Here is a 54,633-nt window from a genome sequence, read left to right as displayed (position 1 = left end):
TGCTGTGATGCTTACACCTCTGATGAAGTCTTGCAAGTGTCAACTTTCTTTTTATAGATATAAAAATATGGAAATGTACTGATGCATGATCTGAAATATAATATTTCTGACGGTCTGAGGCAAAATTTCCCCAATTCAAATCGAATTGAATCGAATCGTGGATCGAATCGATTCAGGACCTTGTGAATTGGAATCGAATCGATTCTAGATATCAGTGATGATACCCAGCCCTAGTTACATGCGGCTGTCTTCTTGTTTGATAGAGTGATACCATATATGCCCTGTAGCTGCAGAAAAGGCTAACATTGTTATCTTTTTACAAAGAAAAACAGCAAAACATGAGAGGTTTTTGGACAAAGTTTGTGTTCTCCATTCTTAAAACAAGGCTCAGCGGGCCCAACACTCTAAAGGAAAAGAAAGACAACGCAGGAAATTTCACACCTTGCTTTCAAAAACACACACTCCTCATCCTGAACCTACACAACCCAGAGAAGAAAACACACCTGAAGTCAGTCAGGAGAAATGGGTTAAGAACTTTTCAGACAGGATTCTCACTGAACCTGAAAAGAGAGTATTAGCCAAAGGACTCAATTTTGCCATTTCTCCACAACAGTTGCCCATAGTGGACCTCATCACAGCCACAGAATCTGCCATACGGATTAATAAATTATCACAGACAGAAGCAGAGCAAATCAGGATGAAAGTCTCAGCCACGCTCTCCAGTGCCAAAGTCCCTCCATCCAACCTCACAATACAGGAAAAGAAAGCCGTCGCTTCCCTGAGCAAAGACCACAACATCACTGTTTTACCAGCTGATAAGGGAAGATGCACCGTGGTCCTAAACACTACAGATTACCATACAAAGATCACTACTCTCCTCAGTGACAACAATACCTACGAAGCCTTAAAGCGAGACCCCACAAGCAGCTACAAAAAGAAAGTTATAGCTTGCCTTCAAGACTTTGAAAAGGACAAAATTATTGACCGCCTTACATATCACCGCCTTTACCCAGGGGATGCCATACCCTGCATCTACGGACTTCCTAAAATCCACAAGGAAGCTGTCCCACTCAGACCCATAGTCAGTAGCATAAACTCAGCCACTTATAACATTGCTAAACACCTTGCTACCATCCTTGCTCCTCTTGTGGGGAACACCCCACACCACATCAAGAACTCCACCGATTTCACTGACAAGGTCCAGAAACTTACCCTGGATCCAGATGAGACCATGGTGTCCTTTGATGTAGTCTCTCTCTTCACCTGCATACCCACCACGGAGGCCGTGGAGACTGTCAGAAAACGACTACAAGAAGACAGCTCCTTGGAGGACAGGACCAACTTCACACCCGATCAGATTTGCACACTGTTAGACCTCTGCCTCACCACTACATATTTCAAATACAACGAAGGCTTTTACAGACAAAAACATGGCTGTGCCATGGGCTCCCCCGTGTCACCGATTGTAGCCAACCTTTACATGGAGGAAGTGGAAAGGAAGGCTCTTGGCTCTTTCAAAGGAAGAGTACCCAGCCACTGGTACAGATATGTGGACGACACCTGGGTCAAAATCAAGACACAAGAAGTGGAATCCTTCACTGCGCACATTAACGCTGTGGATAAAAACATCAAGTTCACCAGGGAAGACACAAAGGACAACTGTTTGCCTTTCCTGGACTGCGCTGTGCACATTGAAGAGAACGGCAAACTCAACATCGAAGTTTACCGGAAGCCCACACACACGGACCAGTACCTCCTCTTTGACTCCCATCACCCTTTGGAACACAAACTTGGAGTAATTAGGACCCTACACCACCGGGCAGAACATGTTCCCTCTAAGCCTGAAGGAAAAAAGAAGGAACACACACATGTAAAGGAAGCACTCAAAACGTGCGGCTATCCTAAATGGGCGTTCTTAAAGTCAGCAAAGAGGCACAGAAAAGAAGACCAGACACCAGCGAGGGAGGATAAGAAGGACAGACGCAACAACATTGTCATCCCCTATGTAGCCGGTGTATCAGAAAAACTTAGGAGAGTTTTCTCCAAGCATGACATCCCGGTGCATTTCAGACCCAGCAACACGCTCAGACAAAAACTGGTTCACCCGAAAGACAAAACGCCAAAACACAGACTTAACAATGTGGTGTATGCTGTACAGTGCAGCGAGGAATGCCCAGACCTCTACATTGGAGAGACCAAACAGCCACTTCACAAGCGCATGGCACAACACAGAAGAGCCACCTCCACAGGACAAGACTCAGCAGTCCATCTGCATCTTAAGGATAAAGGACACTCTTTCGAGGATGCCAATGTTCACATTTTGGACAGAGAGGACAGATGGTTTGAAAGAGGAGTGAAAGAAGCCATCTATGTCCACTGTGAGCGACCATCTTTGAACAGAGGCGGGGGTTTACGACACCAACTCTCTGCCATCTATAATCCAGTTTTGAGATCCCTTCCCAGACGCCTTAACGCCCACTCACATCCTGGGCCATCTGACCTCAGGAATTCGCATGATAAGGTGGGGCCAGGTTTCACAATGAACACACCTGAAACTCTGGCTGATTGGGACCCACACCCAGTTTCACACCTTGGCTCAGGCGATTAGAGGATCATCAGGGGGTCCTTTTGTCCCTCTGTGGGGGGATACTCCCACTAGGTTTATATCTGGGACTCTCCACCATTTGACCTTAGAACTGAAGAAGCTTCTCGGATGAGAGGTGAAACGTCTTCAAGTAACTTAAAGAAGTCCAGACGCTTTTCTTTGCAAGCTCCTTTGACTACGATGACCTGGATGACTGAGAACCTTCACAGACATTCTTAAAACACCGGTTCGAGCACCGTTTAAGCACCGGCACCGTTTCAAAAGTACCGGTTTGGCACCGGTATCGGATAAAACCTAAACGATACCCATCCCTAATTATGATTGGCCCATCTGCAGAGCTGATTTGACAGCTTCTGTTTAAGATCATGTGACGGTTCTGTGGGATATTGGGCTACCGTTCTGGTGCTTTGAACATATATTTTTTGGTGAAAAAATTATGCTATGTCAATTTGATTAATAAATCATTTTGATGAATACAATTGTGTGTTCTCCCTTTGCTTGTGTCTTCTTGATGTTTTTTTTTTTCTTAATAAAAATCCAAAAAACACTTTGAATGTAATCTATACAACGCAATCTTACAATAGGCTGGAAGTATGCTTGTGCTCCATGTGATTATATAATTCATTAATCAAGCTTTATTAACAGACTTACGTTCATGATTATACAAAAGAAAAAAAAAGCACAATATATAAAACCAACCAAATATTAACTTTCTTAAAAGTGCTTTAAAAGTGCAAACACCTGCAGTTCCAAACATCTGAAAAAACGTCTTACAGCCCCCTCTGGCTATTTTAAGGAGGATTCTCATTGCATCATTGTGACATGCAACTTCGGCATGCTACATTGTGTGTAAGATGACCACAGGGGGCCAGTATAGAATGGTGAGCAATATGCTTCAAACCAGGTGTCTCCAACTCCAATTACTCCAGAGCTAGTGTCCTGCAGCTTTAGATCCATCCCTACTCCAACACAGCTGAATAAAATGGCTGAATTACCTCTTCAGCATACCATAAAGTTTGGCAAAGGCATGGTAACAAGGCCAATCATATAGATCCTAAGATTTTCAGTGTGATGACCATGGTGGTGAGAATTTGAATGGAATAAATCACAGCATTGTTATATCCCAAGATCAAAGTTGACCATGACCCCCCCCCCAAAAGCACACTGAGTAATATATCATATGAAAATGCATGTAGAGAACTGTGCAAAACATAGTTTTTCCCAATCACAATGACGCCATAAATGTAGCAAAATCACACAGTACATGAAAACATCTTAACCCTTTAAAACCAATCAGGTCATATTTCCTACATGAGTTTGGGTTTTTTTGAAACTTCTGCATCGTCAGCGTGAAATAAATTGGAATTTTTTTTCTAAGCATTAAAATAACAAACAAATGCAGGATGTAGCAAATATGACACAAATGAAAATTATACTGAATTTATTATTTAAGATTTTTTAAAAATGTCATCAATAGGGTCAATAAACAGTCCATTTTCAAAAACAAAAAAAGGATCCTCTAGTGTGGTTCAGGCTTTAAAGGAATTTTACAGCTTATAGAAGCAAACAATTTCAGCCAAAATGGGTGAAGATAATAAAATACACCATTTTAGTATGCAATGCTTCAAAGTTCAGGGTCACACAGATTAGGAAAATGCTTTAGTTTCCATTGGCTCATCTACAGACTATGAACAGTATATCAGTCGGGGGGGGGGGTTGCACACTATGAGTGCTCTTGTTTTATTATTTAATTTAATTTAATTTTAATTTTAATTTTGAAGCCTTTTGAGTAATTTAGCACCAAACATCAAATACAGAAAACTGCTGCTATAGAAAATGTATGTATAGGGTTCACAAGAACTCAATATAAAACTATCATCAGTTAAGATGCTTTTACACAGCTTAGAATATAGAAGATTTATTATCTGGACTTTAAAATATCTTGATTTAATTGTCTTATTGGTTCACAAAGTCATTGAAATTTAAGACAGATGAAGGGTTTTATTGGAAAACACGGCTCTGCTATATATTTATTTGCATAACTGGCATACTAAAATGACAAAACATGTATTGAATTATGGTTAAGGTAAAGTATTTCAGTGTGTGGTTTTAAATGTTCTTTTTATACAAGAAAAATGAATACAAAGAGTTTAAAGAACAGACAAGTTAAAAAGTTAAATTAGGCTGCATTGTATGAAATCACCCAGATAATGATGATGGTAATGAAGCTGACTGTTATGAAGATGATGTAAAGGATGAACAGCAGGCGGTCTATGATTAAACCTATCTGGATCCATTCCTCTGTGCTCAGGCTTTTGCTCAGATGCTGCTCCACCTGAAGGTGGATGGCCTGGAGGACTCTGCCCAGGCTCCTCAGCTCTTGCAGGGTTTTGTCCTCACTCAGTGGCCCCTTCTGCTCCAGAGTCTTGGATTCCTCTGTCACTGGAGAGTAGATTGGCATTTCTATTGAGCGGAGACAAGTCAGAAGATTATGTCAGCTTTAACATTTTTTAAGAATTTGCATATCCTGATCTTGTTTCCTACCCTGTGTGACTGGATTTTGGATCACTGTGTCGTTCCGATCTCTGGGCTTTGGAGGAAGGCACACTAGTCGACCCAAGATTTTAAGAAAAAGCACTCTGATCCAGCGAGGAGCTCGAGAATAGTTAGAGGAACCGTGCAGGAAGCTTGTAACGACAATAGTTTCCAGTAGACTGCCCACCATCATAGTCAGGCACATAGACAGGAAAACATCTATAATAATGATAGTGGAATAATAATTAATGTTTACATTTTACAGACAAATACAAGTTAAATCCAGACAAAATATTTAAAAATTAAAATCATGAATATTTTTGGTCTATTCAGGGGAATGGAGACAAGCCGTAAACTATTTAAGAAATATCCTCAGCCCCTGTCAGCTCGGTGACAAAAATTGTCACAGATGACGCTTTAATCTATGAGACTGTGAGTCAACTGCTCTCAAAAATTTTGTGTGTTTGTTGTAATGCATATATTGATTTTCCTAAATCTTGAGTCTGACATATTTGTTATTCATTATTTATAATTAATAATTAAAAAGACCCAAACTAACACTGAAACTAATTTAATTTAATAAAAATTTAATTAAAACTAAACATTTTCATATAATAAGAACTAAACTGAAATGTGCAGACCTAGAAACACAAAGCTGAAACAAAATAGCCAAAAATAACTGTGCAGTATAACCAAAAACCTGGCACTTTGTTAATGATTAGATATTATGAATTGTACTTTTTAAAGGTATACTTTTGCTGGTGTTGGTCAGAGGGGCCGATGGTGTGATATGGCAGCCTCGCTTCTGTCAGTCCGCCCCAGGGCAGCTGTGGCTACAACTGTAGCTGCCTCCACCAGTGTGTGCGAATGTGAGAGTGAATCAATAGTGGAATTGTAAAGCGCTTTGGGTGCCTTGAAAAGCGCTATATAAATGCTATCCATTATCATTATTATTATTATTACTTTTAAGAATATATTATACATCGTTTTCTTTCTCACATGTAGCTGCATCATTACATTATGGTAGTTATACTGTTAAATCTCTAGGTGGGTCAGAACAAGCAACCCTTTTGTATTTGGGCCAAAAAGTCACATTGGGACGAAATTGTATACCAAACCAGACAATGTAAACACACTTATGAGAGGTATGGCATTTCCAGTAACAGGCAGCAGGTCATTCATTATGAGCAGGAAGACGGTGTAGCCCAGGATTAGTGTCATCTTGAACAAAGACCGGTCGACTTCATTGGGAGGCAAGATGAAACTGAAGAGGTCCACAGTGATGAGGAAGCAGCTGGGGAGCAGGAGGTTCACTACGTACAGCATGGCCTGGCGCCGCAATGAGATCTGCAGCAAAGTGAGAATTTAACACTAAGGACGGTGCTGATGTTCCTGGGTGTTTTTGATGTTTTTAGAACTTTTAGATGTATTTGATTTAAATGTTCTATAGATCCTAGGTTCCTCTGATATACTAACTGAACAGTTAAATATCTGATAATGAAGAGAAAACTCTTGTTTCGGATTACTTTCTAAAAGCCTTTGCCTTTGTGTCCTCTGTTTTCTTATAGTATAAATAATTAAATCATACAATAACATTATAGTTTTACAGTGTAATAGAGTGTCTTACATGGAAGCGAATTTCATCATAAAAGCCCGATGCTGTAGATGGTAGTGTGTATTTCTTTGCTGTAATTCCAATTAATTCCCATTCACCCATCGTTGCCATCATAGATTTAGAGTATTCAAACATCCTCTCTGGAGTCTCTGTCAGATAAAGCTGCAGAGCATTACCTGCATGGAAAATAGTCAATTTGTCAGACAAGACTATTCATATCAATGTCAGTAAAAGAATTTTACTGTATTATAAACTAATCCATTCATTTCATAGGACAGACTGTGATAGATCCTCATGAACTTACTCTTGAGTGTGAATGAGTTGAAGGTTAAAGTGCAGTTCTGAATGTCAAATGGAAACAAGTAGATGTCAAGCCTGCACGAGGTGACAGCTTTGACAGGCTGTGAATCACTCACAATGCCATTAGAAAGCACGTAGGTATATGGGACGTTTGGAGCTGTGTTTTCATCCATGCTGCAGGAAGATGAAAGACATAAAATTTAGAAACACAAGCACCTGTATGCTGATAGAGCCCTCATTATTAAAATTAAGTTTACTCAGATAGCTACATGGCAGAAATAGAAAATGTATGCAGAAAGGGCTTACAGTTGATATGTAGAGTGCCGCCTAATATTAAGTATGACTGCTAAGTGTTAACTTGTCTGCTTTGTTCTGTCTGCTAAATATTGTAGGAGGCAGATCAAAAAGATTATACCTTTATATAGTGGATAGCAGTCTTACCAAGCCGCTCTATTATCCTATCCACACTATTGTTATGTTATTCCACTGACATCAGTTGGACCCCTATGTGAATCGCTACCTTATAGTAGTGGAGGGGTTTGTGTGTCCTACTGATCCCAGGGGTTATGCTGTCAGGGAGCTTTGTCCCCTCGCATGGCAAATTGGTCCTGGGTGAGGGATCACACAAAGAGAAGAGCCTTCAGAAGACCCTTATGTGTACACGACCAAAGGAACCATTCACCCTGCTTGGGATGGAGTTACTATCCTAGCTCAGGACCACTTTGCTCGGACTAGAGCCGCTACTTCTCCATGTTGATGTCAAGGTAATGGGTCTGGTGACCCAGTGTTTGTGTTTTTGGTTAAATATTCTTTGATTATTGTTGTTCTTGGTTTTGGTTATCTTAATTTCTTAAGCTCTCAGGAATCTTAGTGCTCCCTCCCTCAGTGTTCATCTTAGCCTGTGTTTAGTCTCTGTTGCCGTGTCCCACGTTTCATGTCTACCCTCCCCTGTCTCTGTGTTCCCTGTGTCTCCCCAGTCAGCCGTGTCTCCATGTCGCAGTTTGTACTCTTATCTCTGTGCTTCACGTTCACTCTGTTTTCTCTGTCAGCCTTGCCTCCTTGTCAAGTCTGCGTCTCTGCACCTGTCTTTTGTTTCCTGTTTTACTTTGATAGTCTTGTGTCCTGCATTCACTGTTTTGAGTTTTGCTTCTCCTTCGTCTCGTTATGTCAGATTAGTCCCAGCTGTTTCCTTCCTGTTTTCCATTCCCTCGTTACTCCCTGGTGTATTTAAGCCCTGTGTTTTCCTCTGTCCATTGTCATGTTGTTAACCATGATGTACCTCTGTGCTGCGTGTGTTTCTTCCGTACTCCCACGTTAAGTTTCCTAGTTTCTTAGCTTTTTGGTTTGAGTTTCATGATTCTAGTTTCTTGTTTTTGGTTTTGTTTTTTGTATCAGTGTTGGAGTTTTTCCAGTAATAAAGCTGCTGTTTTGGGTTTACTCCCCTGTGTATAAGTCCTGCGTTTGGGTCTGTCGCACAGCAAACTACGACAGTTGAAAGGAGCCAGTTATGATGGTCAGGCATTTGATAAGGATGCGTCCTGGTGAGGTGTGCTTGACACATCCCAACGGGAGGAGGTCCCCGGGAAGACCCAGGACAAGCTGGAAAGATTATTTTTCTTGACTGGCCTGGGAATGCCTCGTTGTTCCCCTAACTAATCTGGAGGAGGTGGCTTGGGAGAGAAATCTGAGCTTCTCTGCTGATGCTGCTGACCCCGCGACCAGATAAGAGCAAGAAAATGGATAGATGGAAATCAGTTGGAGTCACAAATCAAATATTTCCTGACAACGGTATGCACAGAGACCATGCCTTTCTACTTTCACCTGTATGCACCTTCTCCATTTTTGTTTTTGCTGCTTAGTAGAGTTAGCCCTTTATTGGCTAATGATGCGTCAGGCTAGTTCTCAAGATCACACATATACATAAAAAAAGAAATGATCTTAATCTGCGAATTATTGAAGATGGCACTTACATTTCATTGATTACAATATCTGGTACCCAGAGATTTGTTCTTGGAATTGAAATCCGAGTAGTTCCACAGTTTTCTGGGTCCCACTTGGTGAATTCATTTTCCCATTGCTGCAACACAAACCATGCAGATGTAAACATAAACACAATATAAAACCTGCTGGCTACCATTTAAAAACTCGAGATAATTAAATTTAAAAGGGAACCCCAAAAACTTTTCTTTTATCTTAACACTTTTATGTCACTAATGGGTTTGCCTATTTGCTGCTCAAAAAGATTTCAAGGGCAAAACTTAAACTTTCATCTATAAAAACATTTTTTATGCATAGATATGGGTAGAAATCAGCTGTTTCATTATTGCTTGAAAATGTACTATGAAAAAACTACTTACAATATCTGACCATAGAAATGTTGTGAGGAGCTGGGCTTTCTCATCCTGAAAAAGAAGATTTTAATTTATTTATTCTCAAAAAAACAAAAAATTGCCCTCATGGAAAATTGCTTTTGACCATTTTATGCTCTTAATCTTGTACAGTATGCAGAAAAGCGCATGCACGTGATCTAATAATGAAATGGTTTTATGGTAACAAAGGTGTCATTTACCACTCCCATAATGCCAAACACAGTTAAGAAAAGGCCAACGTTAGTGACTGTTGTTATGTTCACCACAGGTCGAATGGCGTTCAGGTTGAAGACTGGCGAAAGAGCCTCCAGCACTGACGGTGTATCAGGGTTGGAGCAGTTCAGTATGGTGGAGCTGTACTGAGCTACAAGGGAAAGAAGAAATGTGCCCTTATGATGTCACAGCAAATACCTTTGTCTGAACGCCCACAATTACAACTCTGGCAAACGCGACCCAAATACGAGTGAGGCATCATGTATATCTACATTTATCTAAATCTAAACTTGACTTCATCAAGTTTCAAATTTGAATTTCAGTTTTTAATCTAAAAGTAAAATCTTTAAAATGTAGACAGGAATGAATTGGACAACATGGTCCATAACATTTCTGGCTAAATGTGTATTTTAGACTATTTTTGGCTGCTAGTACCTCATGTTTCCTCTTCCTTGAATATTTATAAGACTAGCTAACTGTCAGTGTGAGTGGCGCTGACAAAGTGAACAAGTCAAGTACAACAACCTTAAATTTAAAAAAAAATCCTCCAATACAAAACATGTACACTTTATCCTTTAATAGGTGTTATAATCGGACTATAGCAAATCACATTTGCAGTTCGGAATTTCAACAGGTATAACATCATTTTGTAATAAGATTATTTTTTAATAAGATGTCTAGAGACACTGTAGATTATGCACATAAAATAAGCGGTATAGTGCAAATAATAACACAGTTTGATGAACCATTACAATGCGTCATTTATATGTTTAAATACTATTTAGTATTTCGGATAGTGACTGTGAGAAAATCAACACATCAACAATTAATTACACATTAGATTCAAATAATCAATAATATAAGAATTAGTTATTTTTTAATAATATAAATAAATGTGTATTTGTACATTATAGGAACTTACCATGCATGAGCAGAGAGATGAAGATTAATAGAAGCTTTGAAGGCCTGACTTTCAGCGAGCAGCACTGAAAACATTAAAACTGTGGTTGTCAGTTTGAGTGGTGTGATAGTGGCGTGGGAATCTTTTTAAAGACAGTCATTACAGGTCATTAAAAAAATCAACGTTCAAATCGAACCTAACTGTTAAACCTTGACGTTGGGTTAAGTACCACACTGTAATGTGGTTTAATCATCATTGTATTCTTAAGTCGCAGATAAAATTACATTTTGTAACTGGTAACACTGTGTAAACATATTATTGATATAATCTCAGGAAATACAGAAATATCTATTGGGGTTTTCAATAAGAGGGAGAGCCTCTGTTTTCATGATATCACAACATTATTTTTTCATGTTTTTCCAGTCTTAAAAACAAATTAAATATCCAAGGCTCCATCCTAAAAGACCATAAGGGTTGGCAAACATATTTACAATGTATTTTTTGTACACTCAAAATAGATAAATATTTGAATACCTGCATCCAGTCCTCTGAGCCTTGGTTGACTTGCCGGTGGATGTCTTGGAGGTCCTTGCCCCCTTTCTTTAGCTCCTGCACAGCCCCGTCCTCCACTGCTGGCCCATTTTTCTCTTGAGGCCCTTCATAATCTTCAATATTTTCCACAGCAGTCGTGGTCTTAAGGTCTATTTCTAAATCAATGAGAGAAAAAGTATCAGAATCAGAATCTTTAGTGCCATAATGCTAATAGCATTATTGATTGCACAGGTTGTGAAGAGAACATATCAATGTTCAGTTATTGTTTATTATTTACAATCACAACAGCCCCTCAATATGTGCCGTTTATTTTGGTTTTTATTGTCCTGTGCTGCCTTCCTGTGGAGTAGTTCATGTGCCGAGGATTGTTTGATTTAGGTCTTTTTTTTTACAACTTTGCAAAATAAATTATTTTGAACTCTGTAAAATCAATTATTTCTGTAATCCTGAATTTCCTCATGCTACTGATTGTTAACCACTTCAAAGCTACTTAAAAACTACATACCCAAAGCTCTTGATTTCTTATTCATTGGTGTCATGGAAACAAGAAATCCCAGAAATTGTGTGAGGACTCGGATCCAGTGAAGGACGGGAGAGAAGTCAGCAGACCCACACAGCAAGTTGGTGATGGGGTTTATTTGTCGCAAACTGGCCACCATCAGAGGCAGGCAGATGGGAAAAAAAACATCTACAGAGAGACAATGGTGTGTGCTGAGGCCCAGAAACAATACAGATTTACAATGTCGCAGCCTAGTTGACTGAATTTGTGCGTGTGCCTGGACATAAACATTAGCATTAAATACTGTTGGCATGGAAACCTGTTCCATGTAAGATTTACATATTTTTCTCTATACTGTAATTTTTTACACAGTCTAGAAGAATGTTCCCAGTCCAGTTTCTATTCAAACACAACTGTAGCCAGTTTCAAGAAATCAGTGTAGACATTTTGTTGAGTGTTACTCACATATGAGGGGTATGGTGTTTCCAGTGCCCGGCAGCAGGTCATTCATGATCAGGGGGAAGACGGTATAGCTGAGGATGAGGGTCATCTTGAAGGCGGACCTGTCCACACTATGTGGAAAGCAGCTGGGGAGCAGGACGTTTACCATGTACATAGTGGCCCGGCACCTCAATCTGATCTGTGGAAAGAAAAGAAGAGATAACTGAGGTACTCTTAAGCTGTGAACCATGCTTGTCATTACCTGGTACATGAATGTTTGATATAATGTTTGATATAATCCGAATATAATTCAGGATTTAGACTGAATTTATATTTTTAGGTGTGTTTTAATTTTGCAATAATGTTAAACATTTAAAAAATATAGGGAAAAAATTACAACATAGCTCTGATTTTATCTTACTATGTATTGTAGCTTCTCATTAGAATCAACTTACATAAAATTTAAACTCATCAGCACATAAACCATCACTGTTAATATCATTCTCTGTTGCTTTATCTGAGGTGATATCCAGTAGCTCCCATTCACACATGGTGGCCATCAAGCTCTTGGAGACTATTGCCTTTATTTCTGCAGGTCTTCCAAGAAAAATCTTTATGTCCCTCGCTGTGCGGGGAAGAAAAGTGAAGAGAAAAATGCTGACTTTAGTCAGAGCTCACTTAAAGCCCACATTCAATTTAGATATAATTAAAAAGGGTGAAACTGATATGCATAAGTGTTAAATGTTCTTACCAAAGTGCAAGTAGGGGTTGACGGTATAAGTGCAGTTTTGTATGTTAAAGGAGAAGGTGCAGATATCAAGGTTACAAGAGCTGACAGCCTTGACAGGTAGACAGTCATCCACCGTACTATTACTACACAGGGAACAGGGTGTTTTTTTGTGAATAGATGTGTGAAATGAGGACATGGCATAAATTAAAAGCACTGTTGATGTTGACAAACAACCCCAACACTAACCCCATTATGTCACAGCGAAAAACTAAAACTAAATTATTTTGTAAAAATACTTCTTGATGTGTCTTTTTGCACAAAATTCAGGAGAACCATTTTCAAAATCCAAAAATTCAACATTCTTAAATTACGGGATTAGATTTAGGGTTTTTAATTAAGTGTAATCATATTCTCTTGTTTGCATATAAGTTAGATTTGTAATTTCAAAACAAAGGCACAGAGGATTTGTGGCATTTACAACAACAGAGTATCCCACATAATGCTGAAACATTCATTTTTAGAGTTTCTAGATGTCTGCTCTTTTGGAAATACTTGTGTGGAGTTTGAGATAAAGAGTAAATGATTTTGTACTTACAGCTCGTTGATTACAGGCTCTGGAACACACAATTTGGTTCCGGGGAGATGTAGCAGCTCAGTACGCCACTGAAATGGGTCCCAACTGACAAACTCATTGATCCAAGACTAAAACAACAAAATTGGTATCAGCACAAATAGCAGGCAAACCCCTGCATGGCTACTAAAATTATTGCAGTACATAGTGCAATAATAAGTGAGGAGAAGTTCAGCCTTTTCATCCTGGAAGACCAGAAAAAAAAGTCTCTAACACAGAAAACACAGAAAGCCTCTCTTTGAAGAAGTTTGAACTAGTTTGTGACAGTCCTTTAACTCAAGAGTTTCAGATACAATAGATACCAAAATATAAAATCTGCATACACACTGTTGGGAAGCACTAATGACATTGTAAATAAGCTCATGTGACAGGTGACATACCGCTCCTAGTATCTCACAGAGCGACGAAAGTGCTGACATCGGTGGAATTTGTCATTTTCTCCACAGACCATATGTCACTTACTTCAAAGACTGGAGACAGACACTCCAGCAGGGCAGGTTTCTTTGGTGCAGAGCAGTTCACCATGTAAGCACTGCAAAGAGCTGATGAGGCAACAAAATTATGAATCTGAATGTAATTACGTTGTAGTGTTTGGCTTGCAATGGGATTTGGCTGAAGTGAATTCAGTAGTTGTCAATTCAATTGTCTCTCTCCAGATTTAATGCTCATACTTTTACTATATTTAACGTCATTGATTAACTACTGAACACACTGTTGTTAAAACTGAAACTCAAACACTTTCATTGTGCTTAACAAAACACATACCTGTCTTGAAGATCAAAATCATGGTTGGCTTGAGTGACGGAAGAAGCTCCTGTAATCACAATCAGGAGGATTTATGGATAAAAAAATGGTAATAACATTTTGGATTCAAGTAACAGATATGCACTATTATTAGTATTTAACTTCAGCAGTAACACTTGTGACAATGTAACGAGAAAAAATTCCTTACCGTAATGTTGCGAGTGAAAGTGTTGTATTCCAGCTGTTTTTTGAATGGAAACTGTTTTATTTGGTATACTACAGAATAATCATCTCCTTAAATAATTGCCACATTAAAAAAAAAAATTGTTGACAGCTGTATTAGTCAGCAGCAGCAGAGCAAAGGTGTGTCTGCTGGTTGTCTGGGAAACTTACTCTTGCAAGACTAAACTGCGAAGATATACATATTGTCACTAAACAAAGCGTGATGTGGACAAACCTTGGGCAAATGATGCGGAACAGAAGGCAGGACAGCTGCTTTGCTTGTAGGTGTTTTCATACAAAGCACAGATAAACCACAGGTAATGTAAGGTACCTCAGTGTGTGACTTGAAAATGCTGAGGACTGACCACAGTAGCATCAGTGTCACACATGCCCATCACAGGCAAATCAGAGAAACCTGTGACAAGCAGGTGTTAGTCTGCCAAACAAGCTTTTATTATTTTATGTAACATGTTTTTTTTTTTTTTAATAAATTAAAATTCACCCATTCGATGAGAACAAAGAAATAACCTGAGATGATACTACTACTACTACTAATAATAATAAAACAAAATTCCTCATGTCATCTTGGCTATACTTGCTTTGATTATAATCACTTTCTGTGTTTCTGCGTCACTACTGCGTCAAATTCTCTGTTGAATTTAAAATGTAATTTTAATGTATCAAGATACTTTGTATCAGGTCGGATTTTTAGTCCAACTGTGGAAGTTTTTGAGATGTGATCATAATGCACCACAACAAGATTCCCAGCCTAAGCGTTACTTTGTTTGTTTATCAGTGAGCAGAAAAGTGTTAACAGACTAAATTATATTCTAGTAATTAATTTAACTATAACACTATTATACCTATACTGCAGTAGCATGGCTACAAGCTATAAAACATAATTTTAAGCCTATTACTTTTCCATATACATTTAATGACTGTCTTCCTAACTGTGATGGAGAATTTGCAACATTTTAAACAAAAGACATATTGGGATCATATCAACATATCAGATTCTTATATTTGTTGCAATATCTGTTTTGTTTTTTTGATTGATGATAGTTTGATTTCTTACTCCACAAAGTAACAACAATTCATTGTGCTCCTGATTATTTCGTTTTTAGTTTAGCTTAAGAGCTACTGAGTGGACAGATGTGTAAAATTTCACACAGTTCTCTGCTTGGATGATATGATACCTCATAGACGTCCAGTATTTCAATGAAATTTTCAACAACTTTTACACTCAGTCATATTTACAGATGTTGTCTAGCAAGATAAGTATTTATTCATAATCAAACCTCATGATAAATACTAAATCTAGATCGGCATGAACTACATGATCTATAAATGCTACATCAGTACATGTTAAAAAAAAGTGACCTGTCCTGAAGCATCATATCAATATCACCTTTGTCATTTAATTTACTAATCACTGATACTCCTAATATTTGTAAAAATATAAAAAAAAAAAAAAAATACTGGGGGAAAGTGTTTAGAGTGTGCTTGAATGTCTTAACTAGGCATGGGTACCGGTATCCGGTGCCATGATGGCACCGGTTCTGACATAAACGGTAGTAACCAGACCGAAAAGCAGCGCACATTTCGGTGCTTTATTTCGGTGCTTTTTTTTTCCTGAGCTGTGATACACTTTCTTCTTCCTTACATTTGTATTGGCGGTTGGCAAACAACTGAAAGGTGCATTACCGCCACCAACTGGTATGGAATGATACACTTTAGATTCTAGCCAATCATTTTACATTTCCGAGGATAGTAGGCGGGTCCAGGTACGTACGTTCTTTTAGAACAGAGCTACAGATTAAAAATGCCCAAGGCGAAGGGGTCAAAAGTCTGGCTGTACTTCACAGCAAAAGATGCAAACTCAGCAGCCTGCAACAAGTGCTTTAAGCTGATACTGTGATACTGTGCAAAGGAGGCAACACCTCAAATCCAATGAAACACCTGGCGATGCATAGCGGTTTTTTTTAAAGCCGAGAAATGCGCCGTATTTGATAGCTTGCTGCGAGACCTCACACCATGCACATCTACTGCGGGTGTGGTGCCTGTTATCGGACCTGGAGATAGCAACATCCCCCAAAAACCCGAAGAGTAGAGTCCTGGCCCCTAGCCCTGCCAGTGTAGCAGAAATGATGACGGATGATGATGGCAGCAGCAGCCGTTCTTCTCTGCGTGAGTAGCTTAATGTTGTTCGTGTGTAATTTACGTTGAGTAGGCTAACCACGTTATTAAATTAATGCATGTAAGGTGAACTAGCAAACACCGTCGTAGTTACATGCGGCTGTCTTCTTGTTTGATGGCAGATACTCCCTTCACCCTGGCCAAAAAGGCTAAAATGACCAAAGAAAAAGTGGAAAACAGCTAAACATGAGAGGTTTTTGGACAAAGTTTGTGTTTTTTCCATTGTTTAAGCACTGCTTCCAGCCAAGAGTGATACCATATATGCCCCATAGCTGCAGAAAAGGCAAACATTGTTATCTTTTTACAAAAAAACAGCTGAACATGAGAGGCTTTTGGACCAATTTTGTGTTTTCCATTCTTTAAGCACCGGTTTGAGCACCGTTTAAGCACCGGCACCGTTCCAAAAGTACCGGTTTGGCACCGGTATCGGATAAAACCTAAACGATACCCATCCCTAGTCTTAACCCTATACTCACAGTTCACCATACTTGGAGTGAATATCCTGTATAGCCGGAGGCTGGGACTTCCGGGTGATGTGTGGCAGCGCAATGGACGCATAGTCACTGAGCTCTGTTCCAACTGAACTAAATTACGGCCTCCAGACTCGAAAGTAATAACGTCAGCCCTTTCAAAAGGGGATGAAAAAGGGAAAATCTAAAAGAGGACAGAAAAACACTAACCAGTCGAAGACTGAGGAGGCAAAGATCCAAAAAAGAATGGAACCACACGACAAGGAAGTTGGCGGCTGCTTGCTACCTAGCCACAAGTCAGCGTTGCCTGAGTCAGAAGGAGATAGCATCATCCTCCGGGAGATTGCAAAAGTGTCCAAGGAGCTTGGCAGCTTTAAAGATAAGGTCCAAGAATCATTGCTGGGACTCACGGAGGACATTGGCAAAAAGCTGGCCAACGAGTTGGCAGCGTTTAAACAGGAACTAAACCAAAAGCTACTCGAATGTGCGGCTACACAGCAGTCACAGGATAAGGCCATTGCGGAGGCAGAGGGACGTAGAGGGACTTAGGGCAGAGGGACTTAGGCTTGCCTGGAAGAAAAAAGTGTTTCTGGGAAACAAGCTGATTTTCTTTGACCACGACTATGCCTATGAAGTCATGGAGAAATGCAAATCCTACACGGGAATAAAAAAGGCACTAAAAGAGAGGAACATTCGGTTCCAAACGCCCTTCACACGGATTCACATCCACTGGAGCACCGGCCCACAGACTTACGAGGACGCAGAGGACGCAGTGAAGGAGCTGAGAGCACGGGGCATTGAGGTGGCCCCCACACGTGCGAACCTGAGACCCAGCACTGAAGAGAGAGTACATAACGCATTTTCATGGCATGGAGTGGATACGGAGAGGGACAGAGGGCCACGAATGGAACTCAAGTCCGACGCAAACTGTGGGAATATAGAAGAGACTATTAAATATGAATGACAAGGAGGATAAGAGCTAAACTCACAAGCAAACAGACTATATAAGAAGGTAATATGCACCATTTGGTTTCATTGCTGTTCAAGTTGGTGCGTTGATAGTTCAGTTGATCAGATTTATAAGTTGCCATGTATGTTGGATTCATCTAGTGTAAGTGGGATGTACCTGCTGGACAGTCGCCACAACACTAGGGAGAGCTCCCACCGTATGGTGGGTCCTTTCTCTCCTCTCCCCAACAGGGACCTAAAGAGGTCGAATGATCCTGAGTATTTGGAGGACTCTATATTGGCTCTATTGTTTTTTGTACCTATCTTAGTTTTGTGTTAACAGTGGGGGCGCAACGTTTTACCTCAGTGACATTTGAAATGCACATTCATGGCTCTATCTGGTGTTATAATAAAGTCCAATGTTAAAGGTACTCTCACTTAATGTAAATGGGCTCCAAAGCCCGGCAAAGCAGGGAAAAATTCTTAGTAAACTGAAAAGAGAGGATATTGATGTGGCATTTCTACAAGAGACTCATTTGGTGGGCCTTGAGCACGAGAAACTTAAGAGACAAGGTTTCAAGCATGCTTATTACTCTTCAAATGGTTTAAGACATACAAGAGGGGTGGTTATTTTAATATCAGGTAGGGTTATTTTTGAACTTTTTGCTACAATTAGGGATAGAGAAGGCAGATTTATCCTGGTACAGGGCAAATTGGATGGGGAATTGATCACGTTCTATAATGTTTATATTCCTCCAGGTTCCACATTTGATTTCTATAGGCAAGTATTCGAGAAAGTAGTGACAGAGGCACAGGGACTACTTGTCTGTGGAGGAGACCTTAATATTACATTAAAACCACATCTGGACGCAGCGGGGATGAGAATATCTCTATCACAAAAACTAACTAGAAACCTTCTGATAGAGGAGATGGGATTGGTGGATACTTGGAGGAATCTTAACTCAACAGCAAGGAACTATACTTACTATTCACATCCACATGCAACCTATTCGAGAATTGACTACTTCCTCACTTTTGGTACTGACATGAACAGAATACATGAGTGCCATATCGGGTCAATGGACGTTTCCGACCACTGCCCTCTATATTTATCTTTAAATCATACTCAAAGGAGAAAAATAACCAACTGGAAATTAAATTCTAGTATACTGAATGAACGGACATGTGAACAGTTGACAAAAGACATGCTGAATACCTGGAATTCAATGATAAAGATGAGTTACCCCCACTGTCCTTTGTGGGATGCGTGCAAAGCAGTGATGAGAGGAAAAGTTATTGCTATAACCTCTAATATTAAAAAATCCAAAGTTGCAAGATTCCAGAAGCTGCAGTCAGAACTATTACAATTAGAGGCCACACACAAAAATACTATTGATACTAAGACAAAATTAGAAATGGCAAAGAAGAGAAATCTAATTGATGAGATATACACCCAAGACGTCCAAACGAAACTAATGTTGACCAAACAAAGATATTATGAGGGGGGAGCTAAATATATGAAACAATTGGCATATAGATTAAGGAAACAACAAGCAGACAGAACAATATACACGATAAGGGATCCGGAAACCAAAATGGAAATGCAGGGTATAGAGGAAATTAAGGATTGCTTTAAGAGATACTATGAAAAATTATATTTACAACCACCCACAAACAATGACGATCAAATGGAGAGTTTGCTTGACATGCTACAGCTCCCTAAACTTACAGTAGAAGAAAACAAATCGTTAGTGAAGCAAATTACAAGGGAAGAACTTCACTTGGCAATTGGTAAACTCAAGGCAAACAAATCTCCAGGTACAGATGGTTTTACTGCAGAGTGGTACAAGAAATTAAGGGAACCTTTGACACCGGTCTTACTTAAAACATTTAATTGGGTCCTTACGAAGGGAGAAGCACCCTCCTCATGGAAACAAGCCACAATCTCTATTATACCTAAAGATGGTAAAGACAAATTAGAATGTTCCAACTACAGGCCAATAAGTGTATTAAATGTAGATTACAAATTGTTTACGTCAATCATAGCACATAGACTTGAAGGTATCATCCCAAGGATAATAAATCTAGATCAAACTGGATTTGTTAGGTCGCGCCAAACCCATGATAGTGTTAAGAGAACTCTGCAAATTATTAGACATATTAATTTAAATAAAATACCAGCTATATTATTGAGTCTAGATGCTGAAAAAGCTTTTGACTCTGTGAGATGGGAATTTTTATTCCAAGTAATGCCTAAATTTGGGTTTAATGGGTCGATCATTACAATATTGAGTGCTTTGTATAATAGTCCAACTGCAAAAATAAAGATCAAAGGTGAACTTTCAGATGCTTTCAAGCTTAAAAGGTCCACAAGACAAGGATGCCCACTGAGTCCACTCTGATTTGCCATTTTTATAGAGCCGTTGGCTCAAAGCATTAGGCAGAATGATAAAATAAAAGGGATTAATATTGCTGGAAGTGAGCAGAAATTGGCCTTGTTTGCAAGGCCACACACACACACACACACACACACACACAAATTCATTAACCCCTTCTCTAAGTGTCTCTTCTAGAGTAGACACCATAAAATGAATATGCTCCCAAAGATATTGTACTTATTCCAGTCTGTTTCTATAGAAAACCCTGACAGATACTTTGCAGAATGGGATAGGATCCTCTCTACATTTATATGGGTGGGTAAAAAGCCAAGAGTTAAGTTTAAAACACTTCAGCTTCCCAAGGATAAAGGAGGACTAGGCCTCCCTTGCCTACATGACTATCATAGGGCAACTCAAATAAGAAATCTGGTGGGCTGGTGTAAACCTGGATACTGTTCAAGATGGAAGGAAGTGGAATTTTCCTTGGGAGGTAACTTCCCTGTCGGCGCACTGATAGGAGATCCCTCAGAGTTACGATTCCCGGGCAACCCTTGGATAGTAAGCTCAATAAAGACATGGAAAAGAGTACTTAAAAAGTATCAATTAAACCAGAGGGTCGGATTCCTTAGATGGTTTACATATGACCCAGAATTTTTGCCTAGTAAGACCGACTCGACATTTAAAACATGAGCTAATAAAGGTCTCACCACATACAGTACCTTGCTGAAAGATGGAAAAGTGATGAGTTTCCAGGATCTTAAGAATAAGTTTGGGTTGCAAAATCAAGATTTTTTTAGATATTTGCAACTGAGGGACTTCCTGAATAAAAAGCTAAAACATCCCCAGTTATCGACTGGGAATGAAGAAATTATTTATATATTCGAGAATGCATATAGAGATGCACCCTATCAAAAAATTATTTCCAAATTATATTGTTCACTGACCAATCTAAGGGGTCATGATACAAGATATGTTAAAGCAAGATGGGAAACAGAGGGTAATCTATCCCTAACAGGAGAGGAATGGGATGGGATCTGTAGGCAGCAGTGGTCGGTAACAAGCTCCCCCTCGTGGAGGGAATTCAGTTGGAAGAATGTAATTCGTTATTTTAATACCCCGGCTCAAAAATCCAATTATTCTCATAACACAACATGCTGGAGGCAGTGTGGACATGCAGCAGCAAATCATTTCCACATTTTTTGAGAATGTCCTCGTGTGGCTCCATTTTTGGAGGAAATACATAAGGTCCTGGAAACAATCTTCCAAAAGAAAATACAATTTCATTTTGCAGTATTGTACCTAGGAAACTTAGAGAGTCTTAATCTATGCAAACCGGTTAAATATTTGTTCAATGTGCTGTTGGTAGCTTCCAAAAAGGCCATAACCTGCCGTTGGCTTAAAGAGGACACTCCTACTATAAATGAGTGGATTGATGTGATATACAGGGTGGGCCATTTATATGGATACACCGTAATAAAATGGGAATGGTTGGTGATATTAAAGTCCTGTTTGTGGCACATTAGTATATGTGAGGGGGAAAACTCCTCAAGATGGGTGGTGACCATGGTGGCCATTTAGAAGTCGGCCATCTTGGATACAACTTTTGTTTTTTCAATAGGAAGAGGGCCATGTGACACATCAAACGTATTGGTAATGTCACAAGAAAAACAATGGTGTGTTTGGTTTCAACGTAACTTTATTCTTTCACAAGTTATTTACAAGTTTCTCTTTGTTCACAGCCATTGACATGTCAAAGAGGTTAACACGTGAGGAGCGGATCGAAATTGTGTTGATATCTGGTGAACGCAGTAACCGGGTCATTGCAGCAGATTTCAATGCAAGACACCCTACAAGACCACCCATCTCTATCTTTGTTTTTTTCGGTTTTGTTTTGTTTTGCTCTTGTCCGTTTGTTTTTTTGTTTTATTTTGTCCCCCCCCCCCTACTGTAATTAAGTTGTATTGTTGTACATGCTGTATAAATAAGAAAAGCAATAAAACATAAATAATAATAATAAAAAAGAATATCCCATATAGCCTACCTTTGTGTTAAACAAAAACTACAGTGCTGAAACTGGAAGTTTTAAATATCAAATGGAAAGCAGAAGATGATGCCATGATTGGCATAACGTCTCAAAGCTAAATTCCCTGTTTGAACGTGATTGCTTTGGGACCTGTCTGTGTGAACTTTTTATGTTGTGTGGCTCAATAGGTTTGGTGCTCTGGCTTCCTCCCACAGTCTAAAGAGGGTTAAATGTATGATTCAAGTGCAGCTTGTAGACTGAAGTACTTAGAAGGAAACCATTATACTATATAATACCATTTATATAATCTACACAGGGATATGATTGTGCGTTTCGAAATGAATGTCACTAACAAATTGAATTAAATTTTACAGACGTTTTATTTTGTATACAGTGGTTTCCTCCATTTAAAAATTGTACAGTACAACACAGAAGGGTAAAGATGAATGATTATAAATGCAGCAGAGCTAATTTAAAGTCCAGTATGAAACAATAATGCAAAATACAGTATAACTATACTATACATACTGCATAAATTTGCTCTAAGACAGTAGTTTTTCACATCTACAAAAATGACAAAATCTTGGTCAAAATGCACTAACATTCAACCCACTAGCACAAATGGAGAGCTTTAAAACACATGGCAGTTGTCTACTTATTGTACGAGTTCACCCAGATAATGATGATGGTGATAAAGCTGACCGAGATGAAGAGAATGTAGAGGCCAAACAGCAGGCGGTCTATGATGAAACCCACCTGCATCCACTCCTCTGAGCTTTGGCTGTCCTTTAGCTCCTGATCAACCTTCAGGCGAATGGCCTGGAGGTCCTTGCCCAGTTTCTTGAGTTCATACACAGCCAGGTCCTCCGCTGATTGCCCCTTTGGCTCTTGAAGCCCCACATAAGTTTCAATAGCTGCCACAGCAGTCCTGGTCTTAAGGTCTATTTCTAAGCAAAGTCAAGAAGAAATATTCATAGTCACCTAATGTTGTAACCTTAGATTTGTAAACTCGCTACTTATGTTTGACATACCTGAAACTCTTGGCTTCTTATTTATTCGTGGCATACAAACAATAACACCCAGAAACTGCAGAACAAGGACTCGCATCCAGTGAGGGACAGGAGAGAAGTCAGCAGACCCACACAGCAAGTTGGTGATGAGGATTGTTTCCAGCAGACTGGCCACCATCAGAGCCAGGCAGAGAGAAAAGAACACGTCTACAGAGAGACAAAGGAACCCAGAAACAATACAAGTTTACAATGTCACAGTCTAAGCCACTAATCTATATATTTTTATCTTAAAAGCTGTTCTTTAAATGCATATGTAAATATAGTTAAAAAAAAAGTGAACAGTATTTACAAATTTGGACATAATAATATTGATTTGACTATTTCACACATGTTATGTATGTGTATCTATAACAAGTATATAAGTATACAATGCTAATACTGCATTACAGTATGTATGTGAGTACAGATTTTCAACTTGACTCTATAAGATCGAGGTCTGATATGGGATGTAAGGGTTCCCTTAACTTTCTTTAACCAGTACCTTTCATATTATAGTTTTTTTTTTAGTATAGGATAAGTTAATAATTAAAAAACATAACTACAAACAGTTTCAAGAAATCACCGTAGACATTTTGTTGAGTGTCACTAACTTATGAGGGGTATGGTGTTTCCGGTGACCGGCAGCAGGTCATTCATGATGAGCAGGAAGACGGTGTAGCCGAGGATGAGGGTCATCTTGAAGGCGGACCTGTCCACGCTCTGTGGTGGCAGCAGGAAGCTGAAGAGGTCGACTGTGATGAGAAAGCAGCTGGGGAGGAGGAGGTTGACCACATACATAGTGGCCCGGCGCTTCAATCTGATCTGTACAATAAGGGAAAACTTGGTCAGGTATGTTTGTGCTGTGAAATCTTCTTATCGTGACCAAGTGGATCGTGTATGTAAGCAAATCGTGATTTTAGCTGTGTTGGATTTACAAAACAGGCATTATGGACACATTAATACGAGGTATGTGAACAAGCCCAAGTATGTGCTCCTTTCTGCCTAATTACAACAATTTATTGGCACTGCAATCCACCTACATGAAATTCAAGCTCATCAAAATAAAGATTCTCATTCTCTCCATCATGATTGACTTTATTGGCGGTGATTTTCAGCAGCTCCCATTCACCCATGGTGGCCATCACACTCTGGGAGATCTGTGTTATTAGTTCTGCAGATCTTCCAAGATAAATCTTTATATCCGATGCTGTGGAAAAGCAAAGAGGAAATTACTGAGCTAAAGGTGAGCTCACTAATTGTCCACATGTAATGTATATGTATAAAATATTTTCTGACCATCGTGCAAGTAGGAGTTGAAGGTATAAATGCAGTTTTGTATGTCGAAGGGGAAGGTGTAGATATCGAGGTTACAGGAACTAACAACTCTGACAGGTAGAGCGCGATTCACTAGACCATTACTGTACAGGTACAGATAGGGAACAGGCGGTGCCTTGTTTTCCTCCATACTGTAAGAACAATTAGAAAAATGATGGCGTGAATAACAAACATGGCACCTATTTGAACATTTGCTAAGAATTACAGTGTCTAGTAGTTAGACAATTATGGACCTATAAAAAACATAGCAACTGCACAGTTACATATAATAAAAATTGCTGTAAGATGACCAAACATTAACAAAGACAAATACAAAATGTATTTATTATTAGGAAAATATAAGGAAAAGACTTGTTTTGGTTCCATAGATTATAATATGTGTATGCTTTGAGAGGCACAGGCTTGGTAATATATCACTTACAATTCATTGATTACAATATCGGGAATCCAAAATTGGCTTGAGGGAAGAGACATCACGTCTGTACCACACTGAACTGGGTCCCAGCTGACAAATTCATTTATCCACAACTAAAAGAACAAAACTCATGACAATGGATAGATCACGCATGCTACACGTAATCATGATGTTTTAAAAAATATGATTATTCCTGTATCACAGAAGAACAAATGCAGTACTCACACACTGTAGCCAAATGTAAGCGGTCAAGAGTTGTGCCTTTTCATCCTGAAAGACAACCCAGTATATGCCAAGGGATTAAAAAACATTGGTGTCGCTATGGAAAGAGAATCATTTGAGCAATGTGGATGTGGTTTATCCATTTCTCTAAGTATTTTGCCTTTACTTAAAGAGTTTTAGAGTGCAGTCTGTATACACACTTGTTACATTTTATGTGATGTGATGTTCTGATCGGTGAACATACCACCCCTAGAATCCCATACAGAGTGAAGAAAGTAGTGACATTGCTGCATGTTGACATGTTCCTCACAGGCCGTATGTCATTCAAGTCAAAGACCGGAGACAGAGCCTCCAGCAGGGCAGGTTGGGTTGGCTGAGAGCAGCTAATGGTGTAATTACTGCAAAAAGCTGATGAGACAATGAAATAATATTAAGTCTAATTATGTTGCAATGTTTGGCTTGCAATGAGATTTTCACAAGAAAAAAAAATCAGTGTTTATCTTGTACTTTGTAGAAATCATTTGGAATTTAATGAATTCTGTATTGATTTGAATTTCCAATTTATAACTCAGTACAAGATAATTTCACTAATCCTGAAGTTCTTTTACTATGTTACACAAACATTGTTCAGTAGACACCAAAAATTTTCTTCTAGACTTTTTCTTTTTGAAACTGATGCTGACCTGTTGTTGAAAATGAAACTCAAATACTCATAGTATGGTTCAGAAAATTCTTACCTGGCATGAAGATACTGAGGGAAATAATCAGGGTAGACTTGATTGATGACAGGAGACCCTTGAATAAAAGCAAATACAATCAAAAGGTCTGATGGTTAAATGATGAAATGTTTAAATAAAGTAACAGAGGATGTATTGAATTGGTGGTGCTGTATTGATCCTAAGGAATAACACAACATAAACACAATGCAGGTATACCTTACCATTTTGAAAGTGAAATTGTTGTATTCCAGCTGCTTTGGAAACTGTTCTTTGATATACTAGTGAATAATAATCTTCTCAAAAATGGACACATTCAAAACATTTTGCTGTCAGCCCTATTAGTCAGCGCCTACAGTCCTAAAGTGTGTCTCTACTTATCTGGGAAACTAACTCTCGCAAGTCTAAAGTCAGCCTTCATGGCCAAGATATACATAATGTCACTAAACAAAACGTGATGTGGACAAACCCATGGAAAAGTTGTGGAGCAGGCAAAACTAAAGGCAGGGCAAATGCTTTGCCTGTAGGTGTTTTCAGACAACATGCAGATAAACCACAGTTAATGTACTGTACCTCAGTGTGTGACTCGAAAAATGTTGAGGACTGACCACAGCAATGTCAGTGCCACACCTGCTGATCACAGGCAAATGAAGAGGTGTTGCTGTGTGACAAACAGGTTGACTTTGCTTTCATGCAAAACCTCCTATCAGATAACCTTTTCCTTTTTTCAACAATTGTGCAAAGAAGAGTGGGCCAGAATTCCTCCACAGTGACGTAAAAAACTCATCAGCAGTTACCACAGATGCTTGATTGCAGTTCATGCTGCCAAAGGATGACATAACCAGTTATAAGGTTTAGGGGGCTTGCACTGATGATCGAATATCTTTTTTTAAATCATGAAAAACAGCAAGCTATAATTTAAAGGCAAATTTTTATTTATTCTTTGTATTATCTTTGTCTGCACTACAAACACTTCATAAAGGCAGTTTAACTACAGTTGCAGGATCAGTAAACATGATGCACTAAAGTCTCCTCTTGCACTGACGAGTTTGAAAAAAATGGAGAAATAAAATACATTTCCAGAAGATTTTCATTTTTTGTATTATTGTAAGAAAACAATATCGTCTGAGACAACGGCACGTGTTCACCCCCCCTCCTTTTTTTTTTTTTTTTTTACAATTAAAAAAGTAACATTAGGAGAAAGTGTACTTATTAATATTTATGAACATGCTCATGTTTGTTCTTAAAATACCAATCCAATAATATCTTTGCATATTTTTTCTTGAAGAATGGTGTTTTTTTCTCTTTGAAAAAATTACCCAGGCTCATTGTAAAACAATGTATTATATTTACCAAAATTCATGGTATGTACCATGCTTCATGTGTAAGCTGTGTGTGTGGCTCTAAATCAAATTAAAAAAGAAGATGTTGCCCACCTCTCTTGAACAATAATGTCATGCTTATTTTTTCAAAAATATGTATTATTTATTTACAAAATCAAAAAATACAAATTTAAATGTGAAAAGTGACCCCTGTAGACCTTCATGTCATATTTAAATCTTGACTTATTTAATTCATTTGTAACAGTAAATGTATGAGAGCTTTGGTGCTAATTAACGTTTTTAACAAACAAAGCAATATATTAGCTAAAGCTGTCTGCTACCAAGCACAAATAAAGGATAAATACAACAATGTGCATCTGCTTATTACATAAAGAAGAAATACAATAAAACAGAATGAAAGAAGGCAAAGTTATGATCGAACAGAAACAGGCTGACTTTAAAAGCAGCTCATTTTGTGCACACGCCTTTGATGCACCCCTCACAATGTGTGGGCTCATGCGGGCTGTCGACGTCAAAGCTTCTGAAATACCGCTTCCGTCCACCAGGGTTTTTATGGTAGCACTTTTGTTTTATTTTCTCCACCAGATTCTCCATGAGGATGTGCACATTGTCAGATTCCACGCTGGGATTCTCCATTGGAGCTTCGGAGCACATCTTGCAGTTCTGGCGTAAGGGCCTCACCTTGACAGTGCCCTGCCCGTTTTTCAGGCGCATGTGGAAGAGCACCTTCACCTTGTTGGAAGGCCATTCTCTTCTGCACATGGAACATTTAAATCTTGGAAATGAAAAAGAGCATGTGTTACTTTACTAGAAGAGTCTATATGATTATTTTTAACACGAGTTTAAACTTGCATCGAATTGTTTTTTAACGAGATGGCACCCACGCAAGGAAGTGAAAGGAAACAAATGATGTCAGCTCCATCTTACATCTTCAGTTCTAGTGTTGCTAGTCTAAAAAATATGCTCCCACCATTGAAACTCTGGAATATTCTTTTTACTTTTAATGAACTAAGCCTCGTTAGCAACTACATTTATTCCCTCATCTTTAATGTTGCAATCTTCATGCACAGTAATTGGCATAATGCAACTATATTTTTATATATTAACCTATGAAATATACCATACTGAATATACAAACCACACTGACCTTGCACCTGTGTTCCTGATGTACTGCTTCCAGCCCATGTCTAGGTTGTCAGGCTCAATATTTTCATCATACTCTAAATACCAAGAGTCTCCTCGTTTAAGACTCTGTGCTTTAATACGAAAGATACGTATCCATTCAGGTGGCAGCATCTTTTCAGTTAAAGTGGTCGCTGGTAGCTGAAGAAGAAGGATAACTCTAACAGCTGAGATGTGCAGTAAACAAACAGCTGGTGAGAATGAGTCATCCTCCTCAAGCTGCGAACTTTGACTGTGGCTCTGCCAGAAGAGTTTGTGGGGAAGACAAAACTTACAACTGTAAAACACGCTATCTTAAGTTTCAGTTACAGTTTTGTACAATCGATACTGGTGCACCTGAAGACTGAGAGAACTGAAACTGAAAGCGTTTCTTGTTAAGCAACACTGACACCTTCTGGTTGCTCTCCATGCTCCTCTTTGCCCAGGTAGACTCAGAAGGCTTTTCTGTATTGCTATACTTTTTGCACACAGTCGGTGATGTGCAAAATGTTTTCACTGTGTATAAAAAAAGACATTAGTGAACATTAGTGGAAAAAAGAGCTGATAAAAAACATTAGTGAACACGTGAGTCTTATCATCGTGCTTATAACTCAACTCAGCACTATACCTGCACTCTACTGATTTTGTTTTTCTTTTTGTAGCTTCTCCCTGGTTGATTGATTGATTGATTGATTGAATCTTTATTTTGAACATGTTGAAAAAGTACAACAAAATAGAATTAAAAGAGACAAATGAACAAAGCAAAACAAAAGGAAAGCGAGCAACCACAACTCCAAATAACGTTCATGTTCAAAAAGGAGCAGGAAGAAGCATAAGCTTATTTAATCCCACCCCTTTTCCACTATCTAGTATCAATAGAATACCTCCTTGCAATTACATTATATGTTATGTGTAATTTTTTTTTTTAATATATATATACATATATGTTTCTATCTATCCATACATACGTATATACACATACGCACATATACACATTTTCAATAACCCCATTAACACCTCAAGGATACACAACCTACAAATATATATATATACCCATACCAGCATACCATTGCTTCATATCTTTACTTAGTCTGTTCCACAGCTTCACTCCACACACAGAGATGCAAAAACTTTTTAATGTTGTACGGATACGAGGATGTTTTAAATTTAATTCCCCCCTCAAATTGTATCCCCGTTCCCTTTTAGAAAACATTTTTAGAATATTGTCAGGAAGCAGGTTATTTATTGCTTTATATATAATTTGTGCAGTGAGAAAATGAACCAGATCTGTGAATTTTAGAATTTTTGATTTTAAGAATAGTGGATTTGTATGATCTCTGTAACCAGTTTTATGGATTATCCTTATGGCCCTTTTTTGTAATATAAAGATTGATGATAGCGAACATTTGTAAGTATTGCCCCAAACCTCTGCACAGTAATTCAAATACGGTGCAATCAGGGAACAATAGAGAATGTGGAGTGATTTGTGGTCCAGAATGTGTTTTACTTTACTCAAGATTGAGACACTTCTTGAAATTTTGTTATGTATATGATTTATATGAGACTTCCAGTTTAATTTATCATCTATAATCACACCAAGAAACTTATGTTCAAGTACTCTTTCAATTTCCACAGCAGGTAGCTCTGCACATAGCTCTGCGCATGTTCAAGCAGGTAATCTTTTACTTGTTAAGCAAATGTGTGAAACTCTACACTATGGAGTCATTAATTATAATAATGTAGAATAAGAATATATAACATTAATTTATTTATTTGCCTTTTCTGGTAACATAAGAGCAAAAAAGATGTTAATTTTACATGTTCACCACTTTATTTATTTATTTATTTTGCCAGAGTGAGAATATTTCACTCAAAGTAGTGACTGACAACAAATGTGTGCACAAAGGCTAGGAGTATAAATACAGTCTGAATTCCCACCCAGGGAGAAGTGTGGAGGGCAACATAAACCAGCAGGTTCCAGTGTTGCTAGAAAACATTTCAGTTTCATTTCACTTACAATCTAATGATTCGCCATCTAATATTCTGATGTTCATTGTGTAAACCATAACTGAAACTTAAGGAAGCCTGCTTTGCACTGGTAGCTTTCGGTTTCCTCTCAGCTGGTACAGCCTTATTTAAAGTTCGCAGCTTGAGGAGTCATTCTCAGGAGTTCCTTGTTTACAGTACAGATCAGCTGTTAGGGGTTTCGTTCTTCTTCAGCCGATTTAATTGAAAAGATGTCACCAGAATGGACACAAATCTTTCAGATTAAAGCAGAAGATCTTAAGCAAGGAGACTCTTGGGAATTACAATATGATGAAAATATTGAGCCTAATAAGCCAAACTTGGACTGGAAGGAGTACATCAGGAACACAAGTGCAAGGTCAGTATGCTGAACAACTGTTAATTACTGCAGCAGGTTTGCATTTAGTAGTTGCATGAGTGTTAATATTTACACTATTGTATATTTGTGTTACATTAATATGCCTTACATTATGTAATGTGCGTGATAACAGTACAACATCAATACATTTTAGTTATTAAGGAATATTTGTTCATTCCTTGTTTGGTACAATTCCAGAGTTTGAATGATGGAAAATAATTGGAAGTGGTATAAATACAATTTTACCTAAAAATACAGATTTTAGTCTACCAATACTTGCCTGGAAGAGCTATTCTAGCGATTCTAGGGTACTCTAGGGCACATCACTGTAACACTGTAAAGAATATACTAAGGTCATATTCACCTATCCATCCACAAGTTGCCACTGAGTATTCTCTAAATAAAACAAAAAAGCTGAGTAAACATAAAAAGCACAAGCTTCTTCTCTTTGAAATATATTCAACTTTCATAGCTCGATAGTAAATTTTTTTAAACAAATTTAAACATAAACATCATATGAATCACACATTCATCCATCAGAGGGGACACAGTTAAGCATGAGAAGCTCAGTTAAATCTCCTCCCACTGCCCTTGTAAATCACGAGTTTAGTGCAAGTGTGTGTGGTTAAATGAAAAATTCTGAATTTTTAAAAAGTAATTTTGACTTCTACTGAAACAGACATGCTCTTTCTCTTTTTTAATTTCAAGTTTCAAATGTTCCATGTGTCGAAGAAAGTGGCCTTCCAACAAGGTGAAAGTGCTCTTCCACATGTGCCTGAGAAATGGGCAGGGCACTGTCAAAGTGAGGCCCTTACGTCAGAACTGCAAGAAGTGCACAAATGCTCCAATGGAGAATCCGAAGATTGAATCTGAGAACATAAACACCCTCATGGAAAAACTGGTGGAGAAAATAAAACAAAAGTGCTACCATGAAAACCTCGAGGAAAGCCACCGACCTTTCAGACTCTATGAAGTCAAAAGTCCCCATGAGCCTAAACACTGTGAGGGGTGCATAAAAGGAGTGTGTACAAACAATCTGTAGTTTTAAATCTATTTACTTATATTATCAATATCTGATTCAGGGGCTTTAATTATGCTGTTTGCCTCAAATAATGGTAATGTTAGTGCTCAGCCATTACTTCAAAGCTGAAGGGTATACAATTCACAAATTCTGCACAAGCAAAACATGAAGTCCATTTGTGATTAGACATGTGAAAACTTACTGTTTACAAACAAAATGCACATAAGTCAAAATTGTCTACTATCAGTAAATGTAGCATAATGTTTACAGGCGTCACTATGTCAAAATGATTTGTAAATAAAATAAAAAAAACATAGTGGTGATGTTGCAATAAGAATTTGGGAATTTATGATATTGTTTCTTCTGTTGAATGCATTGTTGTTGAGGTGGATAGCAGTTTATTTATTTATTTGTCTTCTGTTTAATGAAGTAAGCTAAATGACATGAAAGATCATATACAACTGTATATTATTATTATTATTAAGATTTATATTTTTCTTTGTCCCCTGTTGGTCTGAAGTGTTCTATATAACGAGCAACTGAAATGAAACAAGTGCATCTTTGTGCCTCTTTGCTAACAACCTCTGTGGTTTAAAGTAAGAATAAAAATTCCAAAAAGATGCAGATTTTGCACATATAATGACACTATTTAGCTAGCATAAATTAAAAATGAATTAAAACTTTTGAAATCGCTGTTGAAAATGTGTCTGCATCTGTATATTGTCAGAGCTGGAAGTTGTTCTTTAAAGACAAATTTACTCACATCTTATCAGTTTTGGGTCTCTTTCTTCAGGTACGTTGAGCAATGGGAAGCATGATTTGATCAGGCTGCAGCTAAAAGGCATTAGAACCAGCTGCATTCAGAAGTCACGCAGATACCATGAGTAGCCCAGTAGTTGAAATTATTACAGATATTAAAGTCAAAGGACTACGACTACGATGACCTGGATGACTGAGAACCTTCACAGACATACAGATATTAAAAAACATCATTTTAAGACAGTGTGAATCATGTATGAGTAAAGGCAGTAAAACATCACTAATGGGGACAGAGTATAAATGCATTAGGTGGAAACAGAAACGATTTCATAAGTAGTAGAAGGTTTATGTGTTTAGGTTTGCAAGATGATGAAGGAAGGCTTGCAGACAGCTGTCCACATGTTGTAGCTGTTTACGATCACCAGGGGGCAGTGTCACTGACAACCGGTTTGAGGCCTACTACAGCTTCTACTGCTGTTGATCTTTCAGCTAGTCACCGAGAAGAGCGGAGTTTAATCGAAACTGCAATCGAGTGTTAAAAACTGTGAAAAGTGTCCAGTAGCGCCATTATTTGTGATTTTCGTGCTTTTTTTTGATCAACTTTAATGTACACACGGAAGAAAAACGAACCGGTTAGCTAAGCGGTACTCTTATTTTGAAACAGGAAACAAGGGAAAAACGTCGCCATGGTTACGGGTAGCATTTGGCTAGCTTCTTAAAGACGCTCTTCACATTTATTTGCTCGATACTGTAGTTTGAGTACTCATATACCATGGGGGAGTCCGATACTTACCACATACGACCCAATCATCAGCAGAAGTGAGTTGATTCATGTGGTTAAACAGCTTTTTTTCCCACACAAGTAAAGAAAACTTAATTTAGCCTTTTAGCTAGCTGATTCGCGGTCTACTTTTAGCTGCGCAGTTGTTCCAGCCTTGAATAAATGACATCTAACGTCATCTAACTTAATTTAGTAGTATAAATACTACCATTCGTCAATCAAAATAATGTGGTTACGTGTGCAAACTTGAATTTTTAACCGAAGTTTAGTCTGTTACAGCTTTCATGCAGATTTATCTGCAGGAACTTTACCTATCTTTCCTGTACAATGCAGATGTACCAGGGCATTCAAATGTGATTACTTTAGGCATGTAATTACAATATACAGTGCCATAGGTAAATAAGTTTAAAATGCAAATGAAAAAAACTTATAGCCTATTGAATATAGAATGTATTGTTCACATGACGTTTATTAGCATGCATGTTGCCATTATTAAGATATTTGTGTATCAGAGGCTCATTGTGCTCGTTGGAAGGTTCATTTGCTGTCTTGTTGTTTTCCTGTAAATCTTGCAGGTTCAGGCCAGCTGTTGTGAAGGAGTGTATTCGTGAAATTGTGAGGGAGCGACTGTCTGGGGTGCAGTACAATCCAGAGGAAGTCCCAGAGCTGACCCGTTCACTGGCAGACTCTGTGAAGGACAAAGTAAAGAGTGAGTGAAGCATTGTCGCTCTCATGTGCTGTCAAAAGGACAGAACATTCAATTATTTCTGAAAATTTTAGCCGCAGCTTAAAATGACCACTTTAATTATCGAATGTGGCAACCATCTGTGTATCTGTTTAAATGACAGTAAACTTGTGTTTCATGTAGAGGTACCCAGGTGTCATAGGCACTTTTTTCCAAGTAACTGAAAGGTTCCTTCAAACGGCTGTTTTCTGCATTTCCACTGTGGTACTCAGACCTGTAAAGATGAGGCATTTTAATCTGCTGCATGTAAATTTTTTCATGCAGCTACCACTACATCTCAGGCCAATATGTGTCATGATTTTCAGCTTCAGTACTGTGCAGAAACCTTGAGTCACCCCGCATTTCTTCATATTTTTCTTCCTAGGAGCCAAACTTTTTTACATTTTTAAAAACTGGTCCTGAGCAATAGTTCTCCAGGCTTTCTGAATGCCATGGCCAACTTATTCTCTTATTTTCAGTCCAGTCCTTTTACCTGACCATTTGCATAATTTTCGTAATTTTTTTGTTAACTACTTAACACTGATCTATAAACCATTCAGGGGATGAACCAGTGTTTGTGTCTACTTATAACAGAAAACTTGCCAAAGAACTCATTTTAAATTGTGTCTTTAGGCACTTTGTTACAAGCAGCCTGTCACAAAAACACATGATTGTTCCCATTACTTTAGTTGAATATAAGAAAAATGAACATATAATTTGACAGGCATAAAATATTTTTTGAGCCAACATGGTGATTCCCAACAAGTTATTTTGTCAAAATCAAGTATATCTTAGCATAGTGTCCAGTGTGCTAGTATTGTATTGGGGAAACTGAAGAAGTGGAAGATAAAAGAAGACGTGCCAGGCTTAAAAAACTATGTACAGCAGATGAACTGTATCTGAAAGTCATTAAGACATCTTTAGGTAAATAAGGTTTTTTCCTTAAGAAGTTGGAAAAAAATCCTGCAGAGACCTGACACAGGACCTGAGAGATGGAACTGCCCCTTCTGCTGATCCATCTGCTCTTCACTGAAGGTTCATGAGAAATGGTCTCACTGAATGGTGGTTGTCAGGAAGCCATTCTTTAAGAAAGGAAAAAGAGAGAAAAGGCTGGAATTACGCCAAATTACACAAGATCTGGACTGAAAATCAACATGTCTTAATGAGTAATGAATCCAAATTTGAATTTTTTGGTTCAAGTCATCAGTATGTGTAGACAGAGGACAGTCAGAACAGAGACACAACAGTGAGTGTGTACACATCTATAAGACACGGTGGAGGCTCCGTCATGGTTGGGGGCTGTATTTTTAGCCAGTGGTGTTGGGAATCTTTCTTTTTCTATCGGTGTTAGCTTTTTGATGCGTGTTGACTTATTCAGGGCTCCAGTACCACAATGGTTTGAATGCAAACATTTCTGAAAGTTTCAGCAGTGGAAATGCAGCAATGACAAGACTAAAAGGGTTGTGGATCTTCACAACAGCCTGTTGGAGCAATAAATGTATAACACCATAAATTCCTGGCCCCACAATGTTAATGAATTATTTCCCATTTAAACAATTTTGATTAGTAAAAAATATTGACTAATATTTATATTACACAGTATTTTTTTCTTTTGGATGTACATATAAAATACTATCCTATTCTCTTTGTGAACAGATTCAGGATTCGACAAATATAAGCTTGTTGTGCAGGTGGTCATTGGAGAACAGCGAGGGCAGGGAGTCAAGTAAGTCTTCATTTGGTACTGGAAACATTAGTCTTGCTCTTGACTTTCAGAAACTGACTTTGACACAGGGATTACGGTTAGGTCTCAGGGCTCAGTGTATTTTTTAGACATGTCATATGTTGTACCAGAGAACGGAGACCGGATCATTCAGGTTATTATCAAAGATCTGCTCTTCATATTTACATCATCAGTATCAGCAAACACCTGATTAAGGTAAAACTGTAGTGATTCAAAGTTACTAAAAATTTGAAGTATCAGTAAAAGCAAACGGTAGAACCGTCTCATGAAGACACAACCATTATTTTACATTTTTTCAACATGTTTTTTTTTTTTTAAGTAGTTCAAACTTTAAGATTTTCTTAGCTTGGTCTCTGTTTGTGTGTTTTTTTTCTCCCCAGGATGTCTTCCAGGTGTTTTTGGGATGCTGACACAGACAGCTATGCAGAGGATGTTTTCATGAATGTAAGTGCTCTGCTCAGTCACATGTTCATCACTCGAGAGTCCGCTTCCTAAAAAGCACTCTGATTGTCCCTCCACAGGACAGCTTGTTCTGTGTGGTAGCAGTTTTTGGAAGCTATTACTACTGAGGAAGAGAGGATGGACCACAGGAAAAAAAGACTTTTACATGAAAATGAGCTGGCCTCAACTAAAGAAGCGACACACATCTGGTCTTAAAAATGAAAAACCTCATTGAGATTTTGTGACTTATTAAGGACAAAGACTTGTTATGGCTTTTATTTATTTTTTTTACCTCAAAACATTGTAATTGTATAAAATGATACATATATTGTTACTGTATACAAGGTTACAATACTTTATGTTCACTTGGGTCTATTATATGCCCAAGTTACTGTTTATGATAATAACATCTGAGCTCTGTGAGTTCTCTGAAAGCTGACTGCTTTTAATGTCCAGTTTCCAGCATTTTTTAATACATGTAATAATATGGTCATCTGCTCTATGCACAGAGAAAGGCCAGGCAGGTTTAAAAGCCTTTAAAGTGTCATTGTCTTCATACAGTTTCACAAAAGTCTTTAGTTTGTTTTATGCAGTAAACCTAACAAATGAATAAAGGTCAGATTTAATATATTTGGTGACATTTTAATTTTTCACCTCTACACCTGTTAATATAACTTTATTTATCCCACACTGCTGAAATTCAACTATCACAACAAAAAGTGAATCAGAGACATACAAAAGGCTATTGTTGGTATTGGAAAATGTTATTGTGAAAAAACAAAAGATTGTATTATTTCGAGCAGTTGACTGAGCAGAACTGGTCCAGCAGAGGTCAGTATCTGCCTGTAATCGCCAAAATCCAGATGCACGGATTTTTATTTTTTTAAATTAAAGTTATGTGTGTTCGGGTCGGAACCGCCACGAGTCCCGACTTCGTCAAAGGAAAAACAAATTGTTCAGCAGTTTGGGGCGGGACTCCTGGTCCCTGTTTCTGCACAGAACACGAAACAACTCGGAAACAGTTTTACGTCCTGGTTGGATTTAGCTATAAAAAAAACTTCATGGTAGAATTTCACCAGCAGTTGCAGTCTAAGATGATGGAGTTAGTTTAGGAAACCTTGGTATGAATGTCTATCCATGTGATAACTGGTCAGCAGCTTTCAAAATAAGAGCTCAGAGACTGTCTAAGTATGTCCAAGATGAAGTAAAAGAAATCATGAATTGCCTAGGAAACCCACCTTCTGTAAATATACAAAACACTAACAAATTATTCTTTACTATATATTAACATATATTCATTAAGTGATGCCGTTTTGAACAGTGATGGCATCAAGCTGAGCGCTAATTACACAAGGCTCCGCTGACAAACAGGTCATAAAAGAACAGGAAAAGATTTCATATGTATGTTTATAAGTTGTATCTTTAAATGCTTAGTTTTATTTAGTGATGCAGGAAATTTATGAACCATTTATGTTATATATCGTGTTACGCATCGAATGTTCTTGGATTCTGAATGAATAATTCAATTTAAAATTCATTGACGTCAACACATTTTTCTGTCTGGTTGTTCAGTGTTCCTTTGGTTCCTGAATCAAAGTCAGTCTGACTGCGATCTAGTGCATCACAGATTCAGCCATCATGAGTTTGTTGGCTTATTGCGAACATTATTTCTGTGGTGTTTTCACTATTGTGATTATTTAATGGCACTTTCAGAAGTGAAGTGATCATGGCTTTGCATGCTCGACTGTCTTTTCATCCTTTTATGTCAAAGACAAATAGACTGTATAAAGCTGCAGAAGTAATATTGTGTGTGGATAGAACAGCACCATAATCAAACCATGCCTGAAAAGCTTCCCTGTACTTTGTGACCATGTCATTACGTTTACGTTTACATTACCTTTTTTTTTTCTTCATCAGGCTGGTTCCATCACTTTGTAGCTTGAATTTTAAATGACACTTTAGCTAATTGTTAGCTACTGGGTCATTAGTACCCATGATAATTCTAAATTAAACTCTTTAGCATTTAGTTTTAAAAATATGGCATAGTGTCATGTCTAAAGTTTTTTTTTTCCATCTTGATGACATGTAGGCATCTTCCATACTTGTGCCCAGAAGTCTCCCTGGACTGTGGCCAAAAGCAGTACTGACACCCTGTCTACACTCATAGCCCCCTGGCTTCTTATTGTAAATAAAGTGAATTGCAGGTGTTTCTGTCTGTGTGAAAAACATGTAACATCTTCGTTCAACAAAATCCATAGGTGTTTAATTGGACTGAGATGTGGTTTCATCTGCCCTTTGGATGGAGGCATTGTCAGTTTGGAAGCGAATTCTCACATCAGGATAAACCTGTTCAGTAACTGAATACATTGGATTACAGATAAAGTTTTTATTGATTTGCAGTGACACTTATATCTAAGGAAAGAAAAAGTCAACCCGTCACAATATCCACCACAGCACAACAAAGTCTCAGAAAGCACTCAGGACAGGGGTCAAGGGTTAAGATGTTTCCTTTAAGTCTTTTTTCTGTCCGCAATTTAACATTTTAGGGACTATAATATACCAGTTTATACTAACATATACAAGATATGGGACTGTTGTGCAATAAAATGTTAGCAAACTCCAGATGATTGCATTACACAATTCAGGCTTGTTTTTGCAGTAGAGAAACTGGAATTAGCAGAAATGGTTGTTATGGGTATATGGTACACTGGTTACTAAAAAAAAATTGTACAAATGATACAAAACATTCTAAACTGACTAATTAGTTCATATTTGGGGCAGGGATAGCTCAGTAGGTAGAGTGGTTGCCCCATGATCGGGAGGTTGGGGGTTCGAATCCACTGAATGGTTACCCTGCGGTACCCCTGAGCAAGGTACTGTCCCTACACACTGGTGCCCCACTGCATTACTGTTATTTTAAAATAAACTATAGTTTACAACAACAACAAAAAAAGAAATACCAATTTGATGGCAATGATAAAAGTGCCATAATGGCATTTAAAACAATAATAAACAAAACCATAAAGTCCACACGTTACACAACTCTCGTCCTCAAAACTCGGAGTGCCAAGCAACCTTCAAATGTTTGAGCTGTTCCAGAAACTCAGTTGGGTTTGCTTTTGGAGCTCTGAGATTAGGGGTCTCTCACCAAAGCAGTATAGTTTACTGAGATTATAGGACAGACCTTTAAACTGTGGCCACAGGTATTACATAGAGGTGTAACTTTAAGCCATCACCCTGGTTCCATTAAGATGAGGCTGGCCTGAGTGACCTGGATTGTGGCTATAAAAGGGAGGGTGAGTGCTTATGATGAGGGAAGCTTCTTCCAGAAAATCCTAAAAAGCTATTTCAAAGGCTTACTTGTGTTCCTTAGCCAGACTGCTCAACTGTCTTCCTCCAGTCTCTCTGTGTATTCTGTCATCTCTTGGGCTGCTCTCAGATGTTGATTGAAGCTGTTTAAGTCACAGGTTAACTGATCAGCTTATGATCAGCTTACCACTAACATAATTATTTGTTATCCTGTGAACAGTCTGTAAATCTTAAGTGTGAAGCAGATAAGGCCAAGTCAAACGTGCACAAAGTTGTCACAGTTGTCTTTGTTGGTATGCAAATAGTTGTGTAGTAGTTGGGTTCTGCCAGACATCAACCGAATGACAAATAACAACTTAGACTGCACGTTAACATAATGACTTCAGGGCCTTGCATTACTTTGCCAGCCCAGCACAACACCAAACTTGGTAACTTCTTTCCATTCAGAAAGGAAATACTGCAAACATTGTGAGACAAAGCAGAAGAAGCTTAAGCGCGTTGGTATTTGAAGCACCTCAGGACTGCTTTTTCTCATCAGGCTGGGTCATGTTGAAGCAGACAGTTACTTAAAACCAACAACACTGACACTTTGACCAAATATAATAATTGTATGACACACCAGGATATTCAGTATAGTCATGGCTGATAAGGAAGTCTACAGACTACTTAAAGCCAGGGATACTGCTTTCAGATCTGCTGACAGTCTGAGGGCAGCCAGGGTCAACTTGTCACATGTCGCATCAGAAGAGCCAAACACCGCTACATTCAAGAAAAAAAAAAAATCACTCAGAGATAGGAAAGGCTTTAGGAGTCTGGGGAAAGGCATTTCGACCATCACGGACTACAAACACCCACCAGAGACCTTTGACAGTAACATTGCTTCCTTTTTCCTCCACTCAGCTCTCACCCACCAGGGCACACACGCGCACACACGCGCACACACACACACACATGAAAAAATAAAAGTTATGTCAGAATGCTGTCCATAGACTTTAGCTAGGCATTCAACACAATCATCCCCCTTGGAGTTAGTATGCAAACTGGACCCGCTGAGCCCGAACACCTCACTTTATAATAGACCTCATCAATGGGGGACCACAAGCACTTTGGGTCGACAACAACACATCGACCACCATCACGCTGAGCACTGCAGTCCTCTAAGCATGTGGTTTCATTAACTTTGTGGATGACACAAACGTAATGTGGTCTCACCAAAAAAACAACACAGAGAGGCCAACCAACTGGTCGTGTGGTACAGTGGCAATAATAACTTCTTAAATGTGGAGACAACAAAAGGGATTGTTCTGCTGTGGAAAGGGTGAGCAGCACCAAATTTATGGATGTGCATAACACAGATGAACTTTCCTGGACAAACAAAAATGCATTTATGGTCAAAAAAGACAGTACACACAGTAAACTTCCTCTGCAGATTGATGTGAGCGAGAGCCCCGGTGCTGATTTTGTGCTCCTTCTACTGAGGCAGAATTGAAAGCATCTTGACTACCTACATCACTGTGTGGTTCAAAAAATATACTTCCTCCAACCGCAGCAGCGCTATTTACTGCAGTGCACAGTAAATAGCGCTGGAAAACTCACTGCTGTCCCCCTGGTCTTCTTCATGGACCACTTTGTGGGCTCAAACCTTTACTGTATGTCAAGAGATTTATTCTAAAAGACACTTCTTCAGCTGAGAGTCAGAGAGTGGAGACACACGCGCTGCAGTTTTTACTTGCAAGGGCGGTCACAGAGCGCTCACATCAGAGTGGGGGCCCTGTGAAGTGCGCTCTGTTACCGCTCTGGTCTTTATTTATATACAAAAGTAGGTGCATTTGTTTATCCAGTCGTTAAGTGATGACGTGACGAATCCTACTTCCGGGCCTAAAGTAGTCTGCGTTTAATATGGCTTTTGTGTTGTTAACATGTTTAATGTTTTGTATTTTCTTCTATTTAATCTCAAAAAGCTCCTAAAACAGTCAGTGATCACTGTTGACCTCCCTCGGCTTTTATTACCGCTAATCATTTATTTAAGCTCAGTTTTTAAAACCTTAGGATGTAACTAACGCCCAGCCCATGCAGCAGTATATGAATAACTAACCTCGTATTGTGGATGGATTACCTCAATTGTTCTCCTGGCTGAAGTTTGGTCCTTTTACAGCATCCTGCCATGCGATTACATTTGTTCCTGACCACCGAGAACACTCACGTTAACTTTTATCGAATGGAAAAAAGTTAGCTTGTTTATATTATGCTAACATAGCTGTGTCGCTAGCGGTCACGTAGCACATCATTATATACCAGCTAGCCAAACTTCAGTAACCCTACAAACGTCACTGCTGTTTAGTTTTCTGTCTTCATTTATGTTGGAAGTAATAACAGAGCTGTACGTTTGAATTTGTTTCCAAAACCCCGCAGTCAGGACATGCTATATTGTATTTAGATAGAAGCTAGCGAGCTAACTTCCTGCTAACTTCTAACTCCGTTAAATGTCATAAATTCCGTTTTCATGGATGCCTGGATGTTAAACTCAATTGTTACACCTGGTAGAGCAGAACGCTGATCATTTTATTAAAGATGAAAGACTTTAGACAGTTTTTCAACTCTCAGTAATGCCATAGTGATCATTTGATATATGGCCCTGCAGCGGAGTTTAGGCCCAGACACGGCTAGTGACGTCAGACTTAACGACCGGATTACATTGGAATGTGGATGTGTATATGTGTGTGTGCGCGTGTGCGTGTGTGCCAGGAGAGGCTTCTCTACCTGGCACGAAGTGAAACTGCTCGTTAAGCTCTTATCTAGCACTAATAGGTACTGCTCCTTCCCTGCATGATAACGGGTCACAGTGAACTAAAAACAGTCTGAGTTATAAAGAGGTCATCATGTAGTATTCTATCATATGCAAACTTATTTTATTAAAAGTCTATACTGACTACTAAGTACAATTTTCTATTGACACTGTACATGCATAATTCATATTATTCTAACTTTGAATTATTCTTATTTTGTTTGTGGACTGGGTGAAACAATATTTTACTCCTGTGTATGACTGGCAAATATGGCAGAATTGACTTTGAAATATGTATTAGGTTATTGCAGACAAAGGTGTGATGAGTTGATTACCTTGTTTCACTGAGTTATATGGAAATTAGAGCTGATGGAAGATCAGTTAGAATCCAGCAGTGATGGTGGCATCACAGTGGCAGTGGCACCATTAAATGATGTCTGAAATCATACTTCTCTAGATCAAACAGACAATTAACAAAACAACTGAGTTTGAACAGGGAATTTATTTCATATAACATTGCTTGCACAGATGGAAATGACTCAGGCGGCACTTATGTAAATGTATTTAAAACTTCTTTAAATACATTTAATCTAATATTAAAGTATTAAAATGAATTTATTGATCTTTTGGTCTACTGTGGCTTTCACTGTGAGCACCATTACATACTTTATCTTACTTATCCCAGTGATTACCAACCATTTATCTGTCACATGTGCCATTTTCAGTCTGTTTGATGTAGAGGTTTTTTGTTTTGTTTTTTTAAAAGTGGTTCTAAAGGTATTAGATCAAAAACAAGTGAGACACATTTGTATTTACTTTTAGTTGATTACATTCCTAATGTACGGTTTTTAAAATGTGGGCTAAAACACAGTTTGGATTTTAATAATAATAATAATAATAATGGATTGCATTTATATAGCGCTTTTCGGGGCCCTCAAAGTGCTTTACAATTCCACTATTCATTCACTCTCACATTCACACACTGGTGGAGGCAGCTACAGTTGTAGCCACAGCTGCCCTGGGGCAGACTGACAGAAGCGAGGCTGCAATATCGCGCCATCGGCCCCTCTGGCCAACACCAGTAGGCGGTAGGTGAAGTGTCTTGCCCAAGGACACAACAAGTTCCCTTTAACCACAGTTAGCAGTTAGCAGTTGTGACAATTAGGAGTTATTTAACAAAGATCATCAGTTAAGGAATTGAGATCTCTTCTGTCTCAGTTTGTCGATGAAATTGAAAAGTTGTGTTAAATCACCCTGGAGGTCACTTTCATATATGTTTCTGTCTTAACAAGTGCCCAGCCAAGCTGAACTATCCAGTGGGTATTCTGGGCAGCATGAACCCAGAGATTCGTGTACAGTAAAACCTTTGTTGGTAATCACAGAGGTTAGACGTGTCTTGTAGATGGCCACTAGTTTTGCAAATCCTCTCCAAGCCATTAATGTTTCATGGCTGATGTTTGGCAACTCAAACCTTCAGCTCCCTCCACAGATTTTCTGTGGGATTAAGGCCTGGAGACTGACTAGGCCACTCCAAGACCTTATATGCTTTTTTCTTGAGCTAATATTTTGTTGCTTTGACCGTGTGTTTTGGATCATTGTCATGCTAGAATATCCACACATGATTCATTTTCAATGCCCTGGGTGAGGGAAGGAGATTCTCATCTACGTTTTGTTCCCATCCACCCTCCCTGTGATGTGGTGCAGTTGTCCTCTTTTTCTTTGCATAAAAACACCCGAAAGCACAATGTTTCCACCTCCATGTTTGACGGTGGGCACAATGTTCTTGGAGTCTTTGGTAGCGTTCTTCCTCCTCCAAAAGTTAAGTTGATGCCAAACAGCTCGATTTTGGTCTCATCTGACCACATAACTTTCCCCCAGTCCTCCTCTGAATCATTGAGATGTTCAATGGCAAACTTCTAACGGGCCTATGCATGTCCTTTTCTGAGCAGGGGGACCCGTGAAGCATTTCAGTCCTTCACGGCGTAGTATGTTACCAACTGTTTTCTTGGTGACTATGATCCCATGAGATTACTGTGCCATTATGGCAACGGTATCCGGTGCCATAATGGCACCGGATACCGCTACCCATCCCTACACCTGATGAAGCCAACAGAACCACATCATCCGCAAAAAGCAGAGATGAGATTCTGAGGCCACCGAAGTGAAAGCCCTTGGCTGTTCCTAGAAATCCTGTCCATAAAAATTATGAACAGAGTCGGTGACAAAGGGCAGCCCTGGCGGAGCCCATCACCCACTGGGAATGACCCCGACTTATTGCCGGCAATGCGAACCAAGCTCTTGCAATGGTTGTATAGGGATCGAATGGCCCGTAGCAATGGGCCAGACACCCCATACTCCCGTAGCACCTCCCACAGGACACCCCGAGGGACACGGTCGAATGCCTTCTCCAAGTCCACAAAACACATGTAGACTGGTTGTCAGTCTATTTAATTTAAAAGTCTGAATATTTAGAAGCTTAATCTTTAGGCCTAATCTTTATTTTCCTGTTATGCTCTGTAAACTTTGTAAGTAGGAGAAACCCAGAAACCAGTTAAATTATTATTCATCCAAGAACTCAAATCTAGCATATATTTGCATCTTTTTAACTAATTAAAGCATCTGCTTTTTAAATGCATCCCATTCACACTAATCATCTCACAGCTGATAAAACTGAATATATATATTTATAATGTATTTGAGTTCATTTACAGTTCAGCTGTGCTTCACAGCCAGATTAAAAAAATCTAGCTTTTCAGTGCACCAAAATAATAAGTAAGTAAATAAGTTCAAACTGAGCATCAGAATTAGGCAGAACGATGATTTAAGTGACTGGTAGGAAGGCTAAAAGTAATTCACATGCAACTTGTTACAACCAAGGTATGCAAAACAGCATCTCTGAACAGCAGCAGAAGACCACACCGGGTGCCACTCCTGTCAGCTAGGAAAAGGAAACTAAAAATACAGTTCACAGCAGCTCACCAAAATTGGATGATAGGAGACTGGAAAAACATTGCTTTGAGAAACATTCAGTGATTCACACTAGAATTGGTGGTGTAATGGCGTGAGGGACATGATTTTTGGCACACTTTGGGCCCCTTAGTACCAAATGAGCACTGTTTAAAGATCACAGTCTATCTGAGTTGGTTACCATGACTATCCCTTTACCAGCACGGTGTATCCATCTTCTCTCTTCCAGCAGCCATCATGAAATGATAGTTTGATTCATACCTCTGCTAACCTTACCTCCAACAGCTGATGACAGGAAACTTAGCTCTTTACTACGGAGGTCTTGGTCTATTGAAAATGTGCAGCTGCAACACAAACTCCAATGATTTTGCTTGTTTTCAGTAATGCCTGATGTTTTCCTCCTCGGTTACATTAGATCAGGTTCAAATTAAAAAGGTTGAACAGAATACATCTTTATCTCAGCATAGGCTCCTTCACCGTTCCAGACAGTTGATATCACCACCCAGAGTGCATTGCAAAGGACTAATGGTGAGATTGATATTCCACCCATCTATCCATCCATCCATTCACTTCTGCTTCTCCTTTTCAGGGGGCGCTGAAGCCTATCCCAGCTGTCTTAGGGCGAGAGTTTTGAGATTGTTAAAAATATTATGAAAATTAAGTTCTATAGTTTTTAAAAACATCAGATTTAAACCGAAGATTTTTAATATAATAGGATATAAGTGTCTTCAAAGTGCAGGTTACTTTTAATTAAACTTCAACCACCTTTTTCTTCACCAATACCAATATTAAGACAGACAGTGCTATTGAGAAGTTGATGAATTTCAGACGGACGTCCAGCTGACAGGATGTGAATGATCACAATCATGTGAAAAATCTGCACTTTTTTTTTTTAGTTTCATTCAGAAAACAGTGAGCTTTGTTAACATTGCACTAAAACATCAAACCTCCTCACATTGCTTCTGTTGTATGTTGTATGTTTTTTCAAGAACTGCACAGCGAGACTTTACAATGTAAGAAATGATTTTGATCTAGTTTTTTTTTATGTAAATGCAAATACTAACTGCTGTGTGTTTGTCACTCAGGAGACAGCGACTGCGGCATTTTGTTCATACCCTCTATTATAATTTGCTTTCATCACCCTACTGTCTGCTTTTCTGGAAGCAGTATAATTATGTTTTACGCTAGATACACCTGGAGGATGTTGTGCCTGAATGTAATAAATGGTTGACATGCTTTACTCAGGGACTCTTTTTTTCAGCATGGATCATTTGCATTATTATGTTGTTCAGTTAGTCCTGTGTTTCATCCTTAATTCATTAAAAAAAGAGGTTTGGATGGGCATATGAATTCAAAATTCACATTTCGGTTCTTTTTAAATTATTCAAGCAGTGTTTCACCGAGTGGTGAAACCCTTCACATATTTAATTCTTTAAAATAATCATAAAAAAATCAAATACTGGATTTAAAAGACTGGCGAATCTTTTTTTTTTCATTGATATTTTATAGACACTTGATTTTGGGAGGAAACAGTGATCATATTTTGACTTAAAAACGACTTCCTGAGTTTAATTCAATTATGTTTGTGAACAGTTGTTAAAGATTTATATTCTCAGTAGGAGGGAAGGGCTTAGAGCTGAGAGCCACACTAGGGGAGGCTGGAAAGTGGTGAGGAAGCTCTAACAAGCAATTTGTTTTTCTTTTAGTCTTTGAATGGGATTTGCTGAGAACAGCAGCCCAGAAGAAGCGTTGCTTATTATGTCCTGTTTAAAATAGTCTCAACCACCACTTACTGGACATCACGGTGTGGGTTTTAAAGCTGTATCACAGGAACCAGCTGTGGCTTTGTCTTTGTCACAGGTATTAATATTCAATTCAATTCAATTCAATTTTATTAATATAGCGCCAAATCACAACAACAGTCGCCTCAAGGCGCTTTATATTGCACAGTGATCGTACAATAATAAATACAGAGAAAAACCCAACAATCATATGACCCCTTGGAGCAAGCACTTCCATTAATACTATACTAATACTATTAATAGCACAATGCTTAAAAGTTGGCCCTTTATTGGTGAAAAATGCTGCCATTTATCACATGAAGTTTACACCAGGTCATTGAATAAAACACCACAGACACATTTTCTAATATTTAAAAAAAAATAATGGACTGGTCAGCGTTCCTCACAGTTTATGTTTGGATGTGTTATTTAAACCTTTCACTTTTAGTTTGCCTATTCCCAAAAGCATACGCAGTGATTAAGCAGGTCTATTGATTTTTCAGAGTAAACACTTTTCTCTTGAGCCTTAATTGCTTTTCCGGCTTAAAGCCAGCAGATGCACCTAAATACCTGCCCCTCAGAAATTATTTCAAACTACTTTGGCTCAAATCACGTAAGGACAAACGTGGAAATAAATAAATAAATAAATGGGGACTGAATGAAGTTGGAGGGAATGTTCATTAAATCTTGACTTAAAATTTCCTGTTTACATTTTTCCTTTTATCTCTTTATAAACTTTTTTTCTGGCTCTATGATACTTCATTAAAAATGATGATTGTTGGAGGTACTTGGTAAGGTTTACATTTAGAACAACATAATAGGATCAATTTAAGTGCATCAATAAATCAAACCGGGAGAGGGAAGGGAACAAAAACGGTGTTTGAAAGAGGAGGAGGACATATCCACAAGAAGTCTTAAAATACCGTTCGATGTAGCTCAGATTTGTGTCTTCTTTTTATACGCTGCCATATCTTCTGCATAGTTTAATCAGGCAACCTGTAATTATCATTGTGGCTGACAATGATAATCAAACTCCCTCTCAGTAGCTATATTTATAAATTAGCCATAATTACTGGATTGCAGGATTTGCATGAACACAGTCGATGCAGTGGTCACCATAAGTTCCACCCAACTATCAAGAATTGGTCGTTAATATAATTAGGCGAAAATAATTATTGGTGGCAGTTTGTGTGTTGTTTTTGTGCACACTTTGTGAACACTCTGGGTTTCAGCTTTTTTTTCTCGGCTTTTTTCATTCCCTACATGCACTTTATAATCTTCTTATTGACGCTCATGTACAGGGAGTGCAAAATTATTAGGCAAGTTGTATTTTTGAGGAATAACTTTATTATTGAACAACAACCATGTTCTCAATGAACCCAAAAAACTCATTAATATCAAAGCTGAATGTTTTTGGAAGTAGTTTTTAGTTTGTTTTTAGTTTTAGCTATTTTAGGGGGATATCTGTGTGTGCAGGTGACTATTACTGTGCATAATTATTAGGCAACTTAACAAAAAACAAATATATACCCATTTCAATTATTTATTTTTACCAGTGAAACCAATATAACATCTCCACATTCACAAATATACATTTCTGACATTCAAAAACAAAACAAAAACAAATCAGCGACCATTAAAGCCACCTTTCTTTGCAAGGACACTCAAAAGCCTGCCATCCATGGATTCTGTCAGTGTTTTGATCTGTTCACCATCAACACTGCGTGCAGCAGCAACCACAGCCTCCCAGACACTGTTCAGAGAGGTGTACTGTTTTCCCTCCTTGTAAATCTCACATTTGATGATGGACCACAGGTTCTCAATGGGGTTCAGATCAGGTGAACAAGGTGGCCATGTCATTAGTTTTTCTTCTTTTATACCCTTTCTTGCCAGCCACGCTGTGGAGTACTTGGACGCGTGTGATGGAGCATTGTCCTGCATGAAAATCATGTTTTTCTTGAAGGATGCAGACTTCTTCCTGTACCACTGCTTGAAGAAGGTGTCTTCCAGAGACTGGCAGTAGGACTGGGAGTTGAGCTTGACTCCATCCTCAACCCGAAAAGGCCCCACAAGCTCATCTTTGATGATACCAGCCCAAACCAGTACTCCACCTCCACCTTGCTGGCGTCTGAGTCGGACTGGAGCTCTCTGCCCTTTACCAATCCAGCCACGGGCCCATCCATCTGGCCCATCAAGACTCACTCTCATTTCATCAGTCCATAAAACCTTAGAAAAATCAGTCTTGAGATATTTCTTGGCCCAGTCTTGACGTTTCAGCTTGTGTGTCTTGTTCAGTGGTGGTCGTCTTTCAGCCTTTCTTACCTTGGCCATGTCTCTGAGTATTGCACACCTTGTGCTTTTGGGCACTCCAGTGATGTTGCAGCTCTGAAATATGGCCAAACTGGTGGCAAGTGGCATCTTGGCAGCTGCACGCTTGACTTTTCTCAGTTCATGGGCAGTTATTTTGCGCCTTGGTTTTTCCACACGCTTCTTGCGACCCTGTTGACTATTTTGAATGAAACGCTTGATTGTTCGATGATCACGCTTCAGAAGCTTTGCAATTTTGAGACTGCTGCATCCCTCTGCAAGATATCTCACTATTTTTGACTTTTCTGAGCCTGTCAAGTCCTTCTTTTGACCCATTTTGCCAAAGGAAAGGACGTTGCCTAATAATTATGCACACCTGATATAGGGTGTTGATGTCATTAGACCACACCCCTTCTCATTACAGCGATGCACATCACCTAATATGCTTAATTGGTAGTAGGCTTTCGAGCCTATACAGCTTGGAGTAAGACAACATGCATGAAGAGGATGAAGTGGACAAAATACTCATTTGCCTAATAATTCTGCACTCCCTGTATTGCTGTAAGCCTCAAAGTGAATTTATGCCGATTCAGTTATTTTGTTCAGCATCACATTTCACTCAGTTATGCAGCGTGTTATACACATTGTCTGCTTGTATCAGATTTTTATACTTTCCACAGAGTAATTGTGTTTTTATTGCTGTTATTTACTTTGCTGTTTATGAGCAGCTTTGATGCGCCGCTGTTACTGTAGGAGAATATTGGCTGCAGTCACTCATCACTGAAGTAAGTGTTTATATTCTGAACAATATGAGAAGGTTTCTGGTGAAAATGATTTTTCTTTGAGTTGCTTTATGTTTGGACTTTGAACAATCCCGACCTGCTTTGAAACAAAAAAACACAAACAAACCAAACAAAGACCAGCCACCTTTTTTTCTGCTCTGTATCTACTTCGTTCTCAATTACAGAATAAGTACAGAAATATAACCAAAGCTCATGTCCAACAACAGAGCCGTCTTTCTGACACCTTAAGCTACAGGATGATAATCAGGGTCAATCTTAAAATGTACTAAGCTGAATTCTCCATTTAGCCCTCTACTGTGTAGAAAACGCATCCATATAATTGTTTTTAGACACTACACTAAGGAACACTTGGTAACATTTGGTTACCTAATTAATGAGTCACCATTTGAACATTGAGGAAAATAAAGAAGTGCTGTTTGTGCTCCTGTTATTAGGAAAATTCCACCTTTAAACTGCATCATTTAAGCTCTTGTTCACTTGTTGAATGAAAGCTTGTTTGAATCAGAATCAGAATACTTTATTGATCCCTGGGGGAAATTATTTTTTTTGTTACAGTGCTCCATTATAAACCAACATAAACCAACATTAAGACAAGACAGACAATACGCTAACTAAGAATAGTACAATATATACATATATATATATACATATGTCACTCATTAATAAATAGCTGGAAAGAAACGTGTAGTTGTAGCAGTAACCAGTGTGTTAAGTGGATGCGTTGTACAGGGAGCCACAGGCAGGAAAGATTTCCTGTGTCGTTCAGTGGTGCTTTTCGGTAATCTCAGTCTCTCACTGAACGAGCTCCTGTGACTGACCAGCATGTCATGGAGTGGATGGGAGGTGTTATCCAACATTGTCTTTATCTTGGACAGCATCCGCCTCTCCGACACCACCTTGAGGGAGTCCAGCTCCATCCCCACAACATTACTGGCCTTACGGATTAGTTTATTAAGTCTGTTGGCATCTGCGACCCTCAGCCTGCTCCCCCAGCATGCAACAGCATAGAGGATCGCACTGGCCACAACAGACTCATAGAAAATCTTGAGCATTTTCTGGCAGATGTTGAAGGACCTCAGTCGCCTCAAAAAATAGAGACGACTCTGGCCCTTCCTGTAAAGTGCTGTGGTGTTTTTAGCCCAGTCCAGTTTATTGTCAATGTGTACTCCAAGGTATTTATAGTCCTCCACAATGTCAACACTGACCCCCTGGATTGAAACAGGGGTCAAGTGTTTCCTGGTCTTCCTGAAGTCCACGATCAGTTCCTTTGTCTTTGCCACGTTGAGCTGCAGATGATTCTGCTCACACCACGTGACAAAGGAGTCGACCACAGCCCGGTACTCTGTCTCATCATCCCTGCTGATGCATCCAACCACCGCAGAGTCATCAGAAAACTTCTGAAGATGGCAGGTCTCTGTGCAGTGGCTGAAGTCTGTGGTGTAGAGGGTGAAGAGGAAGGGGGAGAGGACAGTCCCCTGTGGTGCCCCTGTGTTGCTGATTACCTTGTCAGACACACACTGTGGGAGACGTACATATTGTGGTCTTCCTGTCAGGTAATCAACAATCCAGGACACCAAGGAAGCATCCACCTGCATCGCTGCTAACTTATCACCCAGGAGGGTCGGCCTGATGGTATTGAAAGCACTAGAAAAGTCAAAAAACATGACCCTCACAGTGCTCGCCGGCTGGTCCAGATGGGTGTAGACACGATTGAGCAGGTAGATGATGGCGTCCCCAGTTCCAAGACGGGGCTGATAAGCGAACTGAAGGGGATCCAGATGTGGTCTTACTATGGGTCGCAGCTGGTCCAGGATGAGCCTTTCCAGGGTCTTCATGATGTGGGAGGTCAGTGCCACGGGCCTGTAATCCTGGGGGCCACTGGGACGTGGCGTCTTTGGTACAGGGACGAGGCATGATGTCTTCCACATCACTGGGACCCTCTGCAGACTCAGACTCAGCATAAACAGTTTATGAAAGACTCCACACAGCTGGGGGGCACAGGTCTTGAGGACGAGGGGACTCACTCCGTCTGGTCCAGCAGACTTGCCTGAGTGAAGTCTCCTCATTTGCATCTCAACCTGGTATTGAGTGAAGGTGATGGGTGGGGGAGGGGTGTCAGGAATCTCACAGGAGGCAACAGCGCCATGTGAAGAGAGAGGCTGGCACAGTGGTGTGGCTCTGGATTCCAGGCTGACTACAGGTGAGGTTGTGGGGGTGGGAGCAGACACTGTGGTGTCGAATCTATTGAAAAACAGATTCAACTCGTTAGCTCTATTCTCACCTCCCTCAGCTCCCCTGCTGTTGGTTGGCCTGAATCCAGTGATGGTCTTCATGCCCCTCCACACCTCTCTCATGCTGTTCTGCTGGAGTTTCCACTCCAGCTTCCTCCTGTAATTGTCCTTAGCCTCTCTGATCTTGTCCTTTAGTAACACCTGGACCTTCCTCACCTCCTCTTTATTGCCCCCTCTGAAAGCCCTCTTCTTGTTGTTGAGGAGGGCTTTGATGTCCTTAGTCACCCACGGCTTGTTATTTGGGTAACAATGAACAGTCTGAGCTGGAACAATGGAGTCGGTGCAGAAAGTTATGTAGTCTGTGATACACTAACCGTCCTCGTGGTCACAGGTTCCCTCCTCACAATTGGCACATAGCGGGGGGTGAGGTGAATCAGGTTATGATCTGACCTACCAAGTGGGGGGAGGGAGGAGGAGCTGTATGCATCCTTGACATTAGCATACAGTAGGTCTAGAATTTTTTCTCCCCTGGTGGGACAGTCCACATATTGTCTGAATGTTGTTAGTGTATTGTCCAGTGATACATGGTTGAAGTCACCCGAGATCACAATAAAGGCACTCGGGTGCTGAGTCTGTAACTGGACTATGGCAGAGTGGATAGTGTCACATGCAGCTGTGGGGTTAGCAGAGGGAGGAACATAAACAGCCACCAAGATGACGTGAGAGAATTCCCTGGGTAAATAATACGGCCTGAGTCCAACAGCACACAGTTCAATGTCCGGGCAACAAATCCTTTCTTTGATTGTTATGTTGGCAGGGTTACACCACCGGTTGTTAACTAAAACAGCAAGCCCACCTCCTTTCCGCTTACCGCTAGCGATGCTGTCCCTGTCCGCCCGAACAGTGTGGAAGCCTTCCACGGAAGCATTCTCATCGGGAATGTCCTGGTGCATCCATGATTCGGTGAAACACATCAGGCTACACTCTCGGTATTCCCTCTGACTCCGTACCAGTGCTGAGAGCTCGTCGATTTTATTCGCTAACGATCGCACATTTCCCATCACGATAGACGGCAGACACAGTTTATACCTCCTCCTCGCTTCGAGCCTCCGCTGTCTCACCGTCTCCTTCTTTCTTCTCTTCTGTCCTTGACCTCTGCATCCCCGATGTGTTTTCCTCCAAATTTCAGCTGGTACTTCTGCGGGCCTGGCCAGCGAGAATATGCCAGAAGTGTATATTATGAAACTTCAGGTACTTTTTAATGTATTTAATTACTTTCTTTTGTCTCCTGATGAACAGCAGTTGTTGTGTTTGGAAGGTTACCTTAAAGTAGTTTTATCAGACTGCAAAAGAAAAAAAAATACACAGTGTACCGTACATATAAATACAGGCAAATATATTTCCAGCATGAGTCCTTTCTTTCTAAAACCTCTGATTAATCAGCTAGTGTGAGTCTTAATGGGACTTTGAAGTGTTGTGAAGTGGCTTGCATGTTTCTCCCTTTGGTATTCTTGTTTACTGTCATAGCTCTGTTTCACAGCCTCCACACTCTTTTTGTTTTATATATTAAAATTATGATTCTGTTAATGATTTTATTTTATTTTAATAATGATGTGTTTTCTGAATAAACAATGACACTGCTAGGCTTAAATTGTACTAATGCAACAGAAACTTGGTGGTTACAAATAAATGAACAGTTAATGCAGTTAATATAACTACATTGCTGTCATTGCATATGATCTTAAAGATAATCTGGTGTAAGGAGTGAAATACATTCAGCAAAGCATTTTTGCCCTCTCTCTCTCTCTCGTGGCCTTTAATCAGGAGGTGAAGGTTAATCAGTTTTGCTTTATAATTATGCATTCAAAGGGAAACTGCTTTCCTCTTAAAAACTAGATGAAAGTGATAATTACACAAAACAGCAGGTAACAATTTTAAAACGAGTACATGCTGTGTCCTGTCCTTCTGTATAACTGTGATATTA

General features: G+C 39.1%; 6 protein-coding genes across 6 annotated transcripts; 2 read left to right on the top strand and 4 right to left on the bottom strand.

The window, feature by feature from the left end:
* Window positions 1-4,784: 4,784 nt before the first annotated feature.
* LOC146372562 (5-hydroxytryptamine receptor 3E-like) lies at window positions 4,785-9,896 on the bottom strand. Its single transcript, XM_084954396.1, has 9 exons — window positions 9,836-9,896; window positions 9,625-9,788; window positions 9,413-9,457; window positions 9,026-9,132; window positions 7,060-7,229; window positions 6,768-6,931; window positions 6,277-6,487; window positions 5,150-5,359; window positions 4,785-5,047 (listed from the first exon to the last, which is right to left on the bottom strand). Exons 1-9 carry the CDS (start codon window positions 9,894-9,896, stop codon window positions 4,785-4,787), a joined length of 1,395 nt encoding a protein of 464 aa, XP_084810522.1.
* Window positions 9,897-10,647: 751 nt separating this feature from the next.
* Window positions 10,648-13,011, bottom strand: LOC146372561 (5-hydroxytryptamine receptor 3A-like). Its single transcript, XM_084954395.1, has 7 exons — window positions 13,007-13,011; window positions 12,782-12,903; window positions 12,486-12,655; window positions 12,055-12,229; window positions 11,596-11,778; window positions 11,073-11,245; window positions 10,648-10,680 (listed from the first exon to the last, which is right to left on the bottom strand). Exons 1-7 carry the CDS (start codon window positions 13,009-13,011, stop codon window positions 10,648-10,650), a joined length of 861 nt encoding a protein of 286 aa, XP_084810521.1.
* Window positions 13,012-22,735: 9,724 nt separating this feature from the next.
* LOC146372560 (5-hydroxytryptamine receptor 3A-like) lies at window positions 22,736-26,257 on the bottom strand. Its single transcript, XM_084954330.1, has 9 exons — window positions 26,131-26,257; window positions 25,638-25,801; window positions 25,397-25,441; window positions 25,178-25,284; window positions 24,718-24,887; window positions 24,462-24,628; window positions 24,033-24,243; window positions 23,404-23,589; window positions 22,736-23,319 (listed from the first exon to the last, which is right to left on the bottom strand). The coding sequence occupies exons 1-9, from the start codon at window positions 26,135-26,137 to the stop codon at window positions 23,024-23,026; spliced, it is 1,353 nt and encodes a 450-aa protein (XP_084810456.1). The 5' UTR covers window positions 26,138-26,257; the 3' UTR covers window positions 22,736-23,023.
* Window positions 26,258-26,283: 26 nt separating this feature from the next.
* On the bottom strand, window positions 26,284-28,917 carry LOC146372559 (receptor-transporting protein 2-like). The gene is made up of 2 exons (XM_084954332.1): window positions 28,600-28,917; window positions 26,284-28,227 (listed from the first exon to the last, which is right to left on the bottom strand). The coding sequence occupies exons 1-2, from the start codon at window positions 28,746-28,748 to the stop codon at window positions 27,900-27,902; spliced, it is 477 nt and encodes a 158-aa protein (XP_084810458.1). The 5' UTR covers window positions 28,749-28,917; the 3' UTR covers window positions 26,284-27,899.
* Window positions 28,918-30,767: 1,850 nt separating this feature from the next.
* LOC146372558 (receptor-transporting protein 3-like) lies at window positions 30,768-32,756 on the top strand. Its single transcript, XM_084953617.1, has 2 exons — window positions 30,768-30,996; window positions 31,705-32,756. The coding sequence occupies exons 1-2, from the start codon at window positions 30,851-30,853 to the stop codon at window positions 32,036-32,038; spliced, it is 480 nt and encodes a 159-aa protein (XP_084809743.1). The 5' UTR covers window positions 30,768-30,850; the 3' UTR covers window positions 32,039-32,756.
* A 672-nt stretch (window positions 32,757-33,428) lies between these two features.
* Window positions 33,429-37,096, top strand: dynlt2b (dynein light chain Tctex-type 2B). The gene is made up of 5 exons (XM_084953618.1): window positions 33,429-33,595; window positions 34,133-34,266; window positions 35,938-36,007; window positions 36,406-36,469; window positions 36,547-37,096. The coding sequence occupies exons 1-5, from the start codon at window positions 33,549-33,551 to the stop codon at window positions 36,592-36,594; spliced, it is 363 nt and encodes a 120-aa protein (XP_084809744.1). The 5' UTR covers window positions 33,429-33,548; the 3' UTR covers window positions 36,595-37,096.
* The last annotated feature ends 17,537 nt before the right edge of the window (window positions 37,097-54,633 follow it).

Source organism: Perissodus microlepis, chromosome 15 (genome assembly GCF_051167445.1).
Source record: "Perissodus microlepis isolate ML-2025 ecotype Zambia chromosome 15, ASM5116744v1, whole genome shotgun sequence".
NCBI classification, from domain to species: Eukaryota; Metazoa; Chordata; class Actinopteri; order Cichliformes; family Cichlidae; genus Perissodus; species Perissodus microlepis.
Note: the sequence above shows the minus strand (reverse complement) of the source record. Positions and strands in the feature narration are given on the sequence as shown.

Excerpts from the sequence above, each read along its gene's own strand:
- LOC146372562 (XM_084954396.1), bottom strand. The coding sequence starts at position 9,896 with ATGCCTCACTCGTATTTGGGTCGCGTTTGCCAGAGTTGTAATTGTGGG. Across the intron at positions 9,458-9,624 it reads TGTTTGGCATTATGGGAGTG|GATGAGAAAGCCCAGCTCCT; the intron begins GTAAATGACACC and ends CTTCTTTTTCAG. Across the intron at positions 6,932-7,059 it reads CAACTCATTCACACTCAAGA|GTAATGCTCTGCAGCTTTAT; the intron begins GTAAGTTCATGA and ends TTTTCCATGCAG.
- LOC146372561 (XM_084954395.1), bottom strand. Across the intron at positions 11,246-11,595 it reads TAAGAAATCAAGAGCTTTGG|AAATAGACCTTAAGACCACG; the intron begins GTATGTAGTTTT and ends TCATTGATTTAG. Across the intron at positions 10,681-11,072 it reads GCTCAGAGGACTGGATGCAG|ATTCCCACGCCACTATCACA; the intron begins GTATTCAAATAT and ends GTCTTTAAAAAG.
- LOC146372560 (XM_084954330.1), bottom strand. Across the intron at positions 25,285-25,396 it reads CTTACATTTGGCTACAGTGT|TTGTGGATAAATGAATTTGT; the intron begins GTGAGTACTGCA and ends TTGTTCTTTTAG. Across the intron at positions 24,629-24,717 it reads CAACTCCTACTTGCACGATG|CATCGGATATAAAGATTTAT; the intron begins GTCAGAAAATAT and ends GCTTTTCCACAG.
- LOC146372559 (XM_084954332.1), bottom strand. The coding sequence starts at position 28,748 with ATGCTGCCACCTGAATGGATACGTATCTTTCGTATTAAAGCACAGAGT. Across the intron at positions 28,228-28,599 it reads ATCAGGAACACAGGTGCAAG|ATTTAAATGTTCCATGTGCA; the intron begins GTCAGTGTGGTT and ends TTCATTTCCAAG.
- LOC146372558 (XM_084953617.1), top strand. The coding sequence starts at position 30,851 with ATGTCACCAGAATGGACACAAATCTTTCAGATTAAAGCAGAAGATCTT. Across the intron at positions 30,997-31,704 it reads ATCAGGAACACAAGTGCAAG|TTTCAAATGTTCCATGTGTC; the intron begins GTCAGTATGCTG and ends TTTAATTTCAAG.
- dynlt2b (XM_084953618.1), top strand. The coding sequence starts at position 33,549 with ATGGGGGAGTCCGATACTTACCACATACGACCCAATCATCAGCAGAA. Across the intron at positions 34,267-35,937 it reads TGTGAAGGACAAAGTAAAGA|ATTCAGGATTCGACAAATAT; the intron begins GTGAGTGAAGCA and ends CTTTGTGAACAG. Across the intron at positions 36,008-36,405 it reads CAGCGAGGGCAGGGAGTCAA|GATGTCTTCCAGGTGTTTTT; the intron begins GTAAGTCTTCAT and ends TTTTCTCCCCAG.